Source organism: Mustelus asterias, chromosome 22 (genome assembly GCF_964213995.1).
Source record: "Mustelus asterias chromosome 22, sMusAst1.hap1.1, whole genome shotgun sequence".
NCBI classification, from domain to species: Eukaryota; Metazoa; Chordata; class Chondrichthyes; order Carcharhiniformes; family Triakidae; genus Mustelus; species Mustelus asterias.
Genome location: NC_135822.1, coordinates 66,995,153 through 67,067,241, shown reverse-complemented (window position 1 = coordinate 67,067,241; position 72,089 = coordinate 66,995,153). Strand labels below are relative to the sequence as shown.

The window sequence follows — 72,089 nt, the reverse complement described above, 5'->3', positions numbered from 1 at the left end:
GTTAATGTAAACCTTACTTGTGACTAATAAATAAACATTTTGAAAAAAATAAGTCTAAGGTTTGATCTGATAGACCTTCAGCATTGTACAAGGGCTCAATAGGGTAGCTGCAGAAAAGACGTTGCCCAAGGCAGGTGGCACCAGAATTAAGGACTATAAATATAAGACAGTTACCACTGAGAATGCATGAGAAATCTCTTCACCCAGACAGTGGTTAGAATATGGAACTCACTGCCGCAGGGAGTGGTTGAGGTGAATAGCGTAGATATATTGAACAGGAAGTTAGATAAACACATGAAGAAAGGACCAGAAAGACACGCTGGTGGGTTTTGAAGAAAAAAAAGTTGACATTTATCTAACACCGTTCACAATGTCAAAAGCACTTTTCAGCCAATGAGTCAGTTTTGAAGTATAGTCAGTGTTGGAATGTAGGAAACACTGCAGCCAATTTCCATACAGCAAGCTCCCACAGACAGCAATTTGCTGATGACCAGCATGGACGTATTGGGCTGATGACAGAGGCAAATGGTGGATTTAGTAACTGGACTTTCCTACCCTCTTTGGATATAATCTAAGGCTCAGGGGATGACTATGACATTTTGAAACTGTTTTAAAGTACTGAGAAGAAATCCTGTATTGCATGGTTTTACACAGTGGCTAGCACTGCTGCCTCACAGCGCCAGGGACCCGGGTTCGATTCCGGCTTGGGTCACTGTCTGTGTGGAGTTTGCACATTCTCCCCGTGTCTGCGTGGGTTTCCTCCCACAGTCTGAAAGACGTGCTGGTTAGGTGCATTGACCCGAACAGGCTCTGGACTGTGGCGACTCGGGGAATTCCACAGTAACTTTATTGCAGTGTTAATGTAAGCCTTACTTGTGACTAATAAATAAACTTTAACTTTTTAATGCATTCAGCATGAGATGTGTGGGTTAGGTTGATTGGCCATGCTAAATTGCCCCTAGTGTTAGGGGGATTAGCAGGGTAAATGTGTGGGGTTACAGGTATAGGGCCTGGATGGGATTGCGGTCGGTGCACACTCGATGGGCCGAATGGCCTCCTTCTGCACTGTAGGGATTCTATGATTCTAGTGCATTCATTCATTATTTCCTATCTCTTAATAAAGGGCGATTCATGAACATGTTATTTCCCATTGATATTATGGAGGTGAAACTCGCAAGAAAACATGCTCTCTTGGTAACATACATGTCAGGGATTAATAAAGGTTCATTGTTCACCTGAGGAATGCTATCTCAGATCTCACTGTGCACACGGTCACAGTTTGGTCAGGATTGTGTGTTTTGGAGGCAAGACAAGTATCGGGTATATGCTCAGATTCCAACATTCTTGTCTTTTAACACAATGTACTTCACGACCTACCTGTTCTTCCAGCGTTATTTGCACACTCCACTGTTGGCTCACAAAGTGGCAGCATGGCCAGAATTCTTAGCCCTTGTTGCTATCAATTGCTTGTAAGGGCATGTATGCACAGGCACTGAACGAGGATGGGAATCTGTCTCAGTGGTGCTGCTCATCATCAAATAGGCTGCTTACATTTGTTTTCTGCACACAGGCAAAGCAGAAAGTGCAAAGTGACCGGCACCTATGAAACCAAAATCCAATATAAAGGTCAGCAATTTTCGGTGAGTAAGGGAGAAAATGGCAAGAAATGGCACAAAAGTTACTCCTGTTTGAGCAAATAACAGGGGCAGGATCAAACTGAAGTTCGTGACCACTATTTGCTTAGTGAGATCCTCAGCGGCTTCCTCTTCAGCAAAACACTGAGCTCAGGAAAGCAAAGCAGCAATGCTCCTAAATAGTATTCCAATCTGGACTTGACAGGTAGTGCTTGGATGCTCACCGAACCTGTCCTTTTAACACCACTTTTCAGGTGTGGAAACTGTGTTTAAAAACAAGTTAATTCAGGCAGCTGTAGTTACGCATAATCCAAAGGCAGGAAGCTGATTTTAACTGCTCAGTTATTTCAGGCTCTCAACGAACAAAGAACAGTACAGCACAGGAAACAGGCCCTTCGGCCCTCCAAGCCTGTGCCGCTCCTTGGTCCAACTAGACCAATCGTTTGTATCCCTCCATTCCCAGGCTGCTCATGTGACTATCCAGGTAAGTCTTAAACGATGTCAGCGTGTCTGCCTCCACCACCTTACTTGGCAGCGCATTCCAGGCCCCCACCACCCTCTGTGTAAAAAACACCCCTCTAATATCTGAGTTATACTTCGCCCCTCTCAGCTTGAGCCCGTGACCCCTCGTGATCGTCACTTCTGATCTGGGAAAAAGCTTCCCACCGTTCACCCTATCTATCCCCTTCATAATCTTGTACACCTCTATTAGATCTCCCCTCATTCTCAGTCTTTCCAGGGAGAACAACCTCAGTTTACCCAATCTCTCCTCATAGCTAAGACCCTCCATACCAGGCAACATCCTGGTAAACCTTCTCTGCACTCTCTCTAACGCCTCCACGTCCTTCTGGTAGTGCGGCGACCAGAACTGGACGCAGTACTCCAAATGTGGCCTAACCAGCGTTCTATACAGCTGCATCATCAGACTCCAGCTTTTATACTCTATACCCCGTCCTATAAAGGCAAGCATACCATATGCCTTCTTCACCACCTTCTCCACCTGTGTTGCCACCTTCAAGGATTTGTGGACTTGCACACTTAGGTCCCTCTGTGTTTCTATACTCTTGACGGCTCTGCCATTTATTGTATAACTCCTCCCTACATTATTTCTTCCAAAATGCATCACTTCGCATTTATCTGGATTAAATTCCATCTGCCACCTCTCTGCCCAATTTTCCAGCCTATCTATATCCTGCTGTATTGCCCGACAATGCTCATCGCTATCCGCAAGTCCAGCCATCTTTGTGTCATCCGCAAACTTGCTGATAACACCAGTTACACCTTCTTCCAAATCATTTATATATATCACAAATAGCAGAGGTCCCAGTACATTAATATCTATCCTCTTTTTGGGGAAGGAACATGACATCTGTAGCATTTCTGACATATGCTTGGTGCGTATTGCATCTACTGGCTGCAGGACCTTACTGTGTGCTGTGGATAAAGGAGATCTGGTGGATGTAACAGACTTAAAGATCTCCAGAAGCATTTGGTAAGGTGTCACATCAAAGGTCATTGGCCAAAGTAAAAGCTCATGGTGCAGGGGGTAACATACTGGCGTGGATAGAGGATTGACTAACGGGAAGCAGAAGGTAGATGTAAATGAGTCATTTTCTGGTTGGCAAGACGCACCACAGGGATCAGTGCCAGGGTTTCAGCTATTTACAATCACCATCAGTGGCTTGGATAAAGGGAACAAAGGGACGGTTGCTAAATTTGCTGATGAAATAAAAGATAAGGAGTAAAGTAAGTTGTGATGCGGACATATGGATATAAAGGGACACAGGTGGGTTAAGTGAGTGGGCAAAGATCTGGAGAATGGAGTACAATGTGGAAAAATTGCCCATTTTGGCAGGGAGAATAAAAAATAAGCTCAATACCTAAATGGTGAGAGATTGTAGAGTTTTGAGATGCAGAGGGATCTGGGTGTCCTCATGCATGAATCGAAGAAGGTTAGCATGCAGGTGCAGCAAGTAATTAGGAAAACTAATCGAATATTGTTTATTGTGAGGGGAATTTTAATACAGAAGTGGAAAAAAATGCTTCAGCCATGGCTGAGACCACAGTGAATACTGTGTACAGTCCTGGTCTGCTTATTTAAGGGAACAGCAAGTAGTCTCACAACACCAAGTTAAAGTCCAACAGGTTTATTTGGTAGCACGAGCTTTCAGAGCACTGTCCCTTCATCAGGCACTCACCTGATGAAGAAGCAACGCTCCGAAAGCTCGTGCTACCAAATAAACCTGTTGGACTTTAACCTGGTGCTGTGAGACTACTTACTGTGCCCACCCCAGTCCAACGCCGGCAACTCCACAACATATTTAAGGGAAGATGTAAATGTGTTGGAAGTAGTTCAGGGAAGGCTGACTAGATAAATGCCTGAAACGGGCAGGTTGTCTCATGAGGATGAGGAATTGTTGGACAGGTTAGGCTTGTATTCACCGGAGTTGACAAAAGCACTGGAAGCAGAGCCTTTGAATATTTTAGGGCAAAGCGAGATAGATTCTTGTTAACCAAGAGTGGCCTACTCCTGCTCCTAATTCACATGTTTGTAAATCAGCTTTGAGGTTTTGATACATTTCCCCAGAGACTGCTCTTCCAAAAAAAACTTCATTGACTGAAACTTGCTTTGGGTAATACTGAGATCACGAGAAAGGCTGGAAAAATCATTGACTGTCATAAAAACCCATCTGGTTCACCAATGTCCCTTTGGGAAGGAAATCGGCTATCCTTACCTTGTCTGGCCCACATGTGATTCCAGATGCACAGAAATGTGGTTGGCTGTTAACTGCCCCTCTGAAACAAACAGTCGAGCGAACCACTCAGTTCAAGGACAATTAATGCTGAGCCTGCCAGCAACTGGGTGGATTGGCCATGCTAAATTACCCCTCAGTGTTCTAAGATGTGTAGGTTAGAGGGATTAGCCATGGGAAGTGTGTGGGGTTACGGGGATAGTGTGCGGGAGGGGGCCTGGGTAAGATACTTTGTCCGAGAGTCCATGCAGACTCAATGGGCCAAATGGCCTCTTCTGCGCTGCCAGGATTGTATGATTCTATGAACTCTCACATCCCATGAAAGAAAAAAATAATAGAAATTCACTCATTCCATGGTGGGTTGTTGGCAAGGGGACGCCAGTGACTTGTCGAAGAGGCAAGCTTGTCTGAGAGGCAGAGCTATATTCCACATTCCACAGGGGAGGCACAGTGGTTGGCACTGCTGCCTCACAGCGCCAGAGACCCGTGCTCGATTCCCTGCTTGGGTCACTGTGTGGAGTTTGCACATTCTCCCCGTGTCTGCTTTGGTTTCCTCCAGGTGCTCTAATTTCCTCCCACAAAGATGCGCGGGTTAGGTGGATTGGTCATGCTGAATTGTCCTTTAGTGTCAGGGGAATTAGCAGGGTAAATGCATGGGGTTATGGGGATAGGCCCTGGGTGGGATTGTGGTTGGTGCAGACTCGATGGGCCGAATGGCCTCCTTCTGTACTGTAGGGTTCTGTGATCTAATGTTGAAAGGACAGTAGGAGGCAAAAGATTACTTTCGGAAACAATCAACACGTTATCCGTCAACTATTGTTACCTCGGCATGTCCCAAAATGCTTGTGCTGAAGTGTAGTCAATGCTGTAATGTAGGAACACACAGCAAGCTCCCACAAGCACGATGAGCTTTTTAAACAAAATAATGTGCGAGGAATCAGGGACATTTTGGCTCCAGTGAACTTGAAACCTGAACCATCACTTCAGTCTGAGCCAGCACTTGGAACAGTCTTGTAACTCAGGCCTTCAAGTAACAAGGATCCACTCCTGGTGGCGTCCCATCTGTCAGGTTCCAGTCGAAAATGGCCCTTAAACTTACCAAATTGAAGTGTTAACTTGACGTGAAATCTGCAGCTTATTTTTCAAGTATTCTTAGGTGTGAAAGCCAAAACGGAGCTGTCGTTTTTTTTTTGGCCATTTATTTGCACTCTTACTCTGGATTTTTTTGGCTTCTTAGTTTGCAACAACTCCCACAGTCCTTTCACTTCCCCAGGTTTCGTGGTGATATCAGTCATGCGGTGAGAGTGAACCGGGAACCCTCTGCGACATATTATTTACTTTAACACCCACACACTCTCCTCACATCACCACATCTTCGGAACGTAGGAGCACATTATTACAATGGACTAAGACTGGCTCTAACTGTTGAAATGGTTTAAAAGTAAATCGGAACAATAAACCTGAGTTAAACAGAAAATGCTGGAAAAACTCGGCAGGACTGGCAGCATCTGTGGAGAGAGAAACAGAGTTAACGTCACGAGTCGGTATGATATTTTTCCAGTTATTAGCCTTCAGTACCTTAAAGCAGAAAATGCAACATTTAAAAAATATGCTGATCTGTAATAGGCAGGAAACAACATGAGGGACATATCCCCTGCCTTTCTTAGGAGGGCAGGATCTTATACATCCACCTGAGACAGACAGACAAGGCTTTGATTTAATGTCTCATCTGAAAGATAAAGTAAAAGTTTATTTATTAGTAAGGCTTACTTTAACACTGCAATGAAGTTGCTGTGAAATTTCCCCTAGTCGCCACACGACAGCTGGCGCTGTGACGCAGCAGTGCTAACCACTGTGCCACCATGCTGCCCCTAGCCTTGAAAAAGTGACCAGAAGTAAATTGAAAATAAGCAAACCAATGCCAATAAACTATACGTCTGAACAAATCGGCAAGTTGTGAGTATTTGAATTGATTATTTTGGCCCTTCTTTCGGCATCTGACCACTAAGTACTGAACCAATCATAAAATTGTCAAAAATAAGTGAATGCAAACTCCTGCAAAGGAAGCTGGTTGTAACCTCATGTGCGAAAGTGTAATAAAATCAGCTCATGTGTAACTAAAGCATCGGTGCTTAAAGCGTTTTACATATTTGACTAATCGTTAAGGTCATTCAATAATTAAAAAGGCCAAAGGCAGAAAGCACAGGATTTGAGATGGACATTTGAAGCATGCTTGAGCTCCCTCTATGGATTAAGGAGCAAAGTACTTACTACCCAATGCACGACCATCACCAAATCCAGATGATTTGTGCCGAGCAGCCTGACTGGGTGGCAACACGTTGCTCCAGCTTTCAAAGCTGGACTTGGAATGGAGAGGAATAAACATCGCTTCCTGATTCAGAACACTTATTGAATGTGAAGTGTTTTGTCTGCACCCACGGCGCAACACAGCCAGCTACGACGCTCTGCTCGGTCAAGTAACGTGGCCTGCCTCGGTCCGTGTGAAGAATGAAGACTTGGAAGAGATACCAAAGGGCAACTTGGTCCCAGACAAAACATGAGTCAAACCCTTCATGTGAGAAATAGTGGGTAGGAAGATAAGTAACCAATGCATAAAGTCATGTAAACATATAAAAACACATGTTGGAAGCATCAGGGTGGCACAGTGGTTAGCACCGCTGCCTCACAGCGCTAGGGACCTGGGTTCAATTCCCGGCTTGGGTCACTTCTATGCGGAGTTCATAAGATATAGGAGCAGAATTAGGCTATTTGGCCCATCGAGTGCACTCCGCCATTCGATCATGGCTGATATGCTCCTCATCCCTATTTTCCTGCCTTCCCCCCATAACTTTTCAACCCATTACCAATTAAAAATCTAACTCCTCCATAAATTTACTCACTGTCCCAGCATCCACCGCACTTTGGGGTAGTGAATTCCACAGATTCACAACCCTTTGGGAGTAGTTGTTTCTCTTGAACTCTGTTTTAAATTTGCTATCTCTTATTCTAAGACGATGACCTCTCGTCCTAGACTGCCCCATCAGCGGAAGCACCCACTCCACGTCTACTTTATCCATACCTGTTATCATCTGCATCTTCTCCCCATGTCTGCATGGGTTTCGTCCGGGTGCTCCAGTTTCCTCCCAGTCAGAAAGACGTTAGATGGTTAGGTGCATTGGCTATGCTAAATTCTCCCTCAGTGTGCGCGAACAGGCGTTGGAGTGTGGTGACGAGGGGGTTTTCACAGCAACTTCATTGCAGTGTTACTGTAAGCCTACTTGTGACAATAATAAATTAGTTCCAGGCTCTTTTCATGCAGCTATTGAGAATCCACACCAAAGTCCAGAGTCCTCGAGACCCCCAGTACCAGGAAAGAAAAACACCTTCATTTAATTTTACTTCTCCATAACAACTCAGTGTTTTATCCAGCTATGCAGTGTGGTTCTTACACCACTCAGACATCAGCACTCTCGCCCATATTCTGTACTCATCAGGGAGAAATGATATCCCATACCCAATGCACTGCGGGCTCTTAAATATCAACCTGTATCCCAAAGGGAAAGGTGCGAGTTTGAAGTTACAAGCCAAATTTATCAAAAGTATGTGGGACTATGGTAGTTTCAAAGAGACACCACAACATGAAGATGTAACTTCAAGTCTTCCGACGTACTGTCACAATCCATCACGTTCAGTTTCTGCTGCAGGTCTTTGCACTGCCTGCAAAATCTCTCACTTCTAAGCTTCAACTGCACCAGAGCATTGATCAGGTACAGCAACACTAAGCAGCCCTGTACCATGCATCATCTATGGCAATGATGAAAGGTGACAATGTAGTGTCTCAAAGATGACCAATGAGCTGGAATTTAAGGAGACTTCGCTAAAGGATACTGACCTTTTGGGATGACTTGCGTCCTCACCTTCCTTTCCTGTTATAATTGATAGGTTTTTACAACTTGGTATTGCCTGGTTACAATGATTTCGTTCATTTCACTTCCAATAGAAGGGTTCCACGCAGAGAATAACCATCACCTAATGCTGTGTGAAAGGAACTGCAGAAATTTTAACTTGTTGCGTGAAGAAGCCAATTGTCACCTGCAAGTTGATGTTTCATTCCAGACAAGATTGATTGTTCCTGTTGTGATGCCATGTAGAATGTACTCCATCACCAAGAGTGGCTCAGTCACACTAATACAGACCCAGCGAGCCCAATCCACAATGACAGGGGTGCTAGACTGAATCTGTGACAGGTGGAGAGGGAACCAACAGCAAGGAATACATATTTAATCCCATCCTCACCAATCACTGCACAATCCTTGTGGACACAAAGGTCAGGGATTCAGCAGGCATGCTGGCCCTTGACGGGAATCCATTGGGTATCGGGCCTAAAACTGGATTCCCGCCAGGTGACAAACACGTTGCTATGTTCCTGGCTCGCCCTGCCGGCCCTGATTAGGTTCCCACCCAGAGCGAGCGGGAACCTGTTGATTAGGCAAAACTGTTAACAAACATGCAATTAATGCAGAAAAGATTTACCAGGATGCTCCCAGGACTTGATGGTTTGAGTTATGAGGAGAGGCTGGATAGACTGAGACTTTCTTCTCTGGAGCATAGAAGACTGAGGGGTCATCTTATAGAGGTTTATAAAATAATGAGGGGCACAGATCAGCTAGATAGTCAATATTTTTTCCCAAAGGTCGAGGAGTCTAAAACTAGAGGGCATAGATTTAAGGTGAGAGGGGAGAGATACAAAAGGGCCCAGAGGGGCAATATTTTCACAGAGGGTGGCGAGTGTCTGGAACGAGCTGCCAGAGGTTGTAGTAGAGGCGGGTATAATTTTGTCTTTTAAAAAGCGTTTAGACAGTTACATGGGTAAGGTGGCTATAGAGGGATATGGGCCAATCTTGGGCAATTGGGACTAGCTTAGGGGATAAAAAAGGGGCGGCATGGACAAGTTGGGCTGAAGGGCCTGTTTCCATGCTGTAAATGTCTATGACTCTATAATGTAGACTTACTCAGTGGCCTCCCGTTATCAACATGAACCCCACCAAGTGTGTTTTAGTGCAGGTTCTGATGCCTTCTGGGGAAGGAAGGATGGGGTGGGGGAGGTGTACAAGAGTAAGTGGTGTGTTCATATCTCCCTGGCTGCCAGGCTGTAGAGGGGGAGGGCGCCATTCAGGACTCCCAGTGCCAACTTTGCACTACCCACTGGCATCTTGGCAGTGCACCGTGACCTGGCACCACAATGTTCACAAAACACTTGAGATGCATTCAACCATGACAGGAAAGAAAAACAAACAAGGCTCTTTGCAAGCGAGTCAGTAATCCTTATCAATCAAAGCACTTCAATGGATGCAAACACCAGATGCGGACCTTCCCATGTCAGAAGGGTATTCCCCAGTGTAATTGACCATCAGAGCAGTTAATGGGGGTTTCACACCCGCTGTGGGCTATGAGAGAAAGCTAAGGGATCTCCCAGGAAATCCTACTGCAAAAAGGGCTTTAAACACCTGGGCCAATCCCGATTGTGAAATGGAGTGCTGCAGTGATTTTGAAAACTTACAGGTGTCCAAGTACCATGCATATCAAAGTGCACTTCCAAGATTTCACAGGACAGAGACAATAATGAATATTGTGCCCCTTAAGTGGACTGGAATTCACCATTCTGAAACTGAACTGCATCCTTTCCCAGGACAACAAGTGCAGCCACTAGACCCCCATCACAGGGGAAAGTCTTGCGGTCAAGCCCTTCCCCACAGCCCAAACCCACCCCACCCTCATGTCTCCTAGTGGATCTTCCCTCTGCAGCCTGGCAGAGGGGAACATGGACACACTACTAAACTCCTTGCCCAGCCCCCCCCCCCCCCCCGCCCATCCCCACAGGACAAGGCACCATGCCAGGTCAGGGTGTCACTGCCAGAGTTCTGTGCAAGGTTCCGCTGGTCTTCCTGAGGGGTCTTCAGCTTGGAGTCTCTCTCTTGTGGGTTGGTCGGGGGGGGGCATGGTCACCTTCATGCTTGCATGGCATGGGAGTAGATGACCCATACTTTCAATGATGAGGGGTGGGAAGGGGAAAAGAGGAGGGTGTCCCTCTCTGCTGATGGGTTGGAGGTGCTCCCCATGCCACAGTAGGGGTTGCCATGACCATCATGGGGGTGGGAGAATGGAGGGGGGGGGGGGGGGGGGTTGGTCTGCATTGAGATCAGGGTGTCCTTTAAAAAGATCTTTGGAAAGCCAGGCGAGCTGGCATGATTCCTAGGATGCATGATGAGTGTGGGGGGACAGGAGCAATACTAGGCATACCGAAAAATGAGATGTTAACCTGGCAATCCCAGCACACCAGTGCAAAAGACAAAGCTGAGGCATTTGCAACCATTTTTAGCCAGAAGTGTTGGGTATCTAATCCATCCTGGCCTCCTCCTGAGATCCACGTCATCATGGATCCCAGGTCTTCAGTCAATAGTTGTTTGGTAATTCACACAGTTTAACAAAATAAGTGACAGCCACTTACTGGTTCATTCCACAGGCTAATTAGAGTCATGCTGCCTGGTTTAACTCTCGATCAGTACCTGGTGGTTAACTGTCAGTCAGCATCAACTGGTGCATTCTATGAGAATACCTGCACCGAGGCCATTTGCCAACCAATCAACACTCTGTTTTCATAGTATACAGTTCTTGATGTCCCTTACATTGTACTGTTGCACGCTCAGTATCATTCGCAAGAGAATGAAGGAATCCATGTCAAATGCAGCGAGACCTGGACAATATCCAGGCTTGGGCTGAGAAGTGGAAAGTAACATTTGTGTCATACGAGAGCCAGGCAATGATCATCTACAAAAAGAGAGAATATAACCATCACCCTTTGACATTCAATGGCATTTCCAGCCTGGAATCCCCCACTTACAGCATCCTGGGGGGTTACCATGCATTTACTGACCTGATCTATCTGGACTAGGAAAATGCTGTTAAAAGGGAGTCTGATGGGTTTCTGCCATGCATATTGGAGATGGCACACTGTTACCACGATGTGTCAGTTGTGGAGGGAATGAGTGGAGGACTGGGTGCCAATCAAGCAGACTGCTTTGCTGTAGACGGTGGCAAGCTTCTCGTGCTGATGGAGCTGCACTCGTACAGGGAAATGGACAGTATTCCAACACATTCTTGACTTGTGTCTTGTAGATATTGGGCATACTTTGGAGGAGTTACTCATTGCAATATTCTCAGCCTCTGACCCGCTCTTCTAGCCACAGTATTTATATGGCTGATGCAGTTCGATTTCTGATCAATGGTAATCCCAGGTTGCTGATAATGGAGAATTTAGAAACCATAATTGCATTGACTATCAAGGGGCAATGGCTGGGATAGTTCTTGCCTAGCATTTAATTGCTACTTACCAGTTTAAGCTCGAATGTTATCCGGTTCTTGCTGCGTTACGAACACTGACTGCTTCACTATCAGGAGTAATCACTAATGGCGCTGAACATGGCATTATCAGCGAGCACCCCCACTCTGACAGAGGGAAGGTAATTGATATAGCAGCTAAGATAGTTAGGCTCAGGGAAAAGTAGGGTACGTCTGGCAGCGTTATCTGTGAACTAACACGATTGACCTCCAAACAACAATCCTTGTTCTCGGTACGATTCCAACCAGTGGGAATTCATCACCGCCATCCACCCCCCCCCCCCCCCTCCCCCCTCCTGATTCTCATCAATTCCATTTATGAGACAGTCAAATCCCACCCTAAATGCCACTTCACTTAGTTCAAAGCTTCAGACCAAGGCTACAATGAATTAAAAGTAAGTTATAGGAGTCATAAAGGACAGCATGGAAACAGGCCCTTCGGCCCAACTTGTCCATGCCACCCTTTTTTTAAAAAACCCTGAAGCTCGTCCCAACTGCGCACATTTGGCCCATATCCCTCTATACCCATCTTACCCATGTAACTGTCTAAATGCTTTTTAAAAGACAAAATTGTACCTGCCTCTACAACGCTCTCTGGCAGCTTGTTCCAGACATTCACCACCCTCTGCATGAAAACAATTGCCCCTCTGGACCCTTTTGTGTCTCTCCCCTCTCACCTTAAACCTATGCCCTCTAGTTTTAGACTCCCCTACCTTTGGGAAAAGATATTGACTATCGAGCTGATCTGTGCCCCTCATTATTTTATAGACCTCTATAAGATCACCCCTCAGCCTCCTACGCTCCAGAGAAAAATGTCCCAGTCTATCCAGCCTCTCCTTATAACTCAATCCATCAAGTCCCGGTAGCATCTTAGTAAATCTTTTCTGCATTCTTTCTAGTTTAATAATATCCTTTCTATAATAGGGTGACCAGAATTGCACACAGTATTCCAAGTGTGGCCTTACCAATGTCTTGTACAACTTCAACAAAACATCCCAACTCTTGTATTCAATGTTCTGACCAATGGAACCAAGCATGCCAAATGCCTTCTTCACCAGTCTGTCCACCTGTGACTCCACTTTCAAGGAGCTATGAACATGTACCCCTAGATCTTTGTTCTGTAATGCTCCCAAACACCCTACCATTAACCGAGTAAGTCCTGCACTGGTTCGATCTACCAAAATGCATCACCTCACATTTATCTAAATTAATCTCCATCTGCCATTCGTCAGCCCACTGGCCCAATTGATCAAGATCCCGTTGCTATCAGATAACCTTCTTCACTGTCCACTATGCCACCAATCTTGGTATCATCTGCAAACTTACTAACCATGCTTCCTATATTCTCATCCAAATCATTCATATAAATGACAAACAACAGTTGGGCAGAACCTAAACTGAACAATGAGATTACTACTGGGGGCCATTTGATTGCAATGCCAGGATAGGGCAGTAACTAGAGTTTAGATTTGGCTTGTTTTGGCGGGTATGACATACCTGAAATGTTTTTCACATGATGGGATAGACCAGAGTGCAGCAGTTGTACTACAACAGCTTGGTTCAGGGTTTTAGCTCTCGAGCACAAGTGTTCAGTAATATTGCCAGGGCCTACTGCATCTGCAGTAGTCCGTACCTTCAGCCGTTTCATGATATCAGGGAGTGAATGAAATTGGCTGAAGCCTGGCATGTGTGATGCTGGGGACCTCAGAAGGCGGCAAAGATGGATCATCCACTTGGCCCTTTTAGCTGTGGAGGATTGCAAATATTTCAGCTTTATCTTTTGCATTGATGTGCCGGCCTCCCACACATCATTAAGGATAGGGAGCTTTATACAACCACTTCCTCCGGCTAGTTTTTGAATATTTTGCCACCTTCATGATGGATTGTAACAGAATTGCTGAGTTTTGATTTGATAGACTTGATTGTAGGATCATTACCTCTGTCTCTTGAGTTTTGCTTGTGCTGTTTGGCACGCGAATAGTCCTGTGTTGCAGTTTTACCCAGTTGACACCTCATTATTAGCTATGCCTGGTGCTGCGACTGAATCAGCCGCACAGCAGAGGGTCTGGAGTCATACAACACAAGGATGGCAAATTTTTCTCTCTCAATGATAACTGACTAAATCAGATAAAATGAAATGAGACAAACTAAGAACACCATACAAATATTATCCAACAACTTTATTGTGAAAACAATATGGACTTAAAAAGACCCACTTATAAAGGATTAAGAAACAATGGACAGCATACATAAACAGCAAGGGGATAAGTAGATATCAGGAGGATCCCAAGTGACTAATTTTGTTCCCTGCGATTCAACTGAGTGGAGCTTCTCATGCAGCTCAATGAATCCTGCGCTTTTTTTCCAATGATCTTCAAGCAGTTTGCATTGACAGCTCCAAGCAGCGATGTGCCTCAGGTAAATTGTTGTGTTGTTCCTCTCTTCAATGTATTGTAAATACAGGAAGAAAGGAACCATGGGAACATGCAGTGAGTGATGAGAGCAGACTTGGTACCGTCCTCACTTCACTTGTATGAATCAATGATGATATCTAGCAGCTGCAGTACCTGATGGGGAGGCTTGCTGCTTCAGAACCTGCTCATTTATCACATGGTCCACACCATTCACATGCTTATTGCAAAACCTTGACATTCAAGAGCTGTAAGTATGTAATTTGTCAGAACGAAACGTAGAACATATGTCCAGACAAACAGGACAGCTTCTGCCATAACCAAAGTTGGAGGGAGGGGGGGGGGTTGAAATTTATTTTTTGTTACAAGCCCATTCTCGTACACTCATTCTAAGTCAGAAAGGTGGCAAGGTCACAACTTTCTCCAACAGAATGGGACTTGTTTTCAGCAGCAATACGCACTTATAGTTGCAAATAATCAAGCAACCAAACTATTTCTTAAATATAAAATGTAGCTATTTAAGACACCTTGATTTAAATAAATGTCACTTGGTTTGAATTGAGACTTGAAAATTTGCTCCAGAATGCAAAACTGGCAAACAGACTAAGAGACAAGTGACCTATGCACCTGCTAGCTAATATTACATGGGGGAAATTGCAGATTTTCTAGTTCAGATGACATCCCTACCTAGTTTGAAGGGTATTTGTGTGTGGACAGATGCCATCATTTTGGTGGAACAATTGTTAGTCAAATGATGCACACCAACTATTACTGAAATAAGCTGCAGCAGATCAAGGAAATTCTTTAGTTTGTGGCAGAGATTCCCAAGATACAGGTAAACTCTGCTGACTGAAAGACAAGGTGTACATGCGGAGCTTACTTTTGAATTGGAGAGGAGCCTCACAGAGGATCCATGGAGCAGACAACAATAAAACATTTAGATGTTTTGAGTGACTTGAGAACATGTCTAAATTTAGCTCCAAATGAAACTACAGAGCCACCCAGACAGCTCCAACACCCTTGAACTGGGTCAATTTTAAAGTGATCCACTATAATTAGCCGAGAGTGGGGTTACAAGGTAGTGCTAACTCTGTCACCGGACAGCTCAAAACTGCAGTCTCACCGCTAACAACAGAGTCCTTCGCAGAAACTCTGATCATGTCAACATGAAGTGGCCAGCGGTTTTTGTTTGAATTGCTGTTAACACTGAAGTTAAATTAAACAATTACCTCTCATGAATAGATAATATTTGCAGTAACCAGGTAGGTGGATTACAAAGAACCACAGCTTCGGGTTTCCAACCACTTGAAGCTTCACCCTCCTGTCCAACTCTTCCGTGCATCAACTCAGATGCTGAACTCGTGACACGAAACAATTCATCACAAGAACATGACACGTTCAGCTGCAGACATATAAATTCAAATGACAAGAGGCCCTTCATTTTGACAGTGTTTGCACTTCAAATAAACACAGATGTCCAAAAAGTCCATACTTTTTCATACATTACATTTATCCCACAAGGCAGTGATATATCCACTCGAATCATGCTGGTGAGAAGATGCAACATTATCAGAGGAGCTTAACTCTTTAAAGTATTGATGTAGTGACAATAGGGGGTTACTCTGATGCTATTAATATCAAAGCATGGGTAAAAGGTAGATAACAGATCTCAACATTCGTGAAAGCGATCAGTGCAAACTCATTGTCATCACATTGAGATGTTCCATGGCAAACTTGAGCAATCTACAAACATGGCACGTTGATAGTTGGAATACAATAAAAAAGGGGAGTTCCAGACTCCCTCAGAACAACCCACACCAAGAAATCCCATGACGGGGGACAGATTCATTAAAAAGAAAATCATCTAAGGTGCTCTTCAAGCTCATCTGTTAATTCCATTACAGACTAGGCCTCAACAATCTTTTGGTTTTAGGAAGAGCTTTTGTCTTTAATGTGGGTCCAGCCTGTGGCACCGTCATCGACAAAACAGTTACCTTCTAAAAAGAGGCATGCAACAACATTGCAAAATATTTGCCCCAGTAGCACAAGAATACAACATTTGGCCATTTTAAATTGCCCGTGATTAAAAATAGCAGTGGTGATTTTTTACCCATGAGCTCAGTGCTTCTAACGAGCAGCGAAATGCTTTTTTTTTTGCATTCATAATGTGTCAAAGTTCGATTGCGCAGCCTTCTTCTTTGGTCTAACTTTGGATTTTATCACAACCTAGGAATAGACAACAATCACATTTATTATGTTTCAATTAAAAAAAGAGCATGCCCCTGCATTTAATCATTGGTGTCTAGATTGCTTAAGTTTATTAGTGTCACAAGTAGGCTTACATTAACACTGCAATGAAGTTACTGTGAAAATCCCTTCGTCGGCACCTGTTCGGGTACATAAAGGGAGAATTTAGCACGGTCACTGCACCTAACCAGCACATCTTTCAGTATGTGGGAGCAAACACACGCAGACACGGGGAGAACATGCAGGCACTACACAGTGACCCAAGCCAGGAATCGAACCAGAGTCCCTGCTGTGAGGCAGCAGTGCTAACCACTCTGCCACCGTTGTGGGAACAACTTCCAGTGAACACCACATGCTGCTGGACGAACTTGAAGCAGCATCTGGGTTCTTGAAAGCAAGTAACAGGCGAGGCAGCACGATGGCACAGTGGCGAGCACTGTTGCCTCTCAGCGCCAGGGACCTGGGTTTGATACCCGGAAGGAGTCACTATCTGTGCAGAGTCGGCACGTTCTCCCCGTGTCTGCATGGGTTTCCTCTGGGTGCTACTGTTTCCGTTCACAGTCCAAATGGATTGGCCATGCTAAATTGCCCCTTAGTGTGTAGGTTAGATTAGCCATGCTGAATTAGTGGGGAAAAGGTCCTGGGTAAGGTACTCTGTCAGAAAGAGCTAATGCAGATTTGATGGGCCAAACTGACTCCTCCTGCACCTTGGGTATTCTATTCTAAGGTTTGTGACCCAAAGTTTGGGGAGGGAAAGGCAGATAACCAAAAGAAACAAACAAGCGTTTGGCACAACTCTTCCTCCTAATGGCACTCCAATGTGCCTTGTTGAACGCAAGAGGGCCCCAAGATTCAGGTTTGTGGTGATGTCCCCCTAGTGCAATTGCCTATCAGAACTATCTTGGTTCACACGAAAAGAATTTTGAACTGGGGGACGGAGTCAGGAGAGTTACTGAAGTTGTAAGGACTTAAGTCAAGGAGGAGGAGGGTGGTGGTGGTGACCAGGATTTTATGTAATTGGACGACATCATTTACTTTGCGAGGAAGTGATTTGTCTGTTTAAACAGATGAAAAGAACTTTGGGTTTGCAGCACACCATGTCATTGCCACCAGCACGGATTGCAACTGGAGTCAACTGAATGCAGTTCTCATTGCCATCCACTGGAGGCCCTCAAAGCATCACAGAAAGCAACCCATCTGCATTGCAATTGCAACAGGTTTAACCTTCAGCAATCCAGCTGAGAGCGCTGCAAACATTTAGAGCATTAATTAATAAGCCCAATAAAAAGCAGAACGCAGTTCAGAGAAAACACAGGTTGATAATGCAGATCCCAGCAGACATTAATCTGAATTTTTAAGATGTTAAAATGATATTTTAACTCAGTATTGAACGGAGCATAACCTCTAGTAAACTGCAAGATCAGGAGGTCAAAATAAATCACACCAAGAAAATACAAACCCAAAACCCAGTTTAAAAAAGTAGGAATATAAGACTGAACAAGTTGGCATCATTAAGTTTAAGAGAACCTGTCAACTGTTATAAACAGTAAAAAGTTGTTTATAACCAGTTCTATTTTTAAGCAATCGGATTATAGAACTGCCGCAAACAATTTGGAAGCACAGGGCAGTTCAGCCGAGACACTGCTGCCTTCAGCAATTTGCAACGCTGACAAGTCAGGATGCTTGTCAGACGTGACAATGTTTGCTCCGGACAGACATTTGTGTTTGTAAAAGGAACACAATTTTCTGTGCAAGACAACCATTTGACCTGTACAGAAACTAACACACCTGATTTGAATGGATCAAATAATCTTGCAGGGTTTTTTTTTACTTATACCTCTTTGCTCTGCAGTTTCTTTTTGGCCACTTGGTGGCTCTGGACTCGTTTGGTCCGTTTGACACTTGTTGCTTCACGATGACGCAACAAACTTCTTTGATATTCTGCCTCCCCATCAGACTTGTACTCATCCTGAGAATCACTCTCACCTACGTATCGGTCATTTTGGGCAGTCACAGGGAGTCTTGAAGCTGTAAAAACAAAGTATTGCTGAGAAACACAATCTTAACCGAAGCACTGGTTTCACCTCCCAAATTATAATTCAGCACTAATAACATTTAGCCTTTTCTCTTTTCCTTTCCTGGAGGCAATGACCTTGGCTGGAATACACTTGATAATAACCTTTGGGTTTTTCACTCAGCAGCTATTGTCCATGATGTGAGGGTATTGAGATTTCGCCGACTAGCCAACTCCACAGTCTATTAGTTTCCCCAGAAAGGAGCACTGAGGTTGGCACCACTAGTTAGTCAATAGGACTGTCTCTTTTCTCAATAGGAGTGCTGAGCATCACTGTTTGGCTGTAACTGCTGAAATCAGCTAACTCAAACAACAAGGATTGAACTTGCAACCTTCTGGATCTGCGCAGCTCAGGGCAGTCAACGCCTTTTTTCTGTGGGGCTTATTTCCACCAGTGTCATTCAACAGTGTGCGATAAAAATCAACCATAACTCTCAAATTGTCATTCAACCGCTTAGCTTTAGATCCCAACAAGATACCACTTAGGAGCATTTAACCATTGCTAACTCTTTTTGACATATTAGAATGAATTTGTACATTTTTTTTTGAAAGCAGCTGATCATAACCTTTTGACTTGCTACGTGGGCACAGACTTCCTATGTGGCCCACAAAAATCTTGAATTTCCAGTACAATCAGCAATGCAGGATAAGATACAGATGCCCCACCCAGACTATAAAGGCCGACAACTGCCCTTTGGGGTCAACAGACCACTACTGGAGACAACCTTTTTCCTCTCTTTCCCTCTATAGATACTTCAGTCCATCAATCCTAAACACCAAAGTAAACTGAAACATACTTTAATTTGGTAAAATAAAGCTGACAAGGTAACAAATAATTCAAACTTGAATTCAGATGACATACACAGAACTAATGATGAATTATGTACTTCATAACACCACGGGAATAGATTTGTGCTCGAGTTTTACCTCATTTTCAACTGTCCCTCAGTATTTGCATCGTGGGTTGAACAGTGAAGTGGTTAAAACTAATTGCAATATTGTGGTTGGATTTCATCCAGTCTTTAGCCATAACACGCGGAATATTATTATGTTGCAGCGCTGAACTGCCAGCAAACAATCTGTTCACAATCTGCAAGTCCACATTTTCATATCCACATACAGGTATAACAGATTATGGCATGAGCACCTGACTGAATACACAAGGCCCACAAGATATTCACCTAGACATCAGTAACCTCCAGACAAACAGCAAAAGTAATTTGAACCTTTGAATTCGACAGGAAATGATGCACTGCTGAACTGAAGACTCCTTTGAAAATTGCAATTATGGTGTGGAGTGTATTGGTATATTAAGTTGCAAGATCATACAACCCATTTCTCTTTTAACATCCGAACAGGAAAATAAACAGTCTCAAAACTGATTCTGCTCTACTGTCCCATGTTTTCTTAACACCACAAAATTGATTCAAACTCACAGTACTCCACTCGCGCAGCAGAGATGGGTTTCCTTCCCCTCAGCTCCTCCTCAGGATAAAGAGGGTCTCTGTAATGTACTGGCTCATCTCCCTGAATGCTCGTTAAATCCTGCATGCTGAAACTGCGCAGGCGTCCGGCAATAGCTCCCTGACTCTACAACATCAGAAGAACAAGAAAGACATGTCACTCAAGCACAGAAAAAAACTGTTCGCACTGCAAGGTTCCTTAAAGTGAAATTAAAATTATCAAGGAAAATGCATAGGTGGTCAGCATGTTAATGTAAAGGACAGTCATATTTCCAAGATAACACTATAATGGAATTAAATTGTAACCCAAATAGTTGTCAAACATGATGGGCATCGCCAATGTTTTTTCTCCTTTGGTCATGGTTAATATTACAATGCAGGGAAGCACTTGTTAAACAAGTTCTTTTTATGCATTCTGTTTTGAAACTTGTTTAATGAAGCAGCATGAAGTGTTGCCAAGCCGCGAGACAAATCAAATGCAATCCCAGTTGGAAAGGGTGGAGCAGCAGCCCTCAAGGTAATAGGCAATCAACCAGTGTTGAACATATTGAAAATCTCTAAGAAAGAATCAAAAGTAGGCATCCAGCCCTTTGAGCAATTCAATGAGATCATGGCTCATCTTCTGCTTCACCACCATTTTCTTGCACTATTCCTATAGCCCCTGATTTTTTTAATATGCAGAAGTCTACTGATCTCAAGTCTTGAACATAAATGTTGCAGCCTCCAAAGCCCCCTGGGGTAGTGAATTCCAAAGACTCATCATCCTTTCAGTCAAGAAATTCCTCCACATTTCAGTCTTAAGTGGCTTCCCCAGCCAAGGGAAACATCCTTTCTGTATCTACCCTGTTGAGCCCTTTAAGAATTTTCCATGTTTGAATGAGATCCCCCTTGCATTCCTCCAAGCTCTAAAGAGTACAGGCCCAGTCTATTTAGTCTCTGCTCAGAGAACAATCCCTGCATCCCAGGAATAAACTCTCTGAAAATCAAACACCATTAACAATGTATCCCCAGTTTACTGGCTATATTGCAAATCAGAAAAAGTTACAAAAAAAAACAAAATTCTGTAATTCTGGTTATTGGTGGTCAGAAAATCTCATGAAGGGAATATGTTGCCCCTACCCGTGACTCAAGTTCCATTCTGTGTGTTTGATTCAAGTGCTTTCTGAATGGCCTAACAGGACAGTTGGTATGGTGTTTCCTTCATGCTCTGCAACTAGGTCCTATCTTGCCGACTCATTCTTAATGAGTGGTTAGCACAGCTGCTTCACAGCTCCAGGGACCTGGCTTCGATCACTGTCTGTGTGGAGTTTGCACATTCTCCTCGTGTCTGCGTGGGTTTCCTCTGGGTGCTCCGGTTTCCTCCCACAGTCCAAAGATGTGCGGGTTAGGTTGATTGGCCATGCTAAAAAAAAAATTGCCCTTAGTGTCCTGAGATGCATAGGTTAGAGGGATATGGGGGTAGGGTCTGGGTGGGATTGTGGTCGGTGCAGACTCGATGGGCCGAATGGCCTCTTTCTGTACTGTAGGGTTTCTATGATTTCTATGAGACAGTCCTAGTCATACAATGAACTATCTGCAGCACAGCCATCATGGTTTGGAGAAAATTACTTTGAAAAGTTACAAGAATCACTGTGTAATGATTATAGGACAGTCCATGTTTACTAATACTTACCTTTGCAGCAGCACTCACAGCTGCAGTTGCTGCCATGTTTAATCCCTTCCTGCCAAAATTCACCATGGTTTCATAGCCACGCTCCTTGGCTTGACTTATGTAGCAATCAATTTCCTAAGAGGGAAGGCAGAAAATCAAATGCAAAGCAGCCACTCCTTCGTATATTCTTCCTTCTCAAGTATCTTCCCATCAACTGAAACATTACCTTCTCTTTATGACACCAGACTTGTTGCACATTATTGGCATTTTGTGTTTCTATTACATAAACTGCAGCAAAACTGAAGTACTTTTTTGCTAAAAAGGTGATTAAGCAGGTTGTGCCCAACACATTTACCCAGTTCAATATCAAAGACATTGAAAGCTAACAATCATTTCTAAAATATGCTTCTTTTGGTTCATGGAATTGAAAGCTGACCACTTCTACAAATTAAAAAAAACATCACTTTGGCAGCCAGAAACAGGGCTAGTTGAGATTCACTTCAAAGGCTAACAGATACAGAATTAAGTTCCTAGTTTCGAAATAACCCAAAAAATAGATTTTCAAGCAGCAAAAAGCTTTCTCCCCTCTTACTCTAAGGGAGGTGATGGCCTAGCGGAATGATCGCTAGACTACTAATCCAGAAATTCAGCTAATGTTCTGGGGACTTGGGTTCGAATCCCACCATGGCAGATGGAAAGATTGGAATTGAATAAAAATATCTGGAATTAAGAATCTACGGATGACCGTGAAACCATTGCCGATTGTCGGAAAAACCCACTTGGTCCACTAATATCCTTCAGGGAAGGAAATCTGCTGTCCTTGCCTGGTCTGGCCTGTGTGTGACTCCAGAGCCACAGCAATGTGGTTGACTCTCAACTGCCCTCAGGAAACTAGGGATGGACAATAAATGCTGGCCAGCCAGCAATGCCAATGTCCCAAGAATGAATTTGAAAAAAACTTGCTTATTTCAGCACCTCCGCCATTTTAAAGGTTTAGGGGGAGTTAACACAGCAAGTCACTCAGCCCAGCAGTTGGGTTGTGCTTTTCCTTCATGCAAAAGAAATGGCATCAACTCTGCTGTGGCCCAGTTGGTGCTGAAACCCAGGTGTGTTTGAAGGTCAAATATCAGTGACACGCCAAAGTACATCTCAGGAATGACCACAGAGTTTGGACTAGATAAAAACTGCATTTCTTTGTAAGGAAAATATACCACTGATATCGGTGAATAACAGGCATTTGGTTTGGCATCCAGTCCACCATTTATCCCTAAATCAACATTACCAAAACTTGCTTTGATCATGAATCTACTATTTGAGATTTGCTGCTGAATAAGCCTGTAGTGAACAACAGCGTGTCAAAAATTTTAGGATGTTCAGAGCACACAGAGAACGCAATACATTTCTATTTCGTTTTTCCACAGTATCATCCAAAGTAGAAATGAATCAGTGGACTTATTATAGAAATGGCTACAGATCGTAAGCAATACCCACCTGCATTGCAGTAAATGTAGTTTAACAATAGGATTTTCAAGCAAGATTGCAATTCCGTTGTGATTGGCAAAAAATTGCATGAGATTTCCTGGTTGTTAGCTTCTGACTTCATAGTCAGAAACATATATCTATCAACAGCAGGTGTGGACAACACTGTGCTTGTTTGTGCTGCCTAATGCTGAGTAACCTGCTATCAGACAACCATGATCACAATTCAAAGGAGGCCACGTACTCCAAATATTGGAGATAGCACTTGCCCATGCAAAAATACTTGAGCAAAACAATGGTTAGTCACCTCAGTAGAGGGAAGTCTGAAGCATGTAAAAATTGAAGAGATTCAGTAGAGTTGAACAAAAATCTCAGCCACAAATCCACCTTAGTGCAGCGCTCCTTCAGTACTGTCTGAAGTGCCATCTTTCAGTTGAGATATGAAACAAAGGCCCACTCTGCCCCAGTGTATATAAACTGCAAGCCCTTTAAGCAGTATGGTGCTTTTTATTTTCCATTTGCAGTTGGACCCATGAGGAGAAAAATCCAATGATTACCTTGAAAGCATACAACATGGTGATTGATGATTGAACAATTGTGACCCCTCCTTCCCTAATCGTGTTTTATGTCAAATCTTGCAAAACTCAGGTTCCTCACTTTAAAAAGAAGCCCATTTGGGAAATGATGCATCCTTAGATACTACGCCAATTGTAAAACAAAATCCATCAATATTCGCTTGGTAACAATTTGTTTTCCTTCACCAGGTGATTGGAAATCCATTCATAGATGGGCACGTACAACACAAATATAAATAGAGTTGGCGCTGCTAAAACACACCAAGCTTCTTCTACTTCAAGAATGTCAGTCTGACAGCTAAGCCGAATGAGGCAGTGGCTTGCCTCAGCTGACTGATGGGCTACAAACCAAAAATTTGCTAGGTTGATCATAGAATCATAGAAACCCTACAGTGCAGAAGGAGGCCATTCGGCCCATCGAGTCTGCACCGACCACAATCCCACCCAGGCCCTACCCCCACATATTTACCCGCTAATCCCTCTAACCTACGCATCTCAGGGGCAATTTTAACCTGGCCAATCAACCTAACCCGCACATCTTTGGACTGTGGGAGGAAACCGGAGCACCCGGAGGAAACCCACGCAAACACGAGGAGAATGTGCAAACTCCACACAGACAGTGACCCAAGCCGGGAATCGAACTCGGGACCCTGGAGCTGTGAAGCAGCAGTGCTAACCACTGTGCGACCGTGCCGCGGTCAGAACTCAACTGGATTGATTGATGTGGTTCTGGTCATCCAGTCATAAGAATCGTACTGCTTCTGACGTTTCAGACTTGTGCTAAAATGCTTCATCACTTGCACTGGGCTTAATATTTTGCTCATCTGCTGCTAAAATTCTCATTCATGTCTTCATTATCTCTGGACTCAACTGTACCCACACACTGCTAGCTGGTCTCCCACATTCTATGCTCAGTGAACAATGTCATTCAAAACTGTTCTGCCCATAAACTCGTGGCAAGTCTCATTCCCCTTTCACTCCTGCGCTCACTGACCTACCCTGGCTCCTTGTCAAACAACATCATTTTAAAGTTCTGATTCTTTCCCCCCTCAATCTCTGTAATCCCCGTGAATCTCACAATTCTTCATGTCTGCATTCCTGCAATTCTGGCCTCTTCAATAATCCTGATTTTAACCACTCCATCATTGCTAACTGCGCCTTCAGCTGACAAGGCTGCAAGCTTTGGAATTTCCTCCAAATACCTCTCTGCCAAGGCCTCCTTTAAAACACTACTTCATATCTCCTTCTAACCGATGTTCTCAGTGTAGCTCAGTGTCATATTTTGTTTTACTATGGTCCTGCAAAATATTCTGGAACATTTCATTGCATCTCGAAGTGCTTGTATAAAGCTAGCTTTGGAGTAGTTTACTGCAATTTTTATTTTCCATTTTGTGGACCATTAGTAGGGCAACAGAACATTTTTCCAGTTTAGACACTTGAGCGTTGGTATATGAGCATCATGGCAGTTTGGTATAACTGAAGCAGTGTGCTAATGCCACATAATGTTATGTGGTCATAATCTTAATGCTTCAAAGCTCCAGCTTCATACCTGCAGTGTGGGGCATGGTGACAAGATTGGAAAAAGCATGTTTAGGCTAAATTTAAAGAGATTACAGAAAAGCAGCTAATTATTTGACAAGGCATAACAAGGTGTTTCAACTCACTGGTAGCCACTCTTAAGGCTAGAGGGGTAAACTGTGAATATTTGACATGCAAAAAAATGCATTGCACCAGATGCATTTTGCAACCAAAGTGCCCAACCATGTATAACACAAAGCCAAGATGTTGCAACGGAGCAAAATATTCATGTTAATTTTAAGCTGTCCCAGATGTAGGATGTGCTCTAATCCAAACATTTTATGAACTTTTTAAAGTTAGCAATTTACAGTCATAACTAAACACTCAAAACCATTTGACTATCATATTACTTCACTTTTAAAAATCAATAAGGTTTTTGAGAAGCTTCAGAAGTAACTTTCCATCAAAGCACAATGTTACTTAATACCGCAGCCCAACAACATTGAAGAGAAACATTGAACTCCTTTTATTTACCTCTTCTTTAGAAGAAAGTGTGGGATGAATAAACTTCCTGTAAATCATGCTGGCACCCTTGGTGTATGGGGACAAAAGCCAGACAACAAATGCAACCTTGATTTCATAATAGAAAGGGAACCTGTAGGTGAGAGAAAGTCAGTTATCACAAATAATTACACACCATTGTATAAAATAATCTTCCATCTCCCATGACAACAGTATAACGCAAAGGTTGGATTAAGATTCATTCACCAACTGGAGGAAAATCAACATATTCAATTTTGGTTTCAACATAGAATTTGATAACTCGTTGAAGTTAATACATAAAATCCCATTTCTATGTCTTGCATTCACCTACCTCTGACAGCTACTCTGCAATACCTGCAGCCAACTGGCTTTGGAAAAAACACAAGATTACACCTCGCAACAAGTGTGACAAAGGAAGGATATGCAAGGGCAGTCATGTCAAAATTCACCTGGCTCGCCTTCTGCCTGGGCAGCCAAAAAAGGAAAGCAGCACTGACATTGACCATTGACAGCAGGGCTTTGCCTCATAGGTTAAATCCACGTGGGTAATTTGCTTGGTGCCAGCTCACTTCATCTAAAATGATTCCGTGTGTAGATCTCCTGCTTAACTCCCACCATGCTATTAAAGCAACTTGACTTATTATCCCCTTCCAGCAAACAATTCATGTCAGCATGAAGTCAAGTTGCCCATTTCAGAGCAAGTTGGACAGCTTTACCCTTATCAAATCTCTTGAATCCCTCTCTCCCAACAAACAGTGTAGAAGAAAAGGTGCAGTAATCTCTCAGCTACCTTCAAAACGTTGGATGTATTTTACAACTTACCAGGAAATAAATATGTCCGTGAAGGTTTCTATGGTTGTGAAGATTGCAAACACAATCCAATACATCATCCATCGAACCTAAGGAGAAATTAGATGCTTTAGCTGCACGAACAACAGAACACAAGATTTCTTTCTAAACAGCCCAGAGTACAAGCTCCTATTGTCTTAAATTACATGGAAGTGGAAAACGGAGTAGAGCAAACAACTTCAATCAAGAGACTTTTATTATTTGAAGGAGTAAGGGAATAAAGAGCCAAGCTTCTGTAGAGTGACAATCGCAACCCTCGAGTCACTTACCCCTGGAAATGCAATGCAGCTGCATCTTTCTTGCCTAACCTGCCGACTTGGTCTAGGTAAGAAAGCTGCAGTGCAGCAGCTTCCCAACGCCTTTTGTCAAGGACAGTTGAGAGGATGGTAATAAACACGCACCCCACCTTTTTTACAGCACGAACTGCAATAATGCAGACAAGGGCTGCTCAGAGATAGGAAGTTATGGGCCAAAACTGTCCATGATGCTCCATCTTCCATAAATGCGCATTAAAATTTACTGCTGGGCCAAGATTAATACGCACCCCCCATGGAACATTAATCAAAAATAAGCAAGTCAAATTTTTCAGCAAGGGTCATTATTTGAGCTTATATGTAAAATATTTCCCAAAATAGCCAGCCAAAAGATGCAACGGTTATTTTCTTCAATCGTTAATTTCCTCAAGTTTCCTATTCTCACAAAACAGTTGCACCTTAAATACACATCTGGAGCAACACCACAACACCAAAGCTACTGACATGAATAATTCCATCACCCAAAACGACTATGCCCGTCAGATCAAAACAGTTCTAGATTTGTGGGGCTTTCATTCTGGACAGTAATTGAGGCTTCAAAGCTAAGAACCCATTGGTTGAGGGTGAGAAAAGGGACACCTATCTACTGATGCCATTGCCTGTCAAGATGGGGGTAGGGATGACATCAGCTTTGCAGAGATGCCAGAAATTGAAAAGTGACAGCATTCACTATCAACTCATGGGAGGGACGTTGATGACAGCTGACAATAGACACCTATCAAAATGTTGTGAAGTGTTTTTAGCCAACCTTGTGAGTTGTTGACACTGTTAGCGTCACATTCATGCGAGCAGTAAAGACAGACAATATTGGCAGCAATATGCGAACAGTAGCAAATTGTGGCCAACTGATCAGTAAATAAGTGATCCATATGCTGTTACCGCTTCCAAAACACAATGGAAGGTCATTGTTGTAGTCCGTCAAGTACTGAAACACCTTTAGGGGAGTCATTTCAATCCCGCAACCTCTATTACTGCTGATGCATCCGAACACCACTACCTGAAAGCTCCCCTCCAAGCCACGCAACATCCTGACATTGGAACAATATTGTCACTGCTTCACTGTCTCTGGGTCACAACGGTGGAACGCCCTTCCAAACAGCACTATGGGTGTACCTGCAACACACGACCTCGAGTGGGTTAAGACAGTGGCTCACCTCCAGCTACAGAATGGAAATTAAGGATGGGCAATAAATACTGGCCTAATCAGTGACGCACACACCAGATGGAAATTTAAAAAAAATCTTAGTCATTTTCCACAGACCAAAAAGTACAGGTAATGATCCGCTGCACTCCTGCATTGAAGTTGTCAGTGTGAAAAAAGTCAATTTTTGTTCCCTTCATTTCAAAATATGTTGCAAACCGTCATTGCATCTAAAAATTAACGTTCTTGTTTTTAATAGACCGTGCGGTCTAGAATTCAAGCTTCAATAACATTCAAACATTCTCAATTCCTTTAGCAAAACTTCTGCAACTGAGGCTATTGTGTACATTTACATGGTACACAGAGGCAAATCAAAACAATAAGTTTTATCTTAACTTCCAGAGTTCAAATTTGTTTGATTTTAATGCAGATTTCCCAAAACTGAAGGCAACACGACAATTGTATACATCAAAGCAACTGCTAAACCTCATGATTGCAGTGTTTTGTCTGATTTCTCAACCTTCTCCAGCTGTGTGTGTTGTACTGGTGCAGATTAAAGGAAGCCATTAGAGGGAGACTTTCCTCAGTTACAGCAATTTCAAATCACTGACTATTATGAAGTACACTAATGTCCAAGGGCTGAAGAATTTGAGGGACCATATTTTGCAAATAAAGCCTCAAGAATTAGCCTTCATTTTCATATACTGCCATTGCGGTTGCCAAAAAGATAATCAATAGCAATTCACTAAGTTGCTTGCATTTCTAATTCAATTTTTCAAGTCAGGTTTGTGACTTCCTGTTGTTTACCTTTGGTTCCTGGAGCACTTCCTGCTTTTAAACCTCAATAAATGCCATATCAAATGCAATTTAATAAATGATTTATTTTACATGTTTCACCCCTCCCAAGAAAGCAATTATGAGCTTCTGCATGGTCTGTGCGTACAAGCAGAGACATCTAAACAATACATAATTCTGTTGCGCAGCAAATTTATTTGAGTTGCTAATCTTGTCAAACAGGAAATTTTGAGGGAGGCTTCAAGGAGAGAGATGCCTCATGCTGATGCTGCAAATCCCTTCTGGAGGTCCGACAATAGGATGGAACCCAAAATTTTTAAACTAGCTCATTTCTCTGATGCTCAAGGCAAGTAAGTGGTTGCAAGTTAAGCAGGCAATTCAAAGCACAATTAGCATGCTACAATTGTGAAGGCAGAAACTGTTTGCAGATGGAGAGCTTAAGTTTAAGCTTTACTGAAGAGGATTAAAAGTTGGGGTGGGGGACTGCTTGTTTTGCTAAATCTTGAGTCACATACCCAGTATGCAATTTTCAATTCTTACAAAAAATAACACTGCTGAAATATTTTTGTATACGGTCACCCAGATTCACTTAAGGGATTTTGGTGTGCAAGAAATTAATAATTTTCCTCAAATTAGCTCTTTTTCTCAGATGCATCAACACAGGAACACAAGGTACAGGAGCAGCAGACCATTCAGCCCATCGGGTTTGCTCCATCATGGCTGATCTTGAGCTTCAACTCCCCACAACCCCTCATTCACCATTGCACCATAAATCTGTCAACCCAGCCTTGTATGCGCTCAGCATTGGAGCATTCGTAACCGTCTGCGATAAAAGAATTTCAAAGATTCACAACCCAGTTAACAATGTTACAACAGATTCAGTTGAGCATTCCTCAGCAAATCAATAACGGAATCATCTGGTAACAGGCTGCCTGCTATGTTAGACTTTTATTGCAAATTAGGATGAGAGCATCATAATTGCTGGCAGCTGTCTTTTGTTTCAATGTCTGTTTCCCACAGACAGCATCACACCAACAAATGTCAGGTGCATTGTACAGTAAATAACTGGGAAAGCAAGCAAGACAGCTTGCAACATACATACCCTTTTAAACTGTACATGAACTACAGAACAAAGTGATTCAATTGAAGAATCAATTACATGTTCAAACCTGCAGATTCAGATCCCAGCCACACGGCTGTGTTCTAAGGCCCTACACCTCTTATTATTTTGAGCAGATTCTGAACAGCAGCAGCCACAGCATCATGACCCAAGCCAACAAACCGAACCCAGTGTTCAGCTTGTCCATGTCAGTTGCTGATGAAATGGACGCCAAGGGCTCTGGAATCTGTGGGATATCAGTTTACAGGTAAGCTAACTGGGTAAATAATAGAAAATGCAGGAAAGTCTGAACAGTTTGGCAGCATCTGTGGAGAGAAACCAAATTAATGCTTCCAGTCCATTTTGACCCTTCAGCTTTGAAGAGTCATCATACAGAGTTGAAACTCAGTTTCGCTCCAGGCACTGCGAAACCTGCTGGGTTTTCTCCCTACATTTTCTGTTTTATTTCAGATTATCAGCATCCACAGTATTTAGCTTTTAAACTAACAAGTCTCCTTAATCAAAATCAATCAGGGTGAAACAAGATCTGAACAATAAAATTAGAAGGACAATTTTGATGCCAAATGAGGCACAGAAAGCACAAGGAAAAAAAAAATCTTCAATTGCAATTCTATAGCCTGATTACATGGAATCCAACAGACAAGATCAAGAACTGCATGCCACATAACTCATCTGAATGGGAAGCCAGCCAATAAGTTATTCTTTTTGCAAAGCTCATGGTGAGCAAATGGCATATCACCAACAGCAATTTCTCAATTTCTTTTTAAGGGGGCATGTGTCTTCTCAAGGTGTTGTGGCATTTTCACATCAGCAAACCCACCCGGCTCTCTGCCAATTAAACAACAATTTCTGGGCTGGTGTTTCAAGTCCAGCCAAGTTGTTACTTGGTTCTAAGTTTGTGTCCAATTGATTTTCTAAGTATGGTTCAAGCAAGCAAAGCTCTAAGTTATAACTGCTCCCTTCAAGGTAAAAAAAGAGTGAATTGACAAAACACTCAGCCCAACATGGAAAAAGCCAAATAGCCATTTGTTTCAACAGATGCTTTAAAGTAAGGAGCATCAACTCACAGCTCTTCGTCCAAAGGTTAATACACTTGTGGAATTTCCAGTAATCAGGGATTATAGCTTTCAGCCAACCAATTACGTAGCCATCACTGTGCACACCATATTATTCAATCACTATTCCATAAACAGAACCAAATGGCTGCCAGTTTGATGGCGCTGTTCCTTGCTTGGATTAACCAATGGACACCTCAACTTGTGTCCAACCAGGACCAGTCACATCCCAGTTTCTGCATTAATGGAGCTTCAGCAGCTTCAGAATTGTCAATTAGCTATTTGAACTAAGAAACCTGACAGATTTCTTGTCTTAGCCTGAACTGCAGGTGTTGAGACGAACTGCAGTGCATCACCTGAGAACTGCCAAAGTCAACCGAGACCAGTGAAGGAACCTGGGTCACCCTCCTCTTTCCGACACAGCTGTCATGCTGACCATTTGAACCTCAAGGTAGTATCATGCAAATGGTTGCACACCAATTGCCACTGTTTTGATTAAAAACATTATAGATTAAAGATACAGTACTCACATATTCCTTCACATTTTTTGTCTTGACAGCTTTATAGGATGTGTAGGCAGGATACAAAGTGCCAAAGGTAAGCCTGTTTTTAAAAAAGTAAAAGTTAGAAAGCACAAAGATACCGAATTCATAGTAAATCAGTTGCCAGTATAGTTGCTACAGCACTAAAATAAAGTGAACTTCTGCAAGACAACATCTGACAGGTTTAACATTATTAGATGGGATTGATTCATTGCCTTTTCACCACTGCATGAAGTCCATACACCAGAGCTGTACTCTGTCCTGGACAGCATATAGACTTTTGCCACATACGCTAAACCCATGTTTGAATTCGAGCAAGGTGGACCATTTCAGGAGGTAGTTAAGAGTCAATCACATTGCTGTGGTTTGGAGTCACAGCTAGGCCAGACCAAGAAAGAATGGTAGATTTCCTGCCCGAAAGAACATTTATGAATCAGATGGGTTTTGACACCAAGTGCTGATAGTTGTCATGGTCACACTGACTCAGATAACTTTGATATTCCAGATTTAGTGGTTGAATTTATATTCCATCAACTGCACAATGGTACGCAAACTCATTATGTCCTCCAGACCATTCTCTCCCTATTTTGGTGTCCTCATCTTTTGTCACAATTATCGGACGGACAAGCTTTAGTGCTTGGATATTTGTGAAAGAATTCCAAAAAGAATTGCTGACAGGGGTTGGGGTAGATCAGTGTGGTATGGTATTTTTTGAGGATAGGCCTGCTGACCAGTGAGGTACAAACAAGAGCTTTATTAGAAATGTGCTCACTCAACAAACTGTTGGGAGTTAACTGCCCGTTTAAATGGCTGAGGATGTCATTAATATGTCACCACAGAATCCCTACAGTGCAGAAGGAGACTATCCAGTCCATCGAGTCTGCACCGAATCCCCGAGAGCATCTAACCCAGGCCGACCCCCTCCACCCTATTCCCGTAACCCTGCACATTTATCATGGCTAATCCACTTAACCTACAAATATTTGGAGTGTGGGAGGAAACCGGGGAACCCGGGAAGAACCCCACGCAGAGACAGGGAGAATGCAGTTACCCAAGGCTGGAATCAAACTCCCTGGCGCTGCGAGGTAACAATGCTAACCACACCATCACATGATCAGACAAAAGACCTTGTTCCAACCAGGAACAAACATGATTACACAATGGGTGGAGAGTAAACAGCTTATTACTGCAGCACAAAATGGAAAGAAAAATGACATTGCATTAAAAAGACAGTAGTTGAAATATGCAATTAGCTGAACAGCAGCTGCATCAGCACACTTCAGTTATTGCCCTCTGATGGCTCTCGCATCAACTGTTAAATATTTGGACATGTCCATTTTATCAAACAGTCAATTGTTTACCCATCAAATACAAAAAAGCTTTCCTATAATTTTCACTGAAAGACTCCCCAGAGCCACAAACTTATTAACTGTCATGTCCTTTTAAAAAAGCCTCCAACTGTAGAAGTCCAAACATTACAGTACCTCAGCAATTCTGACAACTGTCACACTATTTCACACTGGTCAGCAATATGTTACACAAAAACACCTCGGCAGCATTCTCCTCACTTCCAGAATCTCTTCTCAAGTTACCCGTCATGCGCACAAAAGGTAAAAACATGCAACAGTTGGCAAGATATGCCAAAAATATGGTATCGGTACGTTCATTTTTGCTTTCACAGCTGTCCAAAAGAGGCATCAACTAACTGTGCTGCTACGAGAGTTCAGGGAGCACTATAAATGGCATGAAATCAAGACTTAAGTTTGTGAGAGACAGTTGACCAATATTCAAGGTCACAATCTCCATTAAAACCCATCTTTAAAAATGGTGCAACATGGAAAAATATATATAAAAGCAATTGGGTTTGAAATTGGCAGAACAGCAAGAAACAGTCATGATAAATGCATGATTATTACTGGAATTTTTTGAGGATATAACGAGTGCGGTTGACAGAGGGGAACCGGTGGATGTGGTGTATTTAGATTTCCAGAAGGCATTCGATAAGGTGCCTCACAAAAGGTTGCTGCATAAGATAAAGCTACACGGAGTTGGGGGTAAAGTGTTAGCGTGGATTGAGGATTGGCATTCTAACAGAAAGCAGAGAGTCGGAATAAATGGGTGCTTCTCCGGTTGGCAATCAGTGACTAGTGGCGTGCCGCAGGGATCAGCGCTGAGGCCTCAACTGTTTACCATAGACATAGATGATCTGGAGGAGGGGACCGAGTGTAGGGTAACAAAGTTTGCAGATGACACAAAGATGAGTGGGAAAGCAAATTGCGTGGAGGACACAGAGTCTGCAGAGAGATCTGGATAGGCTAAGTGAGTGGGCAAGGATCTGGCAGATGGAGTATAACGTTGGTAAGTGTTATCCACTTTGGAAGGAATAATAGTAAAATGGACTATTATTTAAACGGTGAAAAATTACAACATGCTACTGTGCAGAGGGACCTGGGGGTCCTTGTGCATGAATCACAAAAACTCAGTTTGCAGGTGCAGCAGGTGATCAAGAAGGCAAATGGAATGTTGGCCTTTATCGTGAGAGGGATGGAGTATAAAAGCAGGGAGGTCATGCTGCAACTGTACAGGGTACTGGTGAGGCCACACCGAGAGTACCGTGTACAATTTTGGTCCCCCTATTTAAGAAAGGATATATTAGCTTTGGAGGGGGTACAGAGAAGGTTCACCACGTTGATTCCGGAGATGAGGGGGTTAGCTTATGAGGAGAGATTGAGTAGACTGGGCCTGTACTCATTGGAGTTTAGAAGGTTGGGGAGAGATCTTATAGAGACATATAAGATAATGAAGGGGCTAGACAGGGTAGAAGCAGCGAGGTTATTTCCACTTACAATAGAAACAAGAACTAGGGGGCATAGCCTCAAAATACGGGGAGTCAATTTAGAACAGAGTTGAGGAGGAACTTCTTCTCCCAGAGGGTAGTGAATTTTTGGAATTCTCTGCCCAATGAAGCAGTAGAGGCTACCTCGTTAAATGTGTTTAAGTCACGGATAGATAGATTTTTAACCATTAAGGGAATTAAGGGTTATGGTGAGCGGGCGGGTAAGTGGAACTGAACCCACTATCAGATCAGCCATGATCTTATTGAATGGCGTAGCAGACTCGAGGGGCTAGATGGCCTACTCCTGCTCCTATTTCTTATGTTCTTATGTTCTTCTGATTTTCAGACTGGAAGGTTCGGAGTGGAGTTGTCCAGGAGTCAGTTTTGGGACTTGTTCTTTCTGATAAACACCTCAACTGTGGTGTCTGAGGCTTCTTTCCAAAATCTGCAAATGACATGAAAATTGAAGGGTTAACTGTAATGAGGATAGTCCTGAACTTTGAAAGGACATAGGCAGGTTCGTTGATTGGATAGACAAGTGATAGATAAAGTTCCATGCAGAATAGGTGGTGATTAATTTTGGTAACAGAATGAAAATGTTTTCACTGAAGATTGGTTGGAGTCTACAAGAAACCTCCTGAGAGAATGGTAGAGGCTGGTTTGATCAGATTGCTATCTGCAAAGAAGGAATGTTCAAGGTTACAGGGATAAGGTATAGGAATGGGACGAGGTAGAATGCTCTTTCAGAGAGCCAGGGCAGACAGGGTGGGCCAAATGACCTCCTTCTGTACTGTAAACATGTCTGATGGAGTCAAGGATGCAAATCTGCCGTTTCCTCATTTGAACTCCTAATTTTAATCATGTTACTGACCGAGAGTTGTTGCCAAATAAAGGGCAGGTTGCGTGTGACAGGAAGAGAACTATAACAATAATTGTATTCGACTGTTTTGTTTTTAAAAGGCCGTTCTGAAACTGTCTGCAAAACTAAGAGAGCTGCTCAGCTGCCTCTGTTTCTTCCCTTGCCTGCCAAATCCAACTTCTCAGCCTGACTCTCCACCCACCTATACTTACTCTTAATTCTCAAATTTCTCTCATTCATCTCTCAGTATTCTTCATGCCTTGAAAGTTCAGCTGATCTACAAGCTCCTGCTTTTCCCCCCAAAACCCTTTTTGGCCCTCATAACAGTTCATACTTGTTGAATGTTTCATACAGCATTGCTCTGTCTTTCCAATCAGCTACCACCCATCTTGTCAGAAACAAAAAAGACGGACAAGCTGTTCATGGAAACCAATGCTCTCCCTCTAACCTCTTTGCTCTCCATAATCCTCCCAAATCCATACCTCTGTCACAATTCCATGTTTGAACCCCTCTAATTTGGTTTTCTCCTCTATCACAGCAGTGAAAATAGTGCACATCTGAAACAGATAAGAAAGAAGCTGTGCATTTTCAGAGGATGCTGGAAAAACTCAGGAGGTCAGGGAGCATCTGTAAGGAGAACGAGTTAATGTTTTGAAACCTTGGCTCCTTGTCAGAACTGAAAGGAGCGATAATGTGTTAGAGCTGCGAGAGTTGCTACAGATTCCATTTGATACTGCTTTTAAAATGACTGAAAGCATGACAATTGTCAACACAAGGTAAATGAGTCTTCTGTCCAGACCCTCAACTTTGTTCCACAAGCTGATCTGGATGCATTCATCTTACTTGGCTTCATATCCTTGGCTAGCAAATATAGCTTAATCAAAAATGTTATATCATGAATCACAGCTCGACAGATGGGTTTGTCAAGTATCAACATGCAAGCTCAATTTATAGTTATTCAGGCAAATACTGACAAAACCCATTATTAAAAAAGAATTTTGTTTCAGAATATGTACTACATTCAATTGATCCAAATCCCCATAAACAACTTGCTGTGAATCTGAAGCAAAACCTCTTCCTTTGAGTATCCAACCATAAGCAGTCAAAAATGAACCCAAGGAACAGGCTTATTATCATCAGCAAATGGAGACATTTGGCAGCCATTGCTGCATGCAACGAGCTTTAAGATCTACTGGAAGAAGAAAGATTCAGTCTGTGCCACGCACAACAGCAAACAGTTCACCACTTTTCCACAAACAAAAATATTAAACACTAATTATTTAAAACTTAATGGACCACCGAAGTGGTCACAACAACATTTTTACGATGCATTCATCAGCTTTTGATCTTAAATGGCTGGGAAAGAAAGATAGCTCCAATCTTTGCGAAAAGAAACTATTCTATTGATTTAAAGTTGCTGTAAGGAGGTCACCATGAGATGAATACCAGGCAATGTAACTGAGTGAAAAGAGCAATGACGCAGCTATAAGTCAATTCTTAAGCAACTTGGAAAACAATATCCAATTACACCACTCAGGAGATACAATCTGGAAACCTCTAGGGTATTATCGTTCAATTTGATCCTTAAAATCCGATTTCTTACACCAAATGTTATTTTGCTAATATTGGCAACGCAGTATGCATCATATAATCCCATCAATTCTGTTGTGACTGCCCACCTAATTCCTCAACCAAGTAATGGATCGTCGTACAAACATCACAGCCAATTTGGGTTTCGTTTATGACCCCTTATAGTTCCTTGCGGTCTTAGACAGAGCAGGAGCCATACCAAGCTGTGATACAACCAGAAAGAATGTTTCGACAATGCATCTGTGGAACTTGGAGAGAGTCGGAGCAGACATGCCAAATTTCCTTAGCCTCCTGAGAAAGTAGAGGTGTTGGTGGGCTTTCTTAACCATAGCATCAGCCTGGAGGGACTGATATTGTCCTATGATTCCTTTTTGTTGACTACAGCCCAGCCTTCAACACCATTATTCCGACAAAACCCATCTCCAAACTCCGTGGCCTGGGGCTTGGCTCTTCCTCCGAGACTTCCTAACCCACAGACCGCAAACAGTAAGGATAGGCAACAACACCTCCTCCATTATCCTCAACTCCAGCACCCCACAAGGCTGTATCCTCAGACCCTTACTGTACTCATACACCTATGGCTGTGGGGTCAAATTCCCCAGCAACTCGATTTTCAAGTTTGCTGATGACACCACCATAGTGGGTTGGATTTAAAACACTGATGAGATGGCGAACAGAAAAGAAGTAGAGAATCCGGTGAACTGGTGCTATGGCAATAATCTCTTCCTCAATGTCAACAAAATGAAGGAGATAGTCATCAACTTCAGAAAGCGATGTGGAGGACATACCCCTGTCTACATCAATGGGGATGAAGTGGAAATGGTCGAGAGCTTCAAGTTTCCAGGTGGCCAGATCACCAAAAAATTGTCCTGGTCCATCCATGCCAACACTACTACTTTCTCAGGAGGCTAAGGAAATTTGGCATGTCCGCTCCAACTCTCACCAACGTCTACAGATGCACCATAGAAAGGACTCTTTCTGGATGTATCACAGCTTGGTGCGACTCTTGCTCTGTCTAAGACCACAAGAAACTATAAAGAGTCGTAAATGAAGCCCAGGCCATCACACAAATCAGCCTCCCATCCATTGACTCTGTCTACACTTCCCACTGCTTTGGAAAAACAGCCAGCATAATCAAGGACCCCACACACCCCGGACTTCCACCTTCTCCCGTCAGGAAAAATGTTCAAAAGTCGGAGGTCATGTGCCAAATTTTCCCAATGACTGATGCACAGTCTCACTTGTGTATTGTTTCTCACCTGTCCACCTTCATTTCTTCAAGCTTGCCTTAGAGACAAGACCCACCATCTGTGCCCTCAAACCCATGTCCACTAAACTGCTCAGCAGTAGCTTGCCCTCCTCCAAGCTATATTGTTGAAAATTCTCTCCCCATTGTCGTCCTTCTTGCCTTCTTCCACCTCTCTGTTCAAAAAAGCAATCTGATTAGAAATACTTCTTTCCTGTTCCTGCACCGTAACCCCTGCTGTCTCCTCACACGCATCCTTCACCTTCTCTTGTTGCTCGGGTACTGGCAGCCCTTTAATGACATCACCTGAAATGTTAATTTCCACAAGACATTGACAAGACCCAGCTCTCTCGAATCCTCCACTTTTGGTAAATCAGACTGCTTCAGAGACTTGCAATGTATTGGATGAACAGAAATTTCCCTCCCATTCAACATCAGAAAGACTGAAGGCACTGTCTTAGGTCCCCACTTACCAGCCACCAACTCAATCCCCCCTCCCTGACAACAGTGAGATCAAACCAGACTGTTCATAACCCTGATGTCATATTTGACCCTGATCCAAGACGCTGACCTCATTCACGTCATAACTTCTCAGTATTGTACCCCTTTTATCCAAAACCGAAACCCTCATTCTAATGCAGTCATCGCTTCTCTCTCAAATTCTGCTGCCTGTCTTCACTTGTGCCAATTTCCATTCAAAGAACAATACAGCACAGGAACAGGCCCTTCGGCCCTCCATTCCCGTCACCCCACTGCTCACTGACCAACACAAGCACCCGGTGAAATATCTTGATTTCAAGATTTTCTTCCTTGCTTTCAAATCCCTCCATGGCTTCGCCCCTCCCCATGCCTGTAATCACTTCCACCTAAACAACCCTTGGAGCTAACTGTGCTCCTCTAAATCAGGCCTGCTGTGCACTTCAATTGCTGTACCATCAGTGGATGCACCATCATTCAACTAAAGCCTATTCTCTGGAATATGCTCCCTACTATATGAATTTCCTCTTTTCAGACAATCTCTTTTGAAGTTTTGGGCCATCTGACTGCTTGCAAGTGGGATCATGAAATGCCTTGGGACACGTTATTGCGTAAAGGCAGTATATAAAAAGACACATTGTTGCTGTTCTGGTTTCTGCTGCAATTGAACAAGAGTTTGAATACACTATAACACCAGAGGATTACACTAAGCACATGATCAGAAAAATGCTCTGAGTCTTGCTGATCTCATGAAAAGCAAATTGCATTTTCCAGTACTTTTTTCCCCCCCTTGGTATCCTCAATAAGCCTGGCTTCAGACTAGTTTTATGCTGCTCAACTGAAAGGAAAAGTTACTACAGTGAATTGATTGCGCCTATCCCCTACCTGCAGGGAGCAAAGGGTTGGCCAGATTGCAAGTAGATGAAAATTCCTCAGCCCGTCAACATTCAAATCCCAGCATTGTACAGTCACAAAATGCTCAACAACATCACCACATTTCCCAAATCCACAGCCAACAAGCAGAGCTCACCATGGCCAGAGACTAAGAGGATTCCGACAAAAATACAAGATGGTGACAAAACAGTTCCACATACTGACTCCACTTTAAACACATCAAGGTCTGCTGACACAGCTCTGCCATGAGGCTCTGAGTTATATATAATTTTGGGAGATGAAGTTCACATGCCTTGCATTTGTATACATTTCAAATGTGGGACAACACCCAGTAGGATAATTATATGTCTTGTCCCATACTAAAAATGTGCACAGAGAAGCATGTTTCAGCCCTGTAACACTCTGGCATTCAATTGGTCGTAGCAAGTGATTGGCGAAATGGGAGGCAACTGATTCTCACATGAAGAGCAACAGCTTAAGTGAGATTTTTCTGCTAATAGATCACCATCAGGATTAAGCACAAAGCAGAAAGCAGTTTTAAAAGTTTCTTACTTTTGAAGGGTGCTTAGAAGATTCCACTTCAAATAATACCAATTAATACCATTGTAACAAACCCCATTTGACTGCAAATTACCCAACAATTCAGTAAAGTAACAGGATCAGAAAGAGTTCTTGAATATGCTCTCAGGATAACAGTGATTATCCTTCTGTTCATCAGACCATCCTCAAATCTAAACAATGGAGTCTCTTCCTCCATGATCAATCCTTAATCCCCTTCCAGTTTCATATTTGCAATGTTATCCATAAATACATCAAGTTCCATATATACACTGTCAACTCTATTGCACCATCACCTCTCTTGGCCCTTCCATTATTGGATTTGCCACTGTTCGACTTCCAGTAGAAATTTCCTCCAATGAAGTATTGGCCAGACTGGAGCCGTTGCCTACAGTCACCAAAATTCTATTCTGTATCTGTTGCTTTCATCCTACTCCCAAGGCAAGTGATTGAAGTCAAGCCAAACCATTTGCAATTTTGGTGTTCTGCTTCTGCCCAAAATCAGTTTCCTAACATATATCTGTTTCATTACTCAGGCTGACTACTCCCACCTCCATCATCCAACTCCACTTTGTCTCATGCCTGATCATTACCTCTAAATACATAGAGCAATGCTGTCCTGGTCAGCCTCCCATCTAACAGCTAACATCAACTTGTCCTCATCTGAAAATCTGCAAGTATCCCAAATAGTTTAAAGTTTATTTGTGTCACAAGTAGGCTTACATTAACACTGCAATGAAGTTAACTGTAAAAATCCCCAAGTCGCCACACTCCGGTGCCTGTTCAGGTACACTGAGGGAGAATTCAGCATGGCCAATACACCTAATCACGTCTTTCGGACTGTGGGAGGAAACCGGAGCATCCAGAGGAAAGCCACGCAGACATGTGCAGAAGCTGCAGACTTCACACACAGTGACCAAAGCCGGGAATCGAACCTGGGTCCCTGGCACTGTGAGGCAGCAGTGCTAACTATAGAATCATAGAGGTTTACAGCATGGAAACAGGCCCTTCAGCCCAACTTGTCCATACTGCCCAATTTTTACCACTAAGCTAGTCCCAATTGCCCGCATTTGGCTCATATCCCTCAATACCCATCTTACCCACGTAACTGTCGAAATGCTTTTCAAAAGACAAAATTGCATCCGCCCCTAGCAGCTCATTCCAGACACTCACCACCCTCTGAAAAAATTGTCCCTCGGGACCCTCTCACCTTAAACCTATGCCTCTAGTTTTAGACTCCCCTACCTTTGGGAAAAGATATTGACCATCTAGCTGATCTATGTCCCTCATTATTTTATAGGCCTGTCTAGTCATGTTTTGTACACTCTGCCTGTGTTTTATTGCTCTTAGCCTTACTGGACCCATTCACTGAGTTCTCCACAGTCTCTATACTCTGTACTGTAGCCCTTTTTGATTTTTGTCTTTGGTTCCTCTGCCTTCCACTTTTCCCCTTAGTGCCTTTTGTTTCTATTCCCACTTTACTTCCCTCTGACTTCTTGCATTGGTTCCCATCCCTCCCACCACATTAGTTTAAACCCTCCCCAACAACACTAGCAAATACTCCCCCCTCTTGGGCATTGATTCCAGTCCTGCCCAGGTACAGACCGTCCAATTTGTACTGGTCCCACTGTGCCGTCAAACAGGGTCAGGCAGGAACTGGAACCCTTGGACCCTTTCCACTACTGTCCATCAATGTGTGTTTCCTAGCTCCAATGAAGTGTCAAGGTAAACAACATCAGCAAGCTCATATGGGTTTAAATGAAGATTATTTATTCACCCCTTAAATCTAAACTTGACAGCACACAAGAAAGATACATGTCAAGAGAAGAGTTTACTGTTCACATGCTTGGCTCGTCAGAGGAAGAATAGTCATTGCAGGCAACACTGGAGTTTAGGTGGCATCAATAGTTGGAGTCAGATATCAGATTTATTGCAGGAATCCCTAGAAGAGATAATATTCATTAGATCGGCCAGTCAGTCATTAGCAGTTTCTCTTTCCAGATCAGGTTTCTCCTCAGGTGAACTTGAATAGGAGTGAAGCTGGGAAACTTAATACGGACATGTCGCCAGGTTTAAAAAGGTATAAGTGTTACTGCCCTTTTCTGTAACTGGTATTTTGTCGTGGGTGTTCTTTGCAGATTGCCATGATTCTTCCTGGTTCTTGGGATGGTGAATGTCATTCTCAGACAGTTATAGTCACATGATAAATGGCTGTTGTCCACAAACAAGTCTGAAGTTATTGCTCCACAATGAGAGACAGTGATGACTATCCACACCTACTTGGTTTAACTGGTTGCTCCAGTTCGCTTTTGGTAAATTTCAAACCTGGAGCCAAAGTCAATAGACTTCTAGGCTTTCAGATATGGGGAAGCCATAAACAAACAGTGTAAATAGTATCAGTGGTATCATCTGGGTAGATCCATTCAAAGGTGAGGACCCCATCCATGGTATTCAAATCAGGAACTTTGCAGAGGCTCGAGGTAGACTGTATGGAATTTGCAAAAAGTCACTTAACAAAAGGACAGTCCCAGAAAACTATATACGCAATGTCATCTGCATTTGAAGTGACGAATAAGATACGCCTTCACTGGGCAGAGGAAAATAAACAAAATCTATGCCCATTAATTTATATACAGCGCTTTAAAATTCCAAAGCACTTGCAATAGAACCACCAAGCCACATAATGAAATATTAAGACAGGTAATCAAAGATTTGGTCAAAGATAATTAGCCATGTACAAAACGCTAGAATTGGAAGGGCGCAGAAATCCAAGTGTCGAGGAGATGCAAGAAGTTGCAGAGATACGGAGAAGGAATCTGAAATTGGTCTAGTTGGACCAAGGAGCGGCACAGGCTTGGAGGGCCGAAGGGCCTGTTTCCTGTGCTGTACTGTTCTTTGTTCTCTTTGTTCTTTGTTCGCTGCTTGTGTTGGTTACTGTAATTATCAGTAATCAATGTTAGGATTTGTGACAAAAACGGAGAACCAATATTCAAAATACAAATGATTTTTCACAGTGCTCAGCAAAAGTATATGCCAGTGATAAGGATGGACGTAGAAAAAGGATAATCAGCCATGGATATCGAAGGAAATAAAGGAGGATATCAAATTTAAAGAAAATGCACACAAAGTGGCAAAGATTAGTGAGAAACTAGAGGAATGGAAAATCTTTAAAGGTCAACAGAAAGCCATGAAAAAAGCTAAAGAAAAGAAAGATAGATTATGAGAGTCAACTAGCTCAGAATTTTAAAATAGGTAGCAAAGATTTCTACAAATATATGAAAAGAAAAAGAGTTGTTTAGGTAAACATTGGTCCTTTGGAGGATGTGAAGGGGGATTTAATAACGGGAAATGAGGAAATGGCCGAGACATTTTTTGTCGGTCTTCACAGCGGAAAACACAAATAATATGCCAAAAATGGATGACAAGGTGGCTATGGCAGGTGAGGACCTAGAAACGGTCATTATCACTAAAGAAGCAGTGTTAGGTAAGCTAATGGGGCTAAAGGTGGACAAGTCTCCAGGCCCTGATGGAATGCATCCCAGGATACTAGAAGAGATAGCAGGAGATACTAGGAGAAATAGCAAATGCACTTGTGGTAATTTACCAAAGTTTACTGGACTCTGGGCAGTTCCAGCTGATTGGAAAACAGCAAATGTGACGCCACTGTTTAAAAAAAAGGGAAGTAGACAAATGGCGGGAAACTATAGGCTTAACTTCTGTAGCGGGGCAGATGCTATAATTTATCAAGGAAGAAATAACGAGACATCTGGATAGAAATTGTCCCATTGGGAAGACACAGCATGGGTTCATGAAAGGCAGGTCACGTTTAACTAATTTAGTGGAATTCTTTGAGGACATTACGAGTGCGGTGGACAACGGGGATTCCGTGGATGTGGTGTATCTGGATTTCGAGAAGGCATTTGACAAGGTGCCGCACAAAAGACCGTTGCAGAAGATAACGGTGCATGGCGTTACAAGTAACGTATTAGCATGGATAGAGGACTGGTTAACTAACAGAAAGCAAAGAGTGGGGGTAAATGGGTGTTTTTCTGGTTGGCAATCAGGGATCTGTGCTGGGTCCACAATTGCTTAGTTTACATAGATGATTTGGAGTTGGGGGACCATGTGTCAAAGTTTGCAGGTGACACCAAAATGAGTGGTAGAGTAGCGTGCAGAGGACACTGAGCGTCTGCAAAGGGATTATAGATACTTGGAGTATGCAAGGATCTGGCAGATGGAGTACAATATTGGTAAATGTGAGGTCATCCATTTTGTAGGGATAACAGCAAAATGGACGATTATTTAGAGGGACCTGGGTGTCTTGTGCATGAATCACAAAAAGTTGGTTTGCAGGTAATTAAGGCGGCAAATGAAATTTTGGCCTTCATTGCTAGAGGGATGGAGTTTAAAAGCAGGGAGGTTATGTTGCATCTATAGAAGATGCTGGTGAGGCCACACCTAGAGTACTGTGTACAGTTTTGGTCCCCTTACCCGAGAAGGGTACACTGGAGGGGTGCAGAGGAGATTCACTCAGTTGATTCTAGAGTTGAGAGGGTTGGCTTATGAGGAAAGAATAAGTAGGCTGGGACAATACTCATTGGAATTTAGAAGAATGGGGAGGGGGGATCTTATCGAAACATAAAAGATTATGAAGGGAATAGATAAGATAGAAGCAGGGAGGTTGTTTCCAATGGCAGATGAAATTAGAATGAGGGGGCACAGCCTCAACATAAAAGGGGAGCAGATTTAGGACTGAGTTGAGGAGGAACTTCTTCACCCAAAGGGTTGCGAATCTGTGGAATTCCCTGCCTAGTGAAGCAGTTGAGGCTACCTCGTTGAATGTTTTTAAAGGCAAAGATGGATAGGTTTTTGAACTGTAAAGGAATTAAGGGTTATGGTGAGCGGGCGGGTAAGTTGAGCTGAGTATATGAAAAGATCAGCCATGATCTTATTGAATGGCAGAGCAGGTTCGAGGGGCCAAATGGCCGACTCCTACTTCTTATGTTCTTAAACAGTTCCAGAAATTGCCTGCATTTAAAACAGCCTTAAATTTTGAAGTCTGGAATGCACAAAAAATAAAATGTTATCTGGAATATGGGGGCTGAATTACGTGCCATTGTCTTTAACGCAGAGTAAGCTTTTTGAGTACAGTTACTTCAGCCACCTCAATGCAACGCTGTCAAGCATCTTAATGGTTAACAACTGATTGCTCAAATTAAACAGGAGATGAAACTTAATAGGTTAACAGGACAGTTTAATTTTGATATCCTGTGAACAAACTTGGTTGCTCGATCACATACTTTGAATCAAAATAGATTTTTTATTGGCTGCTTAAATACAGTGGCAAGGTTAATGTATAACCATATCAATTCCAACAACACTGTAATCTATACCAATTACAGGACCTGCAAATTCCAGGCTATATATTTACTGAAATAAGACTCCAAGGTGAAAACATTTATTTTTCATTCTAAAAGTCTTTCCACTTAACCCTCATAATCACAAAGCTATTTAATGAAAAATCCTATAGTAAAATAAATTATCTTCCTCTTTGACTACAGAGAGGCTGGATCCAGCACCATTGTAAATGCTCCCCATCAAAATAGTCTGTTGAAACAGAAACTAATGCCCAATTAGGAAAGGTGCCAGACTGAGCATTGCCTCCAAAATATACCAGCAAAACTCAGCACTTTTGGAACAGCGTGGGAGAAATGTCAAATGCCAGTAGAAAAGGCTTCTTTGCAAAACAAAGTTACCTGCAAGATTCACTCCATTCAGTGTACGAATTATCACAGCCTTTTACACACTCATTTAGAGCCCTAATTGTCAACACATCCAATAACTTGCAAACTTAGATTTCGAAAGGAAAACTTCTAACTGCAAGGAATGGTACTGTGAATTAAACAAGCCTCCATGTGCTTCAAGTCAAGATACAATTTGTTGGTGACATCAAACCTTCATTTCCGCTCTTCCCTGAGCCACATAAAACCCAAAGCAAGGAAGCGAGTAAAAGGACTGGTTTCCAGACCTCTACAGATGTCACTTCAGCCAATAAATGGGCAATTTCTCTCACTCCTTCAAGATATACTACATGAAACAGCATTATCCAAACCAGAGCTGACATCAGCGGAAAGAGCATAGATAGAGCAATGGGCTGTGCCAATCAAATACTACAACAATATATTTTGTATCTTATAAACTGCCTTTTCCTCAAAAATCTGGCTGCATATTAAGATACTAACTAAACATTGCTTCTGCAATCTTAGTTTGCAATCAAGGAAGCTGGCGAGCCAACAATGCAGAGTTAAATGGAATAGGCACAACTACTTGTAAAATGTTACACATTTCCCTGGCATACTCAATCCCACTCAAACCTCTGCCAACTCGCTCAATCTATTATTTACTCCCATTTTGCTCCCTGAAGTCCAAGAGATACACAGACTCAAATGCCTATGGCACAGAACTTGCTTAGTCTGCCACTGCCAAATCTGGTCGGACCAAAAGTCAAATTCAACAGGGCTTGCTCCCCTCTGCAAGACCCCATACTATTTAAGGATCATAGTAGGCAACCTCAGTAACATTTCTTGTTTCCACTTCTTAAACCTCTCTCTGCTGCTGGTTCTACCCTTTGTGGATTTGCATCAAGATCCAAAAAAGATCTACTTAGCTACCTGGTGTAGTCAAGCTGTCAACACTGCCTAAAATACATGAGCTCCCAGTCCTTCAGTATCCCATGTTCAAATTCTCATTGGGTTTAGTTTTCTTGATGAACTCACCTCTGCTTTCGGCTAATCTCCTTGGGCCCTAAAGGTAAAAATGCTTCCTTGACTGTAAAGCACAGGATATTTGCAAATTATGAAAGGTGTTGTGTAAATACAAACTCTCCTTTCTGTCATCAGGCTGTTTTGCTTCTCAACACTCAACTGTTGACGATCCAGTATATGATGGGACATATCCTTCAATGTCAAATCTTGCAATGCACCATGTTACATATATACACAAATAGTTTCTATCTGATTAAACTCCGCCAATTTGGTGGAACTTCTGTTGTGCTGTACCAAATAATCAAACATTCCCTATCCACTGCTGATTTAAAAGGAAAACAATGCAAGTTAATAAGTGATGAGGATTCCCTAAATATTTTATATCAATATAGTAAGGATTGCAATGAAAACCAAACAACCAAAGCTGTGGAAGGCGGCAGCATGGCACAAATAAAGAGTTTCCTTCCGTTAAAAATAATAGTTGATCGCATCAGAATGACAAACAGCAGAAACTGAGATCCAAGAGCTTGTACAATAAACAAACTACTGGCTGATATTTCATTCTTTCTGGAAGAAGGATGGATTTGTATAATTTGATCTCAACTGACTCAAACATCAGTGGAAAACACATTCACCGATGATCACGCAGTGTTCGATTACCTCGGAAATCAATCCCTTTTGCATGTCAAGTTTAAAATTCATACTCCAGGAGGTCAGGATGCCAGACAAACACACCACGATGAATAACCTCACACATCATTTATCCGCAATAAAAGGTGCTGTTACTCAAAATTAGCAAATTTCCTTTCCTTGAATCCTTGCCTTTCTCACTCGAGGTATAGATGACAAAAGCAGGGAAGTCATGTTGGAGTTATTTAGAACTTATGAGGCCACAGCTAGAGTAGTGTGCAGAGTTCTGATCGCCACATTATAACAATGATGTGATTGCACTGGGGGGGGGTGCAGAGGAGATTCACCAGGGTGCTGCCTGGGATAGAACATTTAAGTTATAAAGAGAGGTTGGGTAGGCTTGGGTTGTTTTCATTGGAGCAGAGAAGACTGAGGGGTGACCTGATTGAGATGTACAAGATTATGAGGGACATGGGCAGAGTGGATAAGGAGCAGCTGTTCCCCTTAGTTGAAGGGTCAGTCATGAGGGGATATAGATTCAAGGTGAGGGGAGGAGGTTTGGGGGGCTGGAGGGAGGGAGATGAGAGAAAAACGTTTTTACCCAGAGGGTGGTGACGGTCTGGAATGCACTGCCTGGGAGGGTGGTGGTGACGGCTTGCCTCGCCTCACATCCTTTAAAAAGTAACTGGATGAGCACTTGGCACATCATAACATTCAAGGCAATGGACCAAGTGCTGGTAAATGGGATTAAGTGGGAGTTCAGGTGTTTCCTACGCATCGGTGCAGACTCCATGAGCTGAAGAGCCTCTTCTGTACTTTTGATTCTATGATACCATGAGCTATGTAAGAATAAAATGCTGTGACACAAAAAATTGAGGAGCTTGCACAATGAACATTAGCTGCTGTAATTAGTTTGTTGTTCATTGGTCTACTCATGGCCAAGTGTGTGTTCACTGATGTCAGTCAAGTCTGATGGAATAAATGTATGATTACTTTCAAAGTGGCCAAGGAAACCATAGTGCACATCACCTCCAATATCCCACGGGTAGATGAGATGACAAGATCAAGTTGCATGCTTGGCAATACTAAACTTGGGTTTTGAAAAGAATATAGGACTTGCCTCAGCCTGACTTAAACAAACACTGTTGCCTTCCTCAAACACAAGCTCAGTGTCACCCCAACTGCCAGACTTTTCCTCTGGCATTTTCAGGCACAAAATACCCATTTAAGAGACTATTAATCTTTATAAATTAGAGGCCGAATGTATAAAAGGAGAGTGCCAAGGCATGACCCAACCATATCTTGAGAAGTGTGCGCCATTCTGGGCACTGCACCCGAGAAAGGACATGACTAGCTGTGGAGGAAGTGCACCGCAAATCCACCAGAACATTGCCAAGGCCCCTCGGGGAAGGTTATAAAGGAAGATACATAAAGTCAGTTTGTACTCCATCATTACATAAAAGGATAAGTGATTTGCTGGATTTTTTTTCGGCTTTCGAATAAAATTAATACGGTCAAGCAACATTAATACTTTCAGAAGTGAAGCTAGGAAATACTTCTTCATGCAAATTGTGGGAGAAGTGTGAAATGCACTCAAAAATGTTAAATGCCAGCTCAAATTATTTTAAATTTGAATTAAGATTTTTGCAAAAGAACAGTACCGAAAAAAGCAATGGAGCCTAGGCAGGAGGGTCAAATGGAGGTACAGATCAGCCATGACCTGTCGCAGAAGAGGCTCGAGGTTTCTTGTCCACAGCATCAATTTGGAACCAAGGCCTGGAGTCACCCACCCGACCACTAAAAATCCCTGTGTTTCGGTCGGCACTGGACACTCGCGTTGGGGTTGTTTATCCGTCAGTGGACCACCTGGGCTCAGAATGCCTCCAGCATAAGCAGCTGCGGGGAATTCAATCCTAATCTCAAACAGCTGCTGTCAGTAACAGTCAGCAGGGGAAGTCCTGCATCTCGTTTATAAAAAAATTACCCATCTGATTTATTTCTTCAAATAAATCAGATGTACCTTTTTAAATGCAGGAGAAAAAAAAAACAAGCTACAAAGAACAGTACGGCACAGGGACAGGCCCTTTGGCCCTCGAAGCCTGCGCCGATCATGATGCCTGCCATATGCACTTACGGAGTCCGTTCCCATCCTATTCATGTTTTTGTCTAGATGCCCCTTAAATGCTGCTTTCATACCTGCTACCACCACCTCCCCGGGCAGCACATTCCAGACATTCACCACCTTCTATGTTAAAAAAAACTTGCTTAGCGCATCTCCTCTAAATTGTTCCCACGCACATTAAACCTTCAAACCTAAAGTGCATGGACCCATTGGAAAGTGGGCATGCAAAGAGGGGACAGTGATTAGTTGAGAAAGATCTTGACTCCGACACAAAGATAAAAGCAAATTACTGACAAAAGGTCACCCAAACCCAATGTTGGCTCTCTTCACATATGCTGTCAGACCCGCTGAGGTTTTCCAACATTTTCTGTTTTTATTTGATTCCTACACTCCCTGATGAATGTTTTTTTTAAATAAAAAAAAGACACTGCCCAGCTTCAACAGGCACTCAATTCAGTGCCAGGTCCTCCCATCTCCAACCTCCCAGCTACACTTTTAATCCCTTTCAATGCAGTCCAAATGGGTTTTGTCAAAGCCAAGATCATCTTTTTTGATTGCAAAGGAAGCCACAGAACAACATATGGCTTTAGCTGCAAAAAAAGAAAGAGACAAACAGCTGGTAGAGGGGTGGTTTTAAAAATTAAAATCAGGGAAGGGATATTTTTCAAAATTGAGAACTTTTAGAGAGAGAGGGAGAAAAATCAGCAAATAAGGTTTTAAAATAAAGTCTGCCACTTCAATTCTTGAACTCCTTCTTGGCAAACTTATGCCAAAATGCAAAACTAATAATAAAGTTTTGATGACCACATTAGTTTAAAGACTACAAAAAAAGGTCAAGCAAAACAACTTCATTTGTCAAATTTGACTCAAGTTTGTTTTGCCTGGGAGGTCAATTTCTTAAAGAAATGTTTTTACAATTAAAACGTCCCAATTTTTTTTTACTGGGTGGTCAAATGTTGTTAAAATTAAAACTTCCCAATTTATTTTGTCAGGGAGATCAACTTTTTCAAGATTTTTAAAATTAAAGCTTCCTAATTTGTTCACTGGGGAGGTAAAGTTTATAAAGAAATGTTTTTAAAACTAAAAACTTCCCAATTTTTGTGTTGGGGAGATCAGCTTTTTCAAGAAATGTCTTTTTTAAATTAGAGCTTCCTAATTTGTTTACCGAGAAGTCAAGCTTTTAAAATCTTTTTTTAAAATGACAACGGCCCAATTTTGGGAGGTCAAAAATGCTTTATTAAAGTTTGCCATGTGTGTGTGCTGGGAAGTCAAATTTAAGAATGTTTTATGAAATCTTTGCAACTTTTTGCTGGGAGGTCAAGTTTTTTAAAAATAAACGTCCCTTTTTTAAACTATCGTAAACTCTTTTCCCTTCTAAGGGGCAGAGTCTGGTGCAAAAATAAACTTGTGGAAGGAGTAGGTAATAATAATGGTGGCGCATTCCCAGGAGTCAGGCCAAAGCTTCTCATACTCACACCACCAGCCTGGAGATGAGCCACGACACCATGTTGCCGACAGTTCAAACTTTCAAAACCAACGGCAGCCGTTGGAGAGCTCCAACCGTCGCAATCCACTCCTCTCTACTGAGTCCGCATTGTGTGGGGTGGGGGGAGGGAACAGAATCTATGTGTGTGGCCGCCTGGATTGCTCCTACTCGGTCCTCTTTGTTTTTACCCGCCGAGGGCGGAGTCCGCCAGGCCCCGCCTCCCCCTCGCGAGCGGGGGTTGTCTCTATCGGGTCCTCTTTGGGAGGTTCGGCAGTTGGTCGGTTGGCACTATTGGGTCCGCTTAGCCGGAAAAGCTCCTCCTCCAAGGCCAGTTCAGGCTGAAAAGTTTAATGTTCTTTTTTAAGCAAACTGTGGCCGGAGGGTTTGTTAATTGTTCAGTGGGGGGGGTGGGGAATATGTGGGTTTAGTGTGTGAGAAGCGGCAGGTGAACCCGACAATGTCCTCCTCTCGATCGGAGCCCCTTTTGTCCTGTGGGGGGGGGCGGTGACAGGTGATCGTCTCTAATCGGTCCGCGTGAGATGCCCCGCCCCCTCCTGCCAGACACTGCTTCTAACCGGTCCGCATTCCCCCCCTGGGCTGCTTCCACCGCGGTCCGCTCTCTGCCGCTTGCCTTGCAACTTTTCTTGAGGGTGGGTGGAGCCTGCTGCGACTGATGATCAGCTGACTGCATTGTATTGTTCTGTCCACAAGAGAGGGGCAGATGACGTTTGGTGGGCAAATAAAAACTTAACTTTTACTTTTCCGGCCAGTTTTAAACTTTATTTATTAGTGTCACAAGTAGGCTTACATTCGAGCTTCAATGGAGTTACTGTGCAAAGTCGCTGGTCGCCACACTCCCATCCATTGACTCTGTCGACACTTGCACCATAGATGCACCCCATAGAAAGCATTCTTTCTGGTCGGATCACAGCTTGGTATGGCTCCACCAACGCCTCTACTTTTTCAGAAGACTAAGGAAATTTGGCACGTCAGCCAAGACTCTCACCAACTTTTACGGATGCACCATAGAAAGCATTCCTTCTGGTCGTCATGGTAGCACAGTGGTTTAGCACTGCTGCTTCACAGCTCCAGGGACCTGGGTTCAATTCCCGGCTTGGGTCACTGTCTGTGTGGACTTTGCACATTCTCCCCGTGTCTGCGTGGGTTTCCTCTGGGTGCTCCAGTTTCCTCCCACAGTCCAAAGATGTGCGGGTTAGGTTGATTGGCCATGCTAAAATTGTCCCTTTGTGTCCTGAGATGCGTAGGTTAGAGGGATTAGCAGGTCAATGTGTAGGGATATGGGGGTAGGGCCTGGGTGGGATTGTGGTTGGTGCAGACTTGATGGGCCGAATGGCCTCTTTCTGCACTGGAGGGATTCTATGATTGGTCACATCACAGCTTGGTATGGCTCCTGCTCTGCCCAAGACTGCAAGGAACTACAAAAGGTATTGAATGTAGCCCAATCCATCATGCAAACCCAGCCTCCCATCCATTGACTTTGTCTACACTTCCCGCTGCCTCGGCAAAGCAGCCAGCATAATTAAAGACTCCTTGCACCCCGGGCATTCTCTCTTCCACCTTCTTCCATCGGGAAAAAGATACAAAAGTCTGAGGTCACATACCAACTCAAGAACAGCTTCTTCCCTGCTGCCATTAATGGACCTATCACGCATTAAATTGATCTTTCTCTACACCCTAGCTATGACTGTAACACTACATTCTGTACTCTCTCCTTTCCTTCTCTATGTATGATATGCTTGTCTGTATAGTGCGCAAGAAACAATACTTTTCACTGTACACTAATACACGTGACACTAATAAATCAAATCAAAATCCAGCTCCTATTCGGGTACACTGAGGGAGAATTTAGCATGGCCAATGCACCTAACCAGCATGCCTTTCCGGCTGTGGGAGGAAAACGGAGCACTCGGAGGAAACCCACGCAGACACGTGGAGAATGTGCAGACTCCACACAGATAGTCACCCAAGGCTGGAATTGAACCTGGGTCCCTGGCATTGTGAAGCAGCAGTGCTAACCGCTGTGCCACTGTGCCGCCCTTGAAGAAGGCTTGAAGATGTGCTGTGGGCACAAGACAGATGAGAGTACCTTTTCTAAAGTACTCAAGTGAATCATGTGGGTTCTTACAATCACTTTGCCACTGACTCCTTGTATGATCAGGTGCTCAATGGCACACAGTACTCTAAAAAGTAACTTGCATTCACACAGCACCTTCTCCAATTCAGGCCTCAGGTGACTGTGTGAAGTTTGCACGTTCTCCCCATGTCACGAGAAGGGGTCACGAGAAGGCCCTGGCAGGTAGGATTAAGGAGAACCCTAAGGCGTTCTATAAATATGTGAAGAGTAAAAGGATGAGACGTGACGGAATAGGGCCTATAAAAGGTGAAGGCGGGAAAATCTGTACGGAACCAGTAGAAATGGCAGAGGTGCTCAATGAGTATTTTGCCTCGGTTTTCACAGAGGTGAAGGACCTGGGTGGATGTACTGCGGGCGTGCGGTGGACTGAAAGGATTGAGTATGTGGACTTTAAGAAAGAGGTTGTGCTGGAATCTTTGAATGGCATCAAGATAGATAAGTCGCCGGGTCCGGATGGGATGTACCCCAGGTTACTGTGGGAGGCGAGGGAAGAGATTGCAGAGCCTCTGGCGATGATCTTTGCGTCGTCGATGGAGACGGGAGAGGTGCTGGAGGATTGGAGGATTGCGGATGTGGTTCCTATTTTCAAGAAGGGGAATAGGGATAGCCCAGGTAATTACCGACCGGTGAGTCCAACCTCAGTGGTTGGTAAACTGATGGAGAAGATCCTGAGGGACAGGATATATGAGCATTTAGAGAGGTTTAGTATGCTCAAGAATACTCAGCATGGCTTTGTCAAGGGCAGATCGTGCCTTACGAGCCTGGTGGAGTTCTTCGAAAATGCGACTGAACACATTGACGAAGGGAAGGCGGTAGATGTGGTTTATATGGATTTTAGCAAGGCGTTCGATAAGGTCCCCCATGCAAGGCTTCTAGAAAAAGTGAGAGGGCATGGGATCCAAGGGGCTGCTGCCCGGTGGATCCAGAAGTGGCTTGCCCAAAGGAGGCAGAGAGTGGGTATAGATGGGTCTTTTTCTAAATGGAGGTCGGTCACCAGTGGTGTGCCCCAGGGATCTGTTCTGGGACCCTTGCTGTTTGTCATTTTCATAAATGACCTGGATGAGGAAGCGGAGGGATGGGTTGGTAAGTTTGCCGATGACACGAAGGTTGGTGGGGTTGTGGATAGTCTGGGGGGATGTCAGAAGTTACAGAGGGACATAGATAGGATGCAAGACTGGGCGGACAAGTGGCAGATGGACTTCAACCCAGATAAATGCGTCGTGGTCCATTTTGGTAGGTCAAATGGGATGAAGGAGTACAATATAAAGGGAAAGACTCTTAGTACTGTAGAGGATCAGAAGGACCTTGGGGTCCGGGTCCATAGGACTCTGAAATCGCCCCCGCAGGTGGAGGAGGTGGTTAAGAAGGCGTATGGTGTGCTGGCCTTTATCAATCGAGGGATTGAGTTTAAGAGTCCGGGGATAATGATGCAGCTATATAAGACCCTCGTCAGACCCCATTTGGAGTACTGTGCTCAGTTCTGGTCGCCTCATTACAGGAAGGATGTGGAAAAGATTGAAAGGATGCAGAGGAGATTTACAAGGATGTTGCCTGGATTGAGTGGCATGCCTTATGAGGATAGGCTGAGGGAGCTCGGTCTTTTCTCCTTGGAGAGACGTAGGATGAGAGGAGACCTAATAGAGGTGTATAAGATGTTGAGAGGCATAGATCGGGTGGACTCTCAGAGGCTTTTTCCCAGGGTGGAAATGTCTGCTACAAGAGGACACAGGTTTAGGGTGCTGGGGGGTAGGTACAGGGGAGATGTTAGGGGTAAGTTTTTCACACAGAGGGTGGTGGGCGAGTGGAATCGGCTGCCATCAGTGGTGGTGGAGGCGAACTCAATAGAGTCTTTTAAGAGACTCCTGGATGAGTACATGGAGCGTAATAGGATGGAGGGTTATAGGTAGGTCTAGAAGGTAGGGATGTGTTCGGCACAACTTGTGGGCCGAAGGGCCTGTTTGTGCTGTAGTTTTTCTATGTTCTATGTTCTCTATGTTCTATGTCTGGTGGGTTTCCTCTGGGTGCTCCGGTTTCCTCCCACACTCCAAAGATGTGCTGGTTAGGTGGATTGGCCATGCTGAATTGCCCCTTAGTGTCCCAAAATGGGTAGATTAGATGGATTAACCATGGTAAATGTGTGGGGTTACAGGGAACAGGTCTGGGTGGGATTGTTCCTTAGTGTCGGGGGATTACATGAGGTTATAAGGATAGGGCCTGGGTGGGATTCATAGAATCATAGAAACCCTACAGCGCAGAAAGAGGCCATCTGGCCCATCGAGTCTGCACCGACCACAATCCCACCCAGGCCCCACCCTCCCATCCCTCTAATCATAAGAACATAAGAACATAAGAAATAGGAGCAGGAGTAGGCCATCTAGCCCCGCTAATAATCATAATCCCGCTAATCCCTCTAAACTACGCATCTCAGGACACTAAGGGGCAATTTTAGCATAGCCAATCAACCTAACCCGCACATCTTTGGACTGTGGGAGGAAACCGGAGCACCCGGAGGAAACCCACGCAGACACGAGGAGAATGTGCAAACTCCACACAGACAGTGACCCAAGCCAGGAATCGAACCTGGGCCCCTGGAGCTGTGAAGAAGCAGTGCTAACCACTGTGCTACCGTGCCACCCTATTGTTGTTGGTGCAGACCCGATGGGCCAAATGGCCCCCTGTAGGGATTCTATGTAACCAATGAAGTATTTTTGAATTGTAGTCACTCCTGTTGAGAGTACTGGAGACATTTTGCACACTGCAAGATCCCACTAATTGGGACCAAACCAATGCTCTGAACAAATTGCATGCTTGAGTAGAACCACAATATACACAGTGAGTGAAAGGCTTCCTTCTTAATATGCCTGAAGTCAACTTCCCAGCCCTGAGGGATGGGTACCAGGCAGAAGTGGCATTATTCAAAAGGCACGGGGCAAGGAGCATCTAGGTGGTGACCTCTTCAGCTTCCAAAATGGACCAGCTCGTGCTTCCTTTTATGGGGTGGCTGCTTACTTTTACGTTAAAATTGGGGGCCAAAGGAATCAAGCTCTCATCCAATGCCCAGCTCCCAACCCAACTTTATGCCAGCACTGGGGGAGCCAAAGTGTGTTGATGCACTGTCGGCTTCACACTGTAAATTTGGGCATGGGTGCCTGTTAAGTTGAACTATATCACACACCTACACTGTGTCTTGGTGCATTGTTGCCCATCATTCTGTTAATATGAGCATTGGTGCCCATGGCATTGAACGGTTGCATACTCAGGGTTGACTATATGGCGAGGTAGCCAGACTAATAAATTGCTCAAAGCTCTTCCTTGTAAGTGTGACATGAAGGTGCTCGACATCGATCACCGCATCTGGGAATCATGAGCTGATGTCAAGAGGAAAGTGGCGACAGCGGCTGAGGACTGGCGTGCAGCACCCACGATGACCTTTGGCTATAGCGGCTTGGTGACAGATGCCAGCACTGGAAACAACAAGCCACAATGCCACTCGTCATCTTGCGTCTCAAGGATTGGCCTCTACAGCCATCGGCAAAGATTCGCCAGTTAAAGACCCCCCTCCCTTGCTCCCAATCGGAAATGGATTTGTTTGCTGCGCATCGATCATCTTTTGTAGATGGAAGGGTGCTGGAATCAGCTGGCTACATTGGATCGCATCTCCACCCCTCCTCATGTTATCTAAAACTAAAAAACTTTATTTATTGGTCACAGGTAGGCTTACATTAACACTGCAATGAAGTTATTGTGAAAATCCCGTAGTCGCCACGCTCCGACACCTGTTCGGGTAAACTGAGGGAGAATTTAGCATGGTCAATGCACCAAACCAGCACGTCTTTCGGACTCTGGGAGGAAACAGGAGCAGCCGAGGAAACCGAGTACATGCAGACTAGGGCGGCACAGTAGCACAGTGGTTAGCACTGCTGCTTCACAGCTCCAGGGTCCCGGGTTCGATTCCTGGTTCGGGTCACTGTCTATGTGGAGTTTGCACATTCTCCTCGTGTCTGCGTGGGTTTCCTCCGGGTGCTCCGGTTTCCTCCCACAGTCCAAAGATGTGCGGGTTAGGTTGATTGGCCAGGTTAAAAAATGCCCCTGAGATGCGTAGGTTAGAGGGATTAGCGGGTAAAATATGTGGCGGTAGGGCCTGGGTGGGATTGTTGTCGGTGCAGACTCGATGGGCCGAATGGCCTCCTTCTGCACTGTAGGGATTCTATGATTCTATTCTATGACTCCGCACAGACAGTGACCCAAGCCGGGAATCGAACCCAGGTCCCTGGGCTGTGAGGCAGCTAACCACTATGCTACTGTGCCGCCCCCATCTGTCCCCTTTTCTTTAAAATTGATTGGCAGGTTGTGGGCACTGCTGATAAGGCTGGCAGTTATTGCCCCATCGCTAATCACCCTGAGAAAAGATGGACAGGGCTGATTGGGTAACTAGTCAGGCTGTGGCTCCGGAGTCACAGACAGGCCGCACTAGGTAAGAACAACAGTTTTCCTTCCCTATTTGTACCACGACTGGGGATTTTACGACAATGATTTAATGATCGCCCCTTGATACCGGTTTTAATTCTACATTTCTCAGCTGAATTCAAATCGTCAGGTGGAATTTGAACTTGCGTTCTCCGGATTATCAATCCAGATTTCTGGACGACCTAGTCCAATCACATAACGAACCTCTGCCAAAGCCTAAGATGTTAACAACATCAATAACTTGCACTTACATGGCATAAAACACCCCAAAGATGTTTCACAGGAACATTATTCAACAAAATTTGACACAGAGCCATATTAGGAGAGGTGAGCACAGGCTCGGTGAAAGAGGTAACTCAGAGGTCAGGAGGAGGCGCGTAGCTTTTTAAATATTTAGATCTATAAACCAACTGGGAGAACCATCTCACTCTCCAGCACAGGCTGTTTTGGCTTACGGAAGGGTAGCCCAGTTGCTATGGTATTGGAGGGAGAGATTGCGAACTTACATGGTACTGCGGCAGGCTAGGGAATCAGAGAATGATAATCGGACAGCACGGCAGGAGGTCGTTTGGCCCATCCTGTCCTGCCAGCTCTCTGCAAGAGCAACGTCGCCCGTGAAGACTGAACTCAATAAACCTGGCCAATTATGGACGAACACCCAGCAAACAAAATCCCATCGACTGGCAGAAAGGTCGAACTAGCTGACTTTCCGTAACAATGCAGATTTATATCACACCTTTAACATAGAGTAGAACTTTAAACAAACCTTCTGACCCTATTTATTGGGCCTACTGCATACGTGACCCCAATCTCACCTTACATGAGTTGCGTCTTAATGCCTGCAGGGAATCAAGGGGTCGATGACCAAACCATTGTCAACTGGAATCCAGGAATACATAGTAAGGAATTAAATACAGAAGCAAAAATGGAAAGGCGCTAGCTCTCATCCTAATTTCTGGCTGTATGATCAGCGTCATCTTCCTGCCAAATTGCAGGAAAGCTATAATTCAGTGGGGTACGTAGAATTGGCAAACAATCACCATCTCCAACAGGCAGCCCCCAACACCACTCACTCACCGAGGAAAGCTAGAATTATAAGACCAGTGAGATCATCATCAGCTTCAAGATGGATGGGTGGCAGCACAGGCTTTGCAGCTGCTGGAGTCTCCTGATAGCTCCAGAACCACCAACCACCTCTCCCCTCCCCCCCCCCCGCCCCCCCCCCCCCACCCCAACTCGCAGCCAACCACTTCTCTGACGCATGTCAGAATTATGTAGTGGGGTGTTGCCCTGGTCAAGAGAACATAGCATTGGGAAAGGAATCAGGAATGTCCTGGCAAGTTGTTGACGTTAAGTGCAATCAGATTTTTTTTTGAATCATAGAATCCCTACAGTGCAGAAGGAGGCCATTTGGCCCATCGTGTCTGCACCGACTCTCCAGTAGATCAAGTTACCCAGACCCGATCCCCATAACCACACATATTTACCCCACTAATCCCCCTAACCTTCCACATCTTGGGACACTAAGGGGCAATTTAGCATGGCCAATCCACCTAACCTACAAATCTTTGGAGTGTGCAAGGAAACCAGAGCACCCACAGGAAACCCACGCAGACATGGGGAACAGAACTTTTATTTTCTCTCCAGAAAGCCTTTCCCCTTGTATGACTTCTTTGAATTCAATGAACTTCCTTGCTACAGCATTACACCATTTCCTGTAATTCAACATTATAAATTTAACCTTTTCTGAACTGATAGGGGTGGAAGAGAAGGGGGAGAAAGGGAGTGTTTGGCTGGCTGAGAATAGGCCAGCTCTAGCGAAAACAGCCGAGCAAATCCTTCATCCTACCCAGTATTTACATGCAGCGTATATGGCAGTGATTGCCATGCCGGAGTAAGTAAGGCTCTTGACCAAAACCAGGCGCTGTTTAGCGCAGAGTTGACCACCAAGGTACAAACCATCAGCTCACAAGATAGAGGGCTGCCAAAGATCATGGCTGGGATTTTCCTTATCGGGTGGATTTAGCAACGGGAACGGACAGTCTCATAAGATGCCCCAAATTGCGCTTCTCACGTGAAGCGATTGCCCCCTCCACTTATCAGTGACAGGGCGCGATATCCGACATTCAACGTGGGGAACAGCATTTGCACGCATCAGAATCTTAATTATCAGGCCTCAGTACCTGAATCATTCCCCCACCACCGTCAAAAGATCTATCAATGGCAGTGGCCTGAGGGCAGACTGGTCTCTCAAGGCATGCACCTGGCAAACAGAGTTCCCAGCGGAGCCCAGGTGAATGCAGTTGTGTAATGACCTCAATGAGGCACATTGAGATTGGCCTCTTGGAGTATGAGCTCCCTGATTGAGCAGGCAATTATGACCTCAATCAAGGAGCTCATATCCAAGAGGCCAACCTCAATGAAGTCATTACACATTGCTGAGGGCAAGAAGGTCATACTTGGGCAGTGCCTATGGGCCATGGGGAGGGGTGGGGGGAGCAAGCTCTTGGTGAACTTTTTTGCACTGGGGCAGCCTTTAAAAATGGTGCCCCCATCATCGAGGGAAATAGTTGCTGGTGGGGTAGATGAATCAGAGGCACTAGGTTATGGGACCTGTCCCTTTGAGTTTCATACTCTAAGTTCTGCACTATACAGTGGTCGGTGGCTTCAATGGCACTTGCCCTGCCTGCTATCAGCCTTTGCTGATTTCTGGGAAAATTCAGCCCCATGTGTCTGAGCCAGTAAGGCTTTCTGAACTACCTACCTGACTGTCTTTCAGACACCCAAGATTATGCAGTCAGGGTCTTGGTGGGTGGGGCGGGGGCGGTGGGGGGGGGGGGATGGTTTTGTCGATTGCCTATTCTCCCAAAGTATGCTGTAGTTCCTCAAGGTCATGACTCCTACAGCAAGTATTTACACATTTGGACCTCAACATGAGGCTGGAGCTTCTCATCTTTCCAGATGGCTCTCACTTTTCAGTCACATGACTGGACATCATCAACCTCATGCATGCTTCCGATGTTAACTCTTTACGTATGAGAAGACAGACACTTTGACTCAGATTTGGCGAATAAGTCTGTATCCATGTTAACGGCCTGCTTTGTTCCAATGGAGTGGAGATGCCGGCGTTGGACTGGGGTAAACACAGTAAGAGTTTTAACAACACCAGGTTAAAGTCCAACAGGTTTATTTGGCAGCAAATGCCATTACCTTTCGGAGCGCTGCTCCTTCATCAGATGGAGTGGATATCTGCTCTCAAACAGGGCATACAGAGACACAAAATCAAGTTACAGAATACTGATTAGAATGCGAATCTCTACAGCCAACCAGGTCTTAAAGATACAGACAATGTGAGTGGAGGGAGCATTAAGCACAGGTTAAAGAGATGTGTATTGTCTCCAGACAGGACAGCCAGTGAGATTCTGCAAGTCCAGGAGGCAAGCTGTGGGGGTTACTGATAGTGTGACATAAATCCAAGATCCCGGTTTAGGCCATCTTCATGTGTGCGGAACTTGGCTATCAGTTTCTGCTCAGCGACTCTGCGCTGTCGTGTGTCGTGAAGGCCGCCTTGGAGAACGCTTACCCGAAGATCAGAGGCTGAATGCCCGTGACCGCTGAAGTGCACCCCAACAGGAAGAGAACAGTCTTGCCTGGTGATTGTCGAGCGGTGTTCATTCATCCGTTGTCGGAGCGTCTGCATGGTTTCCCCAATGTACCATGCCACGGGACATCCTTTCCTGCAGCGTAAGGGACTTGTTCCAATGGGCCATCGGACACCATTCCTTTTGCCAGCTGTTTCAATGTTAACTACAACTGAACCAAGATAAAGTGAAGATAAAGTGAAGATGCACCTCAGCTGTGATCAGACTGTCTGGTGGCACAGGCTCAGTGGTCCAAACGGCCATACGCCCAAGGTTCCTTCCCCAGTTCAGACCCAATTTCCATCCACATTCTCTTCGGGTTGCCTCCCATTGTCCTGTCTGTTTAAAACTTCTCCGTTTCTCATACATTGCAAACAGAAAATACTGGAAGTTCTCACAGCAGGTTCGGCAGCATCTGTGGCGAGAAACAGAGAAAAGCAATTGTGGGAAGAGCTGAAACCAGCTGCCTCTCTCTCCGCAGGTGCTGGCACGCACGCTGTGAGGTGCCAGAACTTTGTTTTTATTTCAGATTTCGCGTCTGTTTCTCTTACAGATCTTCAATTTCTGACATGGGAACATGGAAAAACAGGAGCAGCAGTAGGCCATTTGGCCCTTCGAGCCTGTCAATATCATGGCTGATCTGACTGTGGACTAAACCACACATTTCAGTCTGCCCTGTGATTCTCAACTCCCTTATGGATCCAAAATCTGTCGAATACAACCCTGAATATGTTCAATGATCCAGCCTCCACTGTCCGCTGTGGAACAGAATTCCATACACAAATGGCCCTCTTAGAAATTCATAAAATCATAGAATCTCTACAGTGCAGATGGAGGCCATTCGGCCCATCGAGTCTGCACCAACCACTATCCCACCCAGGCCCTATTCCCTTAACCCTTCATATTTACCCCGCTTATCCCCCTGACACGAGGGTTAATTTTAGCATGGCCAATCACCCTAACCCGCACATCTTTGAAATTCTTCCTCATCTGCATCTGAAATGGGAGCCGCTTTGTGTTGAAGCTGTGCCCCGATTGGCATGGTGGCACAGTGGGTAGCACTGCTTTCTCACAGCACCAGGGACCCGGGTTCAATTCCCGGCTTGGGTCACTGTCTGCGTGGAGTTTGCACATTCTCCCCATGTCTGCATGGGTTTCCTTCCTGTGTGAGTTAGGTGGATTGGCCATGCTAAATTGCCCCTCGTGTCAGGGTAAATGTATGGGGTTGTGGGGATAGGGCCTGGGTGGGATTGTGGTCAGTGCAGACTGGATGGGCTGAATGGCCTCCTTCTGCACTGTAGGTTTCTATGATTCTCTCAGCATCAACCCTGTCACCTCCTCAGAATCTTATCTGTTTTGATCTGTTGATGAAAGACTGCAGTCCCACACATTAACCTGCCCCTGCTCTCTGCATATATGTCACCAGACCTGCTGAGTGTTTCCAGCGGTACGTTTTGAAGTTTTCTTGTCTTCAGCTCTGGATTAAAGTCACGAGTTACCTCACTTGGCAACTAAACTGGGTTTGTGACTTCCACTTATCTGTTCTGAGGATGTGATGAGTCTGCAGAGTCAGCAAAGAGAAGACTTGCATTTATATAGTGCCTTTCACAACCTCAGGGTGCCCCCCTCCCTTTACAGCCAATGAAATACTTTTGAAGTGCAGTTCCAATACAAGAAATTTGGCAGCTAATTTGCGCTCAGCAAGCTCCAACCAACAGCAGTGTGCTAATAATCAAGTCATCTGCTTCAGTGATGTTGATCGAGGGATGAATATTGGTCACAGCACTGGGAAGAACTTCCCCACTCTTTGAAACAGGGGAATGGGATCTTTTACATCCACCCAAAAGAGAAGATGGCGGCCTGAAGTTAATGTTTCATCTGACAGCGTGGTGCTCCCTCACTACTGGAATGGCACTTGAATTCATAACAGAGGGGCAAGTGTTACCAACTGAGCCTCGGATGGAGACGGGTTGAGGACTGGCTGAAGAACTGCTGGTGGGCTCCTCCTGGAGAAGGTGTCATCCGGGCCCGTGAGCCTAGACGCGCTTCTATGGCCGCGATCGCAACTCCAGGGTGGTCTGTTGCCTCCCTGGTGCGAGGGTCAAGGACGTCTCTCAGCGGGCATAGGGCATTCTGAAGCAGGAAGGCGAACAGCCAGTAGTCATGTTTGTGTTGGAACTAACGACATAGGTAGGGAGGAAAATACGGTCCTGCAAAATGAATTCAGGGAGTTAGGAAGGCAGCTGAAATGCAGGACCTCCAGGCTTGTATTCTCAGGAATACTCCCTGTGCCATTGGTAGTGAGGCAATAAATAGAAAGATATTGCAGCTTAATAAGTGGCTTGAGAGTTGGTGCAGGAGGGAGGATTTCAGATTTTTAGGCCACTGAGATCTCTTCCACGGCAGATGGGACCTGTACAAAAAGAACGGGTTACATCTTAACGGGAAGGGCACTAACATCTTGCAGGGAGATTTGATCGTACAGTTTGGGTGGATTTAAACTAATAAGGCAGCAGGGTGGGATCCACAGCAGTACATCAGAGATTACAGAGACTTTGGGGAACTTAGTGAATGGGTCCAGGAAGGCTAAGAGAAATAAAACACAGGGAGAGTGTACAAAACATAACAGGACAGATGGTCTGAGGTGTGTTTGCTTTAATGCAAGGAGTATGACAGGTAAGGCGGATGAATTTAAAGCTTGGATTACTACATGGAATTATGATGTGGTGGCAATTACGGAGACTTGGATGAAAGAAGGTCAGGACTGGCAGCTTAGCACTCCAGGATTTAGATGCTTCAGATGAGATAGAGAGGGTGACAAAAGGGGTGGAGGTGTTGCTTTACTGATTAGGGAGAATGACACAGCTGAACAGAGGAAGGACACCTTGGTGGGATCATGCAGTGAGGCCATATGGGTAGAACTCAGGAACAGGAGCCGTGCAATCACACTGTTGTACTACAAACCTCCTAACAGCCAGCGTGAAGTGGAGGAACTGATATGTCAGCAGATTATGGGAAGATGTAAAAACAGCAGGGTTGTTGTGATGGGCGATTTTAACTTCCCCAATATAGACTGGGATTCCTTTAGTGCCAGGGGCTTGGACGGGGCAGAGTTTGTTCACTGTGTCCAAGAGTGCAATATGTCCAACTTGGGAAGGGGCTATCTTAGACCTGGTTCTGGGAAATGAGCCCGAACAGGTGATTGATGTCTCAGTGGGGGACCATTTTGGGAACAGTGATCACAGTTCTATAAGTTTCAAGATACGTGTAGAAAAGGATAGAAGTCGTCCCTGAGTGAAAGTACTAAACTGGGAGAAGGCTAACTACAACAGTATTAGGCAGGAGCTCGGGAATGTAGACTGGGGGTGGCTGTTGAGGGTAAATCCACACCCGATATGTGGGAGTCTTTTAAAAGTCAGTTGTTAACAATTCAGGACAAGTATGTCCCCATAAAAATGAAGGATAAAGATGGCAAGATTCAGGAACCCTGGATGACAAGAGAGATTGTGAGCTTAATGAAAAAGAAGAAGGAGGCATATATAAATTTCAGGAAATTGAAAACGGATAAGGCTCTTGAGAAATACAAAGATAGCAGGAAAGAGCTTAAACAGGGACTTAGAAGGGCTGAAAGGGGCCATGAAATGTCCTTGGCAGGCAGGATTAAGGAGAATCCCAAGGCTTTTTATGTGTACATAAGGAGGAAGAGGTAGCTAAGGAAAGGGTGGGTCCACTCAAGGACAGTGGAGGGAATTTGTGTGTGGAGCCAGATGAAGTGGGTGAGGGCAAGGGCAGCAGATACATGGGAACACCACCACCTGCAAGTTCCCCTCCGAGCCACTCACCATCCTGACTTGGAAATATATCGCCATTCCTTCGCAGTCGCTGGGTCAAAATCCTGGAATTCCCTCCCTAACGGCATTGAGGGTCAACCCACAGAACATGGACCTCCAGGTGGTGGTGAGCTGATTCAAGAAGGCAGCTTATCACCACCTTCTCAAGGCCAACGAGGGATGGGCAATAAATGCTGGCCTAGCTAGCGACGCCCATGTTCCATGAATGAATAAAAAAAAGTTCTTAACGAGTACTTTGCATCAATATTCACAAAGGAGAAGGATGTCGTGGAAAGTGTAGAAAGGAGGATGTTGACATTCTAGGTCATGTTGAGATAAGAAGGGAGGAAGTATTGGAAGTTTTGAAAAACATTAAGGTGGACAAGTCCCCAGGGCCAGAAAGGGTCTGTCCCAAAATACTGAGAGAGGCGAGGGAAGAAATTGCTGAGGCCTTGGCCAAAATCTTTGTATGCTCTTTAGTCACGGGCGAGGTAGCAGAGGATTGGAGAGTAGCTAACATTGTTCCTCTGTTTAAGAAGGGCAGAAGAGATAATCCAGGACATTACAGGCCCGTGAGCCTTACAGCGATAGACAGCATGGTTTTGTGCAGGGCGGATCATGTCTCACAAACTTAATTGGGTTCTTTGAGGAAGTGACAAAAAAAATGACCAGGGCAGGGCAGTGGATGTTATATATATGGACTTTAGTAAAGCCTTTGATAAGGTTCCTCATGGCAGGCTGATACAGAAGGTGAAGTCATATGGAATCCGAGATGAGCTGGTAAGATGGATACAAAACTGGCTTGGGCATCGAAAGCAGAGAGTAGCAGTGGAAGGGTACTTTTCTAACTGGAGGTCTGTGACAAGTGGTGTTCCACAAGGATCAGTGCTGGAGCCTCTGCTGTTTGTAATATATATAAATGATTTGGAGGAAAACGTAGGTGGTCTGATTAGTAAATTTGCAGATGAAACAAAAATTGGGGGAGTAGCGGATAGTGAGGAGGATTGTCAGAGGATACAGCAGGATATAAATCAGCTGGAGATCTGGGCCGAAAGATGGCAGATGGAATTTAACCCGTTATTCTAGAATCTGCTTCCACCATCTCCTCTGGCAGCGAATTCCAGACATTCACCACCCTCTGAAAAACTTGCCTCTTACATCTCAGACAAATGTGAGGTGATGCAATTTGGAAGGTCTACGGCAGCAGGAAAGTATACAGTAAATGGTAGGGCCCCCATACAGAGGGATCTAAGCGTGCAGACCCACAGTTCCCTGAAGGTGGAAACTCAGGTGGACAAGGTGGTCAAGAAGGCATATGACATGCTGGCCTTCATCGGGCAGGGCATTGAGTACAAGAATTAGAAAATCGTGTTGCAGCTATGTAAGTCTTTGGTTAGGCCGTATTTGGAGTATTGTGTACAATTCTGGTTGTCACACCACTGGAAGGATGTTGATGCATTGGAAAAGGTGCAGAAGAGATTTGCCAGAATGTTGCCTGACTTGGAGAATATGGACTATGAAGAAAGGTTGAACAAACTTGGATTGTTTTCATTGGAGCGTCAGAGGGGGGACCTGACAGAGGTTTACAAGATTATGACAGGCTGAGTAGATAAAGTCTTTTCCCCAGGATTGAAGGATCGATTGCTCGGGGTCTTAGGTTGAGAGGTGGAAAGTTTAAAAGAGATGTAAGAGGCAAGTTTTTCACATAGAGGGTGGTGAATGCCTGGAATTCGCTGCCAGAGGAGATGGTGGAAGCAGATTCTAGAACAACGTTCATGAGGCATCTGGATAGATACATGAACAGATGAGGAATAGAGAGATACAGACCACATAAAGGCAAGAAAATATTAGATTAGAGAGGCATCTGTGTCAGCACAGACTTGGTGGGCCGAAGGGCCTGTTCCTGTGCTGTACTGTTCTTTGTTCTTTGTAGACAACCCATGACAGTGAGGGATCTGAGACTGGGAGTGTGTCTTCACACCTGTCCAGATGTGCAAATCTTTTCACAGGGTGAAAACAAAGAGTGCAATGCACCAACAACCAGTAGGTGATGCTACAGTGTAAAGCATTCACTGCTCTGCAATTCTGTGAAGGAGCCACAATATAATTACTGGATGTTAAAGTTTGCTCCACTGCCATCTACAGATAATAGAAAGAATGTCCTGCAGGCTTCAGCACTGGAGCTCAAGACAGTATTTGCAGCACAGAAACAAACCATTTAGCCCAAGTGATCTCTGCTGTCCTCCACATATGCCTCCTCACGCACATATTTCATATTCCTTTCTCCATCATGTTCCTATCTAGTTTCCTTCAATATATTATTTCTCTATACCCTAGCTATGACTGTAACTCTACATTCTGCACTCTCTCCTTTCCCTCTCTATGAACGGTATGCTTTATATAGCGTGCAAGAAACACTACTTTTCACTGTATGCTAAGACATGTGACAATAATAAATCAAATCAAATATATCTGAGTAATTCACTTTAATTATTATTTGCTCCCCATTCTAATCACTCTCTGGGTACAGAAGATTGTCCTCAGCTCCCAATTGGTTTTCTGAGCACCTGAATTATATTAATGACCCAGAGTTTGGAGTTTTCTCACAAGCAGAAATCTTTTCTCCAGAACTGCTGTAAAACATTTATACATTCTCAAGATTTAAAGTTCCGAGAGGTCACATGATTGAGTAATCGGGTTTGAAAAGAAAGGAACAGAACTGTGTGCAGTTCCGGTCACCTCACTATAGGAAGAACGTGATACCACTCGAGGGGGTACAGAGGAAATTCACCAGGATGTGGCCTGAGGTGGACCATTTGGGCGGCACGGTAGCACAGTGGTTAGCACTGCTGCTTCACAGCTCCAGGGACCTGGGTTCGATTCCCGGCTTGGGTCACTGTCTGTGTGGAGTTTGCACATTCTCCTCGTGTCTGCGTGGGTTTCCTCCGGGTGCTCCGGTTTCCTCCCACAGTCCAAAGATGTGCGGGTTAGGTTGATTGGCCATGCTAAAACTGCCCCTTAGTGTCCTGGGATGTGTAGATTAGAGGGATTAGCGGGTAAAATATGTAGGGATATGGGGGTAGAGGCTGGGTGGGATTGTGGTCGGTGCAGACTCGATGGGCCGAATGGCCTCTTTCTGTACTGTAGGGTTTCTATGATTTCTATGATCTGAGCTACATGGAGAGACTGAATAGGCTTGGATTGTTTTCTTTAGAGCAGAGAAGGCTGAGGGGAGGAGACATGATTGAGGTGTATAAGATTATGAGGGTTATGGACAGGATGAACAGGAAGCAGCTGTTCCCCTTGGTTCAGGGGTCAATCACGAGGAGGTATAGTTTTAGGTTGAGAGGCAGGAGATTCGGAAAGGATTTGAGAAAAAAATGTTTCACTCAGAGGCTGGGAATCTGGAGTGCACTGCCTGGGAAGGTTGTGGAGGCGGGAAACCTTACAACCTTTCAAAGGTACTTTGATGAGCACTAGAAATACCATAATATTCAAGGATATGGGACAATTGCTGGAAAATTTGATTCGTGTAGTTCTCGTGGTAGTTATTTTCTGGTGTAGATTTGATGGGCCGAACAGACTTTTCTGCACTGTATGACTCTATGGGCCCTATTTTACCATTTTGATTCTAAGTGCTGGGCAGAAGTGTTTCAGATCCGACTTTTAGACCCATTCTGAGGTGCCTCGATACACACTCTGCCTGAAAAAATATCAGCGATTCTGAATCGTGCTACCGTGCGGGGCTTAACCCGTCCGAAATCCTGCAGCTCCGATCGGTGCCTCCAACTGCGCATGTGCAGAAAAGAAATGATAGAATGGTGCTCCCCTGCCACATCGCTCCCGGGCTGGATAATGCCTCCCCCCTGGGCCCCACAGACATTGCCCCAACTCCACAACATTACTGACCACCTTATCCCCCCACCCCCTCCGCCACCCAGACTGATCGTGGGCCGCTCCCCCCTTCCCCCCCCACTGATCTCAGGCAGAGTGGCAGCAGATGCCCCTCTTCCCCCTCACTGATCACAAGCAGAGTGGCAGCGGACCCCCCTTCCCCTCCACTGATCTCAGGCAGAGACGATGTGGAGTTGCCGGCGTTGGACTGCGGTAGGTACAGTAAGTAGTCTCACAACACCAGGTTAAAGTCCAACAGGTTTATTTGGTAGCATGAGCTTTCGGAGCGCTGCTCTTTCATCAGGCAGAGTGGCAGCGGACCCCCCTTCCCCTCCACTGATCTCAGGCAGAGTGGCAGCGGACCCCCCTTCCCCTCCACTGATCTCAGGCAGAGTGGCAGCGGACCCCCCTTCCCCTCCACTGATCTCAGGCAGAGTGGCAGCGGACCACCTTCCTCCACCCCCCCACCCCCCCCCCCCCCCGATCTCAAGCAGAGAGCCATTGGATGCTCAGCACTTACCTCCTCACTAACTGGAGCGCCCAAATCAGACTTATATGGAGCATGTCTGTTTCACGCAGATTCTAGATGGGCGAACGCGTTGGTAAAGGGGGAAGTGCCGGTAAAGTTGGGTGTGCAGCCCATTAAGTCAATTTAAATGCATGCAAATACATCGTGCCCGTTTTGGGCGCAGTCCCGATCGCGGCCATTTTCAGTCCCTGGTAAAGGGGGATCCAGCGTGGATTGTGCTACTCGCCTCAAGCTGGACTTTATCAAGTTTTCATGCCCAAAAACGGACACAACGAGATGGTAAAATCAGGCCCTATGAGTCGATGAGGACAGATGATGAAATACTTGATGAAAGAGGTAGGTTTTCAGAAGAACCTTTTGAAGATGCTCGATCAGTTAAGGCATGTCTGCTGACAGTGGAGAGAAGAAAGGAGATGGATACCATTTTAATAAGCCTTTAAAGGATAGCAGCGTGAACAGAAGGGAAGTTTGTCATGTGATCCATTTTTAGTTTCGCTTTTGCTTTCAGCGGTGCGCGCGGCACACAGCTCTGCAGCACCCAGTACAGAGTGGACCAGGGAGACAGGTGGACCGCCATCTGGGAATGCTCCTGGATCTGACCAAGCTGGTCACTAATAGGCAGCGGGTGGCCGAGGAGTCCATCCGCCCCTCTACTGCCTGCCCCTCTTCCATGGCTATGTTCGCTGACAGGTGTCCCTAGAAAGAAAGTATGCAGTGTCCTCCAGCAGGACTGAGGTCTTCCGTGCCTACTGGGCACCGTCGGGACTGGGATGTTTTATCAAACCCTTTAATCACATTCTGTGTTGTTGTTTTAAGTTTCCTTTGAGGTTCAGTTCACTTTGATGCAGTTTCTCTTAAAGGGGCTGCCTTTTAATTTAGCCCTCAATTTGTTGACTTAGTTTATTTGGCTCCCCAAAATAAGGACACAGCTCTGCGGTTCTGACTGTTCAACTTTTATGTCTTTGTATAAATATTCCCAAGGGCCATGTCTCAGTAAATGAACCCACAATGTGTTTACCCAATGAGCCTTTGTATCATTATGAAAACATGACAGATATAAGCCCGGAGTCAGAGGATAAGCGACTGAGCTGAACATCCTTCAAAAGAAATGATAACCGGTTGGCTTGTCTTCCGGATGATGGGTGGCTATGAACTGAAGTGTCTGCCACCATCCTGACTTTCTGCACTGAAGGTGCTGACTGACAATTGGACTGTGGTGGAGGTGGGTTTCTGGCATCTTAACATTATCGAAGTGTGAGCCTGATGGTGAGAGTCAGCAGCTTATTCAACAATAACATTTATATCACATCTTTAACAGAGTAAGTCATCAAGAAGGTGCTTCACAGAAGCATTGTCAGACAGAATTTGACACGGAGCCACATCAAGGGATGTTGGGACAAGTGACTAAAGATAACACTTGATCGAAGAGGTAGGTTTTGAGGGAAGAGTCTTGAAGGAGGAAACAGAGGCGGCGAGGTTGAGCGAGGGAATCGGGAATTCTCAAGAAACCAGAATTGGAGGAATACAGACATATAGAATTCCTCCATTGCAGAAGGAGGCCATTCAGCCCATCGAGTCTGCACTGACAATCCCACCACCCAGGCCCTATCCCTGTAACCCCATGTATGTACTCTGCTAATGCCCCTGAAGGGGCAATTTAGCATGGCCAATCCACCTACCCTGCACATCTTTGGATCGTGGGAGGAAACCAGAGCACCTGGAGGAAACCCACGCAGACACAGGGAGAATGTGCAAACTCCACACAGACAGTGACCTGAGGCCAGGATTGAACCCAGGTTCCTCATGCTGTGAGGCAGCCGTGTTAACCCACTGTGCCACCGTGCTATCCTGAGAACGTTGTAGCACCGAGGATGACAGTGTAGAAAGATAGAAAAGAAAAGGGCTACTATAAAATTGCCAAACTCTGCTAGGGTTTTTTGTTTGATCAGCTTAGATGTAGAATTCATTCTATCAATGGGGAGCAAGTTTGTTAGTAATTGTAATTAGGTGTTTAAAATACTTTGTAGTTTTAAAGGTACATGTAATACCTTGATTTAGTCCATACATATATTCTTCTATACATATTTAGAAGTTAAAAAAAGAAACTTTGATGCACAGTTACAGAGTGCTCTTTGATACTAAACATATGTTAGATACATTCCTTCAAAGCACCCAACTGTTGGAATCACAGGGCCATAAAGGAGACTTAATTACCTTACCAGACACCTTATCAGAAACAAATGATAGCAGAGTGAGTTTTAATGAAGCTGCTTTCACAGTTTCTCATCAAAACAGAGTCAGAAAGACATTAATGTCACAGCTAACGAAAAAGTTATGGTCGGGGACTTGGTGGGAACTGACAAGGATTAATGGTAACATGATGACACCCATCAAAATTGTAGGTAGTGATAAAAAGCTCAGTCATTGAATTGATAAGCAATGTATAATGTGTTTCATTATGTTGGCAATAAAGAAACTTATCAGGGCTATAATCGGGAAATATCCTGAAGGCAAGATGAGTTGACCACATCCCTTTGAGATTCAGTTAA

At 44.3% G+C, this 72,089-nt stretch overlaps 1 protein-coding gene across 2 annotated transcripts; it reads right to left on the bottom strand.

The window, feature by feature from the left end:
- Positions 1–13,950: 13,950 nt before the first annotated feature.
- LOC144510151 (receptor expression-enhancing protein 1-like) lies at positions 13,951–51,218 on the bottom strand. Of its 2 annotated transcripts, none has more exons than XM_078239534.1 (8): positions 51,014–51,218; positions 31,551–31,623; positions 26,569–26,645; positions 25,738–25,858; positions 21,653–21,766; positions 19,954–20,107; positions 18,281–18,471; positions 13,951–16,422 (listed from the first exon to the last, which is right to left on the bottom strand). In XM_078239534.1, the coding sequence occupies exons 1-8, from the start codon at positions 51,043–51,045 to the stop codon at positions 16,357–16,359; spliced, it is 828 nt and encodes a 275-aa protein (XP_078095660.1). In that variant the 5' UTR covers positions 51,046–51,218; the 3' UTR covers positions 13,951–16,356. The 2 variants fall into 2 exon arrangements, with proteins under 2 accessions (XP_078095660.1, XP_078095661.1); XM_078239535.1 differs by lacking the exon at positions 51,014–51,218 and adding an exon at positions 41,865–41,883.
- Positions 51,219–72,089: the final 20,871 nt, after the last annotated feature.

What these genes read in the sequence shown, in the direction of transcription:
- LOC144510151 (XM_078239534.1), bottom strand. Translation starts at nt 51,045, where the DNA reads ATGGTGTCGTGGCTCATCTCCAGGCTGGTGGT. An exon ending in CACTTTCTTCTAAAGAAGAG is followed by an intron (nt 21,767 to 25,737) that starts GTAAATAAAAGG and finishes CTTCCCTCTTAG; the next exon opens with GAAATTGATTGCTACATAAG. An exon ending in CTGTGAGTGCTGCTGCAAAG is followed by an intron (nt 20,108 to 21,652) that starts GTAAGTATTAGT and finishes CTGATGTTGTAG; the next exon opens with AGTCAGGGAGCTATTGCCGG.